At 34.4% G+C, this 72,089-nt stretch overlaps 3 protein-coding genes and 1 non-coding gene across 5 annotated transcripts; 1 reads left to right on the plus strand and 3 right to left on the minus strand.

Annotated features, from left to right (window-relative positions):
• The first annotated feature begins 29,903 nt into the window (after nucleotides 1-29,903).
• On the plus strand, nucleotides 29,904-35,145 carry LOC132757699 (putative nuclease HARBI1). 2 transcript variants are annotated; one of them, XM_060749057.1, is made up of 6 exons: nucleotides 29,908-30,669; nucleotides 31,789-31,890; nucleotides 32,371-32,606; nucleotides 33,168-33,321; nucleotides 34,200-34,300; nucleotides 34,790-35,145. In XM_060749057.1, exons 1-6 carry the CDS (start codon nucleotides 30,667-30,669, stop codon nucleotides 35,010-35,012), a joined length of 819 nt encoding a protein of 272 aa, XP_060605040.1. In that variant the 5' UTR covers nucleotides 29,908-30,666; the 3' UTR covers nucleotides 35,013-35,145. The 2 variants fall into 2 exon arrangements, with proteins under 2 accessions (XP_060605041.1, XP_060605040.1); XM_060749058.1 differs by having other exon boundaries at nucleotides 29,904-31,886.
• A 2,162-nt stretch (nucleotides 35,146-37,307) lies between these two features.
• On the minus strand, nucleotides 37,308-51,455 carry LOC132757696 (uncharacterized). The gene is made up of 4 exons (XM_060749054.1): nucleotides 51,287-51,455; nucleotides 50,509-50,642; nucleotides 49,489-49,522; nucleotides 37,308-37,480 (listed from the first exon to the last, which is right to left on the minus strand). Exons 2-4 carry the CDS (start codon nucleotides 50,620-50,622, stop codon nucleotides 37,308-37,310), a joined length of 321 nt encoding a protein of 106 aa, XP_060605037.1. The 5' UTR covers nucleotides 50,623-50,642; nucleotides 51,287-51,455.
• Nucleotides 51,279-53,320, minus strand: LOC132757697 (nuclear apoptosis-inducing factor 1-like). The gene is made up of 3 exons (XM_060749055.1): nucleotides 53,157-53,320; nucleotides 51,602-51,764; nucleotides 51,279-51,353 (listed from the first exon to the last, which is right to left on the minus strand). Exons 1-3 carry the CDS (start codon nucleotides 53,318-53,320, stop codon nucleotides 51,279-51,281), a joined length of 402 nt encoding a protein of 133 aa, XP_060605038.1.
• A 16,747-nt stretch (nucleotides 53,321-70,067) lies between these two features.
• On the minus strand, nucleotides 70,068-70,230 carry LOC132757703 (U1 spliceosomal RNA). Its single transcript, XR_009629492.1, has one exon. It is a non-coding gene; the product is annotated as a U1 spliceosomal RNA (small nuclear RNA).
• Between the last annotated feature and the right edge of the window lie 1,859 nt (nucleotides 70,231-72,089).

The following is a 72,089-nucleotide window of genomic DNA, read 5'->3' on the forward strand; positions in this document are numbered from 1 at the left end:
GTAAAATTCGACAAATGAAATATTAGTGGATTTTTTAAAAGCTGTCACAGGACTCGATATGGAAAAGGAAAACATAAAAAAGTGTATGCATTTTAAGTGCAGTAGACTCTACATACAAGGCTAGAATGCTTAATTTTGTAAGCCCCTTGCCATTCTATTCAAACCTTGTTGCATACTATTTAAGTGGAAGTAGCATAGTCCGCAAATTTTATAATAAATCTTTATCAGGAAGAAGTTATGTCTCTTTAAAAAATGGCTCACTTATCAAGCTAACAAAACCCTAGAATTCGTTGATAAAAAAGCAGATACTGTAACTTTTTGGCAACAATCAACGTATAGCAAGAAACTGGCGTATTCGATTCGATTACAAGTGTAGGGCAAGTGTAGTGACAACTCTTGTCCATATACAACCCACTGCATCAGAGAATATACAATTATCAAATTGCCTAAATCCCAAACTATGGTTATATTAAGAAAATAACGAGCAATTGATAACCAAAACCAAAACACTAAATGATTCGGAAAAGATGTTCATGAATATAATACCCCGGTTACATATTCACGGAATACGCCCACGGAAGAGCCACGGATTAATTCCGGCATCGTTCGTAGCTACCCGTACTGGTCAGTAGCTCTCCGTATTGTAACCGTAATCAATCGTAGTAGTCCTTGTATATCCGTAGCGATCCTTGACAATTTTTGAACATGCACAAAAATTTGCTACGGAAAAATCAACCGTAGCGTATCCCTACTAGTCCGTATTAATCCGTACTGATACGTACTGGTCCGTACGAAAACCGTAATAGTCCGTACTGATTCGAAGTCCACCAACTTGTCAAGGATTTCCACGGTTTGGTACGGAGAACTACGTATTTGTAAGGTTACCCTACGTATAAGCTACGGTTTTAATACGGATTAATACGGCATTGTCACGGAAAACCACGATCGTAATACGTTGTACTACGGAGAGGCAAGGATTAGCACGGTCTTATACGGTTTATTGCGTTGCAACACGAAACGGTACGGAATGGTACGGCCCACCACTGTTTAGTACGGATGAATTAAGTATCATGTACTATTTCAAGGGTATACAGTTTGTAAATACTACCTTCTTGTTAAAAACAGACATATATATTTGCAGAAACATTTAATAAATGATAATTGCCATTTACTGGCTGCAACTTTATATTGAAATGGCTCAGAATGCGGAGGCAGTGGTCGAGCTGCTTGATGACATGCATAGAAGTAAATTTATATTAATATCGTACTACAATTCATAAGAAATAGAATAACATTTAATGTTGTAAACATATTTTACAAACATTGGATCGTGAAAATAGAGTAAACATGTACATAAAACGAAGTGTCTCATAAGCCTCGGACACTGGCCCTTGAGTGATAATAAGATTAATTAACAAGCTTTTTACATATTTTTAAAACATAAACATCACGATAATCAATGTAATTGTAAGATAAAAAGCAAATCTTAAAATTAAAAGAGAAGCAGTATTGATCAACATTTTTCATTAATGATTACTAGTCCATATATAATCAGTAAGAGAAGACAGAGGAGATGGTGGACTAGAGACGGGCTTTTACGAAGACCGCTTCATGTTTAGTATGAGGCTTTCATGGCCGAACTTGTTGAGGATCTAGCGTCCTTCAAGAAATTCACTTTAATTGGACTTGATGTGTCTCGGGGTTCGGACGCGATTAGGCTGAATCCTCTCCGCCAAAATCATTGAACTCTGCAATTCGTTTTCTAGGTGTTCTTTTCTTTTGAGGCATTTTGAAAATGAGCAAGCAAGAGGTTGTGGACGGATGTATTAGGTCCGTATAGATCCGTGGCAATTCGTTCTTCTCCGTATCATTACGTTCTTCTCCGTATCAGACCATACTTATTCGTACTAAGCCGTGCTTATACCGTAGCAGACCGTAGTGTATCCGTAGTGCGTCCGTCCTGATTCGTGTCGCTCCGTATCAAACCGTGTCGGCCCGTAACAATCCGTGTCTCTCCGGGGGCTATTGGTGGTAAATCCGTCGGACTCCGTACTCATACCGTTGTGTGTCCGTACTGGAACCGTAGCGGACTACAGAATTTCACATTTCCGTAGTAATCCGTGAACGATTAGACCGTAGCTCTTCTGTGGCATTATTCGTGAATATGTGACCGGGGCATTAGAGACCAATTCTTAGAAATGCCATTAAAAGTGTTAAAGAGCAGAACCCAACCGTTAATGGAAAACTAGTAGACGATGTGGACACATTCTGGGTACTGAATGTTTTTAAATCCATTAAAATAGATGTAATTATAAGAGAAAAAAAAATTTCAAATGAATGAAATGAGAAATACAGTGTGAAATAAAATAAATATATTGGTAGTTGATATCATTCTTATATAAAACATTATATTCGTTATTGGAAGAGTTTGTATAACGTTTTTCATTTTATAAATAAAGTAAAAACATGCAGATCATAGTCATATATATCCATTTTATTCACCAATATAAATACTCTATTGTTGTTAGTTTTTTCTTATATAAAGATAGCAAAATACAACAATAGAACAATCTTTACAAGATCCGTACAGATGGGTGAAAAGTAAGCATCCAAAGGACGTACCAATTATTTATGTAGGTGAACAAGTTATGGCGAATCAATGCTCTTTTGAATCTGTAAAGAAAGTGCTAAAGGTAGGTGAATACAAACAAACAGTCGATATATTTATGTCATTTGTTCGTCTCTGTGTGTATCATTAATGACAAGTCAGTGTGATTTATGTTATCTTTGTTTGGTTTCAATCATTAAAAAGAGTATTACAGATTGAATCTATATATCTAAAACATAAGTATTATATTTATAAATCATAAGTTTAAATATCCAAAAGTTTCGTTAGAAAATATACAGTAAATAACTATAACAAGTTATACACATGTATCTAAGATAATGTGACACTTGTAAGACTGTCCTTTTCTATATATTAATTTAAGATATAAGTAACACACCGGACGTATTTTGATATTTCTATATAAAATTATACATTTATTACAATATATATATTTCAAGCATATACAAGAGCAATGTATCGACGATAATGGTGATGGTAAAAATTTGACAATTGTAGGCTGCGATGGGTTACCATATAACATTGGTAAACTATTATATAAAAATGAACAATTGCACAATCGACTCTTGGTCCCTGGCAATGGTCACATAGAAATGAATGCAACAAAGGCTGTTTTTAAATTGTTATGGGATGTGGTAATAGAAGATTTAGTAAAGATTAATGGATTTCGAACACCACTTGCTTTGCTCGCCGCGAAAAATTGTTCCGACCACCATAAAGCGTGGGAATTTATGAACATCTTACTATTTGGCACTCTAGACGAATTATTGAGAACATTTATTCTTCATTGTTTTAAAAATGATAATCCAGTAAACGTATCAGAGTTCTATAAATTCATAGAAAATTCGAAATCACCACCGATTCATGGCAAACTGTTTGTTAAATTATATATTTGCACTCTATGTATTTATATGTAGCGTTAGACGGGCCAATAATAATTTCATTAGTGCTGGCCATAGTAAATTTTTAAAATTATTTTATGGACTGAACATGACAAACTATCAAGTTTTAACATTTTGCCAATTAAAGAACTAAAGTGCTCGCTCCATCTGAGGTTTTACAACTTCTCAAACGAACGGAGTCTTTTTCTACGTCGGGAAATAACAGTTAAGGTGAAGGGGGTGACTTCGTTTTGGAAAATATTAATGGAAAAACAAAGAGATGGTTGCCCCCAGGTGTCCCATCTGAGAAGCACTGGAAAGATGTTTGTAGAAATTTAGATAAGCATGAAGAAGTAATGTTAATTTAAAATATCACAAATTAAATTAATCAGACATTTCACTTTGAGATCACTAACATATAATAATAATTATAATTATAAAATTTTTATTATAATGATTCTTAAGCATGATTCTTAAGCATGATTCTTAAGCATGATTCTATTTCTTAAATTGAATGATACAAATCATACACTTACAGAATTACCTTAATGATTATATAATTATTAACTGTAAGACAAACCTAATATTACAGACAAGAAACACATTTGGAACAAGAAATAAGTATATCCAAAGCACACCAAATCAATATACCAACAAGATTTGTCGACAGAAATTTTCCAATGGAGAGTATGTTTGCGAAAATATGGTTATCTGAATAATATAACGGAGTATGTTATAATTATTTTACCCTTAATATATAAAGATTCTATAACGCTATCAATATTGATTAGATACTTGAGCCCCAGTTATTCCGCTACCATGTAACTTTTAATATATACAATAAATAAGTTGTGACTTCCACATATACGTTTAAAACATATGCATACTCACATTCATCTGAGACAAAATTGAATATGAGGATGGCAACAAAGTCATAGTCAAATGCCAGCTATTTCAGAAATGGAATTTTCACATTTACTTGAAAATATAAGAAAGAGCGTCAACATTTAAAAGTTTGATAAAGTAATTTTATATATATTTAAAAAGTTTCAAAATTTCTTATTCTAATAGCCAGCACACGTCAATAAACGGCACTATACTGGATAAAGGCTTTAAAGCATTTGAAAGACAATGTAATGAAAACCCTTCAACATCCCTGTTGAAATGTGCTGATTGCCAAATTCTGGGAGTCAATGGGAGTCAATGATAAATTATCAGCAGTATTCACAACACCATTGGAGAGAAATAATCAGATTTCAGAAGAGATAAAAAAAAATTGACAACATTTCGGGAATTGATGAGCAGACGAGGCTTTTGCACTAGAAAAACAATGGGAAAAAATAAAAGGTTACACACAATATATTTAAATGTTCTGGGCAGAAGTATTTCAGTCCTTCAACTTCTTTTTTGGTGGCAACAATGCCAATGCATAAGGAATGCACCCAAAATGCACTTTTTTTTTGCGCAACAATTAACCCAAATACAATTTCTTTTTCTGCCAACATGTTCCATGCTGCACATTCTGCATGTATCCCCACTTTTTAATTGTTCTTCTTCTTGGGGATCAGGGTAGACGGCACCTGTTTCCTTAAAAGGGTCTACTTTAGCCACGGTCACTAAGTCTGTGGCATTGGTACCGGCTGTTGTTAATGTAAAATAAAGTAAAATTGCATTATCCAATAGCTTATCTTCAAAGTGAGGATGTAAAAATGGAGAAAACAGAATTCCTAAAGAAAGCCAAACACGAACAAATAATAAAAATGTTGCATGCTCGGCTTGATTGGGCCTGTACATGGTGCAAGTTACCGTCCACGCCCCCTAGCGCCGGCTTAACGATAATTCAACATTTAGACATATTTCTTCATCAAGAAAACGAAGAAAACTCCGTATATGTTACAAAGGTTAAAGTCATTTCAATTAATGCAAAACATTGCAAAACATTAACTTTATTGTAGCAGAATATAATGAAAGATATTTTATGTAATATGAGAAAATAGATAAATACAGAATTATTTAGCCATATATAGTTGTAATGTTTACAGTTAATATACTTACGGGCCGAAACAGTGCAATTTTCGGTGAATAACTTGATATATCAGCATCCGGTTGGTATTTCCATTGGAGAAGACACTCCACCCCTGATTTAGTGCTTAGTGTGTCTAATTATAAATACATATTTGTGTATTTTATGTTGATGCTTTTTTAAAACGGAATCAATAAATAAATAGGTAAATAAAGAAAATTCAATTTGAATTCCTAGTCAACATATGATATATTTTTTTCAAATAGTTCGCACAAAAGATTCATTGTGGCAGTTTTATGATGAAGTAACCTTAGTATTACAAGACGCAACAGCATTAGAAGATTCAGAAACAGGTATACAGATGTACTTACGCTTCTCTTTATTGTTGCAAGTCTCTTGCATATGGTTTCGCTTCTTTTCTTAGTGTCATGTACATATACCTTTAAAATCTTTCCTGTATGGTGTAGTTTAGCTCGACAAGCTTGACCTTTTTCATTTTTTCCTGGATTTGTTTTCTATACCAAATTTTTAAGTATGCATATAACAACATCAAAAATGATAACCTCCTTTAGTATTTTTTTCATCTTACATTCATTAACCTAAATGTCATTAAATTGAAAAGTTAATACAACTTAAGAAGTTAGTTATATAATAGCCTTTAATTATACATGTTATATATGTTCTTGCATTTATATATGAAAGTATCGATTTATTCACACTGTTGTCGTTTGGGCAAATGACGCGATTCGCTGATTGCACGATTTATTCATGCTGGTTTGCGTATAATCTCTAATGAAAAGAAAGTTATTAACTGAAAAAATAATAAAAAAATTGCGGTTGTTACGTTTTTGAGCAATACTGTACATTTTGTATCTGTAAAAATATTAATACAATTTATGGGATGCTGGCAAAATGATTAGTAAAAGTTTTATCTGACCCAAAAGACCGGAAGTGAAGAGATCCGAAATTTGGATGCAAACAAACGTGTATTTACGAAGAATTTATCAAAATAATTTGTCTCCAAAGAGTTTATAGGTAAAATTAATAATGAGCGGTGCATTGTTTTAGTTACCCTTTGATGATGTTATTTGTATGTATGATAATTATTTCCCAATTTGCATGAATTGTAGGGCTTTTAATGTTCGCTCTATACGGGAAGGTTCGCTTCGGACCAAAATTTTTCGCCTCCATTGAAGTATTTAAGCCCGATGGGACAATTAAAGCTACATCGGGCTTATAAGTTCGATTGGGCATTTTCACGAGCCTGTAAAATCATCCGAATATAAAACTTAGACAGTAATCATTCTTCTCCTTGGTTTTACTTTGCCAAATACTGGATTGGGTTTCAACTAAGACTTTACATGAAATTTATTTCCCACATAGCGAATTCATTCCACCCTATTACAAACAATATCTTTTAACTTTAAAAGTTTTAATCGATAAAATACCAGATAATAAATTTGTTGGTTCACCTTCAAATAATATAGATAAATACAGAATCCCTAAAGAAAGCCCAACACGGCAAAATTGAAAATGATGCAGGCTCGGTTTGATTGAGCCTGTTCATGGACGGTACTGGAAAGTGCAAGTTACCGTCCACGCCCCCTAGCACCGGCTTAAGCAGAATTCAACATTTAAACGTGAAATAGTAAATTTTTGAATTTAGAAACATCCGCAGATGTGTTCATACGGCGGTTATCATGGAACCTTCAATGTGACACTTCCGTGCCATTCCATGAAAAGCGGCGTATGGTCCCCAAGTAATAAAAAGCGTGTGCCCTAAACGAGAAAACAATGGGCGGAACTAAATAAAATGGAATTTTGAAAGGGGATCAGAGGTTATGAAGCCTGCGTATCACAGATAAGACGTCAAAAGACAAATTTAAAAAGCAGGCGACATATCCTAAGGGTGATTCAACATTATTCAAGTAGGAATATTGGAACCACCCAACTAGAAAATGCCGAAAAGTTGAAACTCAAAATACCACAAGCACAACAATAATGTCGTGCTGAACGATCTTCAAGGATCGAAAATATAAGATCATTGATTAAATGTACGGGGAGACTTTTGACAGCCGCCAAAGACTTTTTATACTTATTTATTAGACACAGATTATAAAGTTTAGTGTGTTTATTTATTTCCTCAAATCAATTTTAAAAACGTTTTTTCTAATATTTTCTCAAGTGCAAGATATCCAATTCATAAGAATATCTGAAACAGATTAGTACAGGATGTCGTATATTCAGATTATTTTTTTGTATTGTAAACATATTTCTAGAAAGGAAATGAGTGATATGAAGTGGTATTGAAACTGTCTCTCAAGGATTCATTGAATGTTATTATTTTAAGCCTTTTAGTATAGTTATGTATTTATTACAAATCATTAGCGATAAGAAGATTAAATCTAGTAAAACAGTTGTAAGGTTTAACGATTTGCAAAAAGTTGATATTGATATAAATTATACATGTTTAGTAATTGTGTCATTGTCTATGTACTTAATTTGGTCTACTCGTATTAATTTTTAACATCATAATAAGAAAATTTCGATCAGATCACTTTGAGAAAAATTCTTCATTTATTTAAGAAACAGAGTATATTAAGATAGTCAATGTTTAAATTCACTAAAAAAAGCCCATTATGCCCGAGAAATGCTATTTTTTCCCCTCAAAAACTTGTTTACTTTTGGTATCTTGTTACAGTTTCGAAAAACATACTCATTCGCTATAAACATGAACTATCTTTTGAATCTTTCGTTCTGTTGGCAACTGGTATAATTATAGTGAAATAGTATTTGTATTGAAGTCAAAATACTACTTTGTTTACATTTTACTACATTTGCAACACATAATTGCACTTTCAGAGCAACTTCTCTTTAGCTTTTAAACATATTGTTTGCTCTAAATCCGTTATTTAAAATTCCTGACTTGTTTATTAATATAATGTTTTTATATACTTCATATCACTCATTTCCATCTGTATATGTAACCCAGTCTTGAATCCATTACCTCATTTTACTCATTTTCATCTGTACATGTAACCCTGTTTTGGGATCATTGCCTCTTTTTAATCAGCCTCTTATACATCTTGCTTCATTCCATCATTTAAAGCAATTTATTTTCTATTGTCGGGTCAGGTTCTATTGTTACTTTCCCTATAAATGAAGAAGATTTTGAAGGATTGTTTTATTAACATTTCTTGTACACGATAAAGTTTCATTTTTTTTTTTCAAATTATTGCTTACACATGTGTTTTTTAATCACATTTGCTGGACGGCGCTCGGCGGTGACTCTCCGGGTCGCCTATTTTTCTCGGGCTTCGAGACAGTCGGCTTGGTGTGTCATTTGTATAGACCCGTCTGAATCTCACATCATATTAGTGGCGCAAGATTTGGGTCAATTTCGCGCTTCCCCGAGATTGTGGACCTTACCCGACCGAAATCGCGGGGTTTAGCGATCTGGGGGTTCCTTGTTTTGCGTTTATTGCAATGTGGACTTTCTTTTATTATTTTTGTATTTTCATATATTTATTATTTTCTAATAAGTATCAAAATTTATCTGCCTCCACTTTAAAATAAACGTGACCAAAATTAATTTTATGATCTTTTTAATAAATAAATACACCAAAACTTTATGTTTCGACATAATTACTACTAACATATATTGTAAACCCGGTTTCTCCTATTTTATTTCTATTAAAATACACACTTCTTCTTAATTATATTTCAAATATTATATTCTTTTTAATGTAAGAAGTGATTAACGACCATTATAAAAAAATGGACATTTTCTATACCAAAATTATTCATATTTTTTTCATATAATTTTTGTGTCCCCTCTACGGAGTAGTAGCGACATATAAGGAACACTTCTATATCGTCTGTCTGTCCGTCCGTCACAAAACTTGCAATTTCATCCAAACTTCACAGGAATGATCAGTACCAAGTCTAGTTGTGCATATTGTCAGCATTTTCCGGTTCAATGATTTTTGTTTGAGTTATGGCCCTTTACTAATTTTTATTTTTAAAGTTTTCCGGACTACTCCTCTTATATCACTAATGCAATTTCATTAGGATCTGTAGCTCAAGTCCTTGCGATATTTCCATGGGTTTTCCGGTTGAATGATTTTTGGCCGTGTTATGGTCCTTTAATAAAAAGGTGCTTTTTCTGTGTGTTGCCAGATACACAAAAATTTGTCCGGGCTACTTCTAAAAAAGAACTAGTACAATTTCATCTAAACTTTTAAAGGATAATTGATCAGTACCAAGTCTTGTTGTGCATATCATCAGCATTGTATGATTCAATGAATTTTGTCAGAGTTATGGCCCTTTAATTATTTTTATTTATAAAAATTTGTCTGGACTACTTCTCATATACCTCTTAAACAATTTCAGTGAAAATTTATCGGATTAATTGGTATGTCAAGTACTTGCGCTTATTACACAGGGTTTTTGCTTGAATGATTTTTAGCCTAGTTATGTCCCCGAAACAATAAATTTTGTCCGGTCTTCTCCTCATATACCATAAATGAAATTTCAATGAAACTTTAAAGGATAAATTGGTAGGTCGAGTATATGTGCATAATACAAAAGCTTTTTGCTTGAATGATTTCAACGAGTTTGATTTTTATGAGTTATTGCCCTTGAATAAAAAAGGTGTTTTTCTGTATTGCCAGCTACACAGGAGCTTGTCTGGACTACTCCTCAGAATCTGCTGGTGCAATTACATGAAAATTTTAGGGGAATGACCAATACCATGTCTAGTTGTGCATCTCATTAACATTTATCAGATCATTGTTTTTTGTGAGAGTTTTTGATCTTTCATGATTTTAATTTTGAAATTTGTCCGGACTACTCATGTTTTATCACTTATGCAATTTTAATGAATTTAAAGGATTGATCGATAGCTCAAATTCTTGTGCATATTACACAGATCTTTAGGTTGAATGATCTTTTGCCAAGTAATGGCAACGCATGTTATCACTGATGGCCCTTGTTGTGAATTGTTTTCTCTAATGCATGTTTGATTGCCCGCATGACTTTGCATATTTATTATGAACATCATGCATGCATGAAAGCGATATGTTTTTATATTTTACTACGTATAGTTGTTTAGTATATTTGTTAAGGTATTCTATTCCTGATTGGTGTTCACGATGGCACGCTTTGCCTTTAATTTTTGTTTTTACTATGTGTACATAATAAGAATCATTGCCCCGGGCAGGGCCAATTTTGACACCAGGGGAAAATTTGAACTTTGCTTTTGTTTGTTTGTTTTGATTTTTTCGACACGTCAACACATAACTGGCTATATTGTGCCGAATGCTATATAATAGGCTTAAAATGTTATGTAAAACTTTGTAAATGACAATAGAAATGAGCCAATTAGATCCTAGAATACAAGTTTATCTCTTTCTAATGATCAATTATGTTTTTTGATGGAATGGTTTTTTAAGAGTTCTTTGAGTGAATTTACAGAATAAAATCTATTACGGGCCTGTGAAAAATCATGACATTCAAGAAGAAAATGCTTGACAGTAACATTTTCATTACAACCTACACAGAAAGGGGCATTGTCATTTGTGAGGAGATAAGAGTGGGTAAATTTAGTGTGTCCAATTCGGCATCGAAGAAGAATTGTTTGATCACGGCGGTTTGACAGACATAGAGATGGTGACACATCAAGAGATGGGTTTATATCGTGAAGTTTATTAAAAACGGCATTGTCCCAATTTGTTTTCCATTCAGATGATACGAGTTTATTTATAGCCGGTCTAAAATCCCAAGCAGGTAACAAAAAGTCAGTTTTTTGAAAATTTAATGATGGTTTAGCTAAAGCATCTACTTTTTCATTTCCTCGTATACCTACATGACTTGGAATCCAATATAATTTAACAGATTTTAGTATATCATGAAATCGAAAAGAAGTTTATTTAGCATGATATTGTCAGATGTTTTATTTTAAATGGATATAAAAACAGAAAGCGAGTCAGAAAATATCACAAATGTATCGAGGGTATGCTGTGCTATATATGACAATGCTAAATCGATAGCTTTTGCTTCAGCAGTAAAAATTGATGCATTATCTGGTAACCTCATACTAGATGTAAAATTATTTTCAAACACAGCCGCACCTACTTTGCAACCTTCTTTTGAACCGTCCGTATAAATATGTATAAAATCGTCATGTTCTTCCTTAATTGCTACAAATTTCTCTTTGAAATATTCAGGTGAATTTGATGACTTTTTTATATTTGGAAGGTTAATATTTATATTCGGGGAATTATAAGTCCAAGGTGGAACATCCTCATCGTCATTTTGAAGGATACTGTCTGGATTTATTTTAAGTTTATCTAAATCATCTGTTAAACGAAGGCCTAATGGTTTAATATCCTTTGGTTTGTTAACAAATTTTTCAGTATTACATGTACTTGGTTTGAAAATAATATTTTTAGCTGGATTTTTGCTATTAGATGAAATTCTAGTTGCATATTGAAGTGATAGCTTTTTTTCGACGAAGATTAAGCGATGGTTCCCCAGCTTCCGCATATAGACTTTCTATAGGTGAAGTGCGAAAAGCACCTAAAGCTAAACGTTAACCCTTGAGATGTATGGTATCTAGCATTTGAAGATATGATTTTCTTGCAGACCCATATACTACAGAACCATAATCTAATTTTGATCGGATAAGACTTCTGTATAATTTCAGTAATGTGGAAGAATTTGATCCCCTTTTTGTACTTGATAAAACAATAAGTAAATTTAAAGCTTTTAGGCATTTAGTTTTCAAATGTTTAATATGTGGTATAAAAGAAAGTTTTTTTTATCAAATATAATTCCTAAAACCTTAGCTTCATCAACAACTGGAATTTTAGAACCAGATACTAGTATGTAAAGTTCAGGGTCATTATGTTGTTTCCGCAATCGACAAAAATGAACACATTGGGTTTTTGACTTTGAAAATTTAAAACCATTTTCTATTGCCCACTTTTGAATTTTATCTAAATTTTGTTGAAATGACGTTAATGACGTAACATCAGTAGCATCAGCTCCATGGTGGTCACGTCGCCGCTTCCACTATAAGTGCAGCCTGACTCCAAGAAATAAGGTAAGAAAAGGCAATTTGAATCACAACAGGCTAATAAAAATGTCGGTTCAATGTACTGAACATGTTTTCCGTACGTCGGAAGGTAGCTCGAATTAGGAATTTAGTTAAACAAGAGCCACCGCCGAGCGGGGGCAACGCTCGACTTTTTACTTTCTCTAAAAGGAAACAAAGAAATGTTTGAACAAAATCTTAACGTTTCCTTTTTATAAAATTAATCAGTCTGTCTTGTCACATTAGTTTTGTCTATATATTTTAAAGAAAAACACGCAATTCTATAAATAGAAACACGCTATTCTATAAATAGAAAATTCTATAAATAGATACACGTGGTGGAGTCATGTGTTGACACGTGGTGGTGTCACGTGGTTGACACATGGTGGTGTCACGTGGTGGAGTCACGCGGTAGAGTCACGTGGTAGTGTCACGTGGTAGAGCCATAAGGTGAAGTCACGTGGTGGAGTCATGTGGTGAAGTCGCGTGGTAGTGTCACGTGGTAGAGTCACGAGGTAGAGTCACGAGGTGAAGACACGTGTTGGAATAGTCATGTGGTAGAGTCACTTAATGAAGTCATGTGATGGAGTCACGTGGTGAAGTCACGTGGTGGAGTCGCGTGGCGAAGTCGCGTGATGAAGTCACGTGGTAGAGTCACTTGGTGAAGTCAGGTGGTTGTGTCACGTGGTGAAGTCACGTGGTGGTTTCACGCGGTGGTGTCACGTGGTTGTGTCACATGGTGGTGGAGTCACGTGTTGTTGTTGTTGATAATAATGATGATATATATATATACACACACACCAATAAATATATATGGTCATTTAATGCACAAATCTGAGAAAATTCAGTAATTTAACCTTCAAGGTCAAGGTCATTAAAGAGCCCAAGTGTTTGATAATCAACAAGGTCTTGTCCTTAAGGATGTTCTGTTATAATATGAAGTTGATCCCTTCAATAATAGCTAAGTTACAGCCAGTTACAGCCAAAACAATGCAAATTTCAATAATTTGAACTTCAAAGTCAAAGTCATAAATGAGTGAAGGTCAAGGTCTACCTGGTTATTTTTAAGGGTTATCCTTGAACATTATTATGTTCAAGTTTGAAGACAATCCACAAAAAATAACAAAGTTACAGCCAATAATAGCCAAAAAAATGAAAATTTCAATAAGTTGACCTTCAAAGTCAAGGTCATTTATGAGTGAAGGTCAAGGTCTGTCTGGTTATTTTTAAGGGATATCCTTGAAGATTATTATGTTCAAGTTTGAAGACAATACATTCAAAAATAACAAAGTAACAGCCAATAACAGCATGAACAAGCAAAATTTGGACTTTTAACCTTGAAGGTCAAGGTCATTTATGGATGAAGGTCAAGGCAAGTGTAGTCTACTGAAAGGTCTTGTCCCAAGGGTTGTTGTGGCCCAGTATGAAGACAATGCACCAAGAAACAAAAAAGTTAGGTACAAGTTTGTGGACGGGAACGGGAACGGTAACGCCGCCGCGACTATAGCAATACCTCTACATTAAAAAAAAAAAGTCGAGATAAAAAGGAGCGGGAGATGACCGTTATAATAGCGGTCATATGTTAGTTTTAAGAATACATAGAGCCTATGACTGGCGATTCTTTTTACTGATTTTGGGCGTTTGGCTCGTGGTGTGAGAGTTGCACACAGGGGCGGAGTATATCTGAACTGCTAACCGGGAGATTTTTGTAATTTAGTGGAATAAAATGTTTCATTTTCGGAGTTGAGGCATACTTACCTGGTACAGAAGCTACCGCTTTTATAGTATCTATTTGCAGAATGCTAGCTGTTGAAGAAAGTCCAGTTTTGGCTGATGTCTTGTTTGACGTTGATGTGATAGAAAGAAGCGTGAAGTTTATTAACACCAACTACTATGGCACGGTAAATGTGAACGATGTGGTGGAAATCCTGAAGACGTACAAAATTGCGGTCGAGAAAGTTGAAACAATTGCCCGAGGGATGGCGGATAAAGAGGTCGGTGTTGTTTTTACTTCACCTTACCCAATCAATCGTCTTCTGGTAAAAGAAAATTTTAAAGTCAACAACTAGTCAATAAAGTTAGTCAACAATGGGAGGCAACTCGTGTATATACGAGTTCACTGGCTTCCGGTCTATGCCTCAAACGCGGTAGTAGAAGCGTTTTGTTTTGGAAAAGTTGTTCCGGTTAGGTGGTTTCCTGCTTACATTTGTTAGTGCATGACTGAACGAGACACCAGCTGCAATCGTGCCAATCGCAACTTTTCGGCCCTTTCCGTCACTATTCGGATAAATGATAATAGCCAATGTAGTTCCGATTGCAATCGTGACAATTCGGGCGATTCCGTCATACTGTGGAATCAGACGAAGTAATATTACGGAAATCTAAGCTATTTTAGTTACTTCGGTAAGTTTGTTTATATAAATAGGATTTCTATTTTTACTTCTACTTTTAATTCTTTTTCAAGACGAAAAAATTAGTTTCTTTTATAATTGGTTTTTGTCTTTATTAGTTTTATACAATAGATAATGGTTACTGTAGTAGTATTCCGTCTCCAAAGGGCGGTCCTGTTTACCAAAAGACCGTGACCGAATCACGCAGAATATTAGTGCATGATCAAGTTATATTTAGATCTACTGACAGAGTTTAAACGTCTTGGTGAGGAAATCTAAAAATAGCCCATGCATATCATTAACCTTGCCACATGCTGATCTCCTGTGTTGTCATCATAGATATTTTAGGTGTAACATAGCTGATACATGCTTATTAATTTGTACCACGTAACGAAGTCTTTTAGTGCATTTACTTGTCTCTAAAGCTGCTATATAAATGAAATAAGCAACTGCCAAAACGAATGACTCTCTCTGCGAAAAAAGTGGAAATGAAATTTGCACACTTGCTTCCCTTCAGTATGATAGATTGATCTCCACGTGAGAACCAATGTTATTATTTTTACGATTGATTATTTTCTTTATTAGTTTTATACAATAGATTTCGAATCGTTTTTGACAAAAAAATATTCGTTTTTACAAAAAAAAGTTGCTGCTGTTATCGTCAGCATGTTCCCGTGAATTTTTCGAAACTATTTTTCCAAATTTTGTCACTTCTAACAACTTATTGCTTTTAGGGGATTATATTTTTATTTTCGATGCAAATATAGACAAAATAGGTGGTAATCTTGAACGTGGCACTTCTGGTTCTAAATTATTTTCACAAATCATTAGTAAATTCAAACTTATAGATTCTTTGCGTTCTATTCATCCTAATAAGAGATCAGTCACGTGGTGTAATAACAATAAAAACAAGATATGTTTGTAAAACATGTATGCCCCCTATCAGCAGCCAATTAGTCATGTGATAAGGTTATTATGCATGACTTCTGACCCAGTGATCAAACAATTAATAAGGGTTATCAAGTATCTACTGGTCAGGACCTTAACCTTTGACCCCTTGACCCAAAACTCAATAGGGGTCATCTGCTGGTCACGACCAATCATCAAACAAAGTTTGAAGTTCCTTGGCCTAAGGGTTTTTAATTAATTGATCGGAAACCGTTTTTATCTTCAAGGTCAATGTGACCTTGACCTTTGACCCCTTTACCCTAAAAACAATAGGTCATCTGCTGGTCATGACCAATCACCATGCCAAGTTTGAAGTTCCTAGGCCTAAGCTTTTTTAGTTAATTGATCGGAAACCGTTTTTACCTACAAGGTCAATGTGACCTTGACCTTTGACCCCTTGACCCCATAATCAATAGGTCATCTGCTGGTCATGAACAATCACCATACCAAGTTCGAAGTTCCTAGGCCTCAGGGTTCTTAAGTTATTGATTGGAAAGCATTTTTACCTACAAGGTCAATGTGACCTTGCCCTTTGACCCCTTAACCCCAAAGTCAATAGGGGTCATCTGCTGGTCATGACAAATCACCATACCAAGTTTGAAGTTCCTAGGCCTAAGGGTTCTTTAGTTATTTATCGGAAACAATTTTTACCTACAAGATCAATGTGACCTTGACCTTTGACCCCTTAACCCCAAAATCAATAGAGGTCATCGGCTGGTCATGACCAATCACCATACCAAGTTTGAAGTTCCTATGCCTTAGGGTTCTTTCGTTATTGATCAGAAACCGTTTTTACCCAAGAGGTCAATGTGACCTTGACCTTTGACCCCTTGACCCCAAAATCAATAGGGGTCATCTACTGATCATGACCAATCACCATATCAAGTTTGAAATCCCTAGGCCTAAGGGTTCTTTCGTTATTGATCGGAAACAGTTTTTACCTACAAGATCAATGTGACCTTGACCTTTGACCCCTTAACCCCAAAATAAATAGGGGTCATCTACTGATCATGACCAATCACCATATCAAGTTTGAAATCCCTAGGCCTTAGGGTTCTTTCGTTATTGATCGGAAACAGTTTTTACCTACAAGATCAATGTGACCTTGACCTTTGACCCCTTAACCCCAAGATCAATAGAGGTCATCTGCTGGTCATGACCAATCACCATACCAAGTTTGAAGTTCCTATGCCTTAAGGTTCTTTCGTTATTGATCGGAAACTGTTTTTACCCAAGTGGTCAATGTGACCTTGACCTTTGACCCCTTGACCCCAAAATCAATAGGGGTCATCTAATGATCATGATCAATCACCATACCAAGTTTGAAGCTCCTAGGCTTTAAAGTTCTTTAGTAATTGATTGGAAACAGTTTTTGCTTTCAAGGTCAATGTGACCTTGACCTTTGACCCCAAAGTCAATAGGGGTCATCTACTGATCATGACCAATCACCATACCAAGTTTGAAGTTCCTAGGCCTTAAGGTTCTTTAGTTATTGATCGGAAACCGTTTTTGCTTACAAGGTCAATGTGACCTTGACCTTTGACCCCTTGACCCAAAATCAATAGGGGTCATCTACTGATCATGACCAATCACCATACCAAGTTTGAAGTTCCTAGGCCTTAAGGTTCTTTAGTTACTGATCGGAAACCGTTTTTGCTTACAAGGTCAATGTGACCTTGACCTTTGACCCCTTGACCCCAAAATCAATAGGGGTCATGTACTGATCATGACCAATCACCATACCAAGTTTGAAGTTCCTAGGCCTTACGGTTCTTTAGTTATTGATCGGAAACCGTTTTTGCTTACAAGGTCAATGTGACCTTGACCTTTGACCCCTTGACCCCAAAATCAATAGGGGTCATGTACTGATCATGACCAATCACCATACCAAGTTTGAAGTTCCTAGGCCTTCAAGTTCTTTAGTTATTGATCGGAAACCGTTTTTGCTTACAAGGTCAATGTGACCTTGACCTTTGACCCCTTGACCCCAAAATCAATAGGGGGCATCTACTGATCATGACCAATCACCATACCAAGTTTGAAGTTCCTAGGCCTTAAGGTTCTTTAGTTATTGATCGGAAACCGTTTTTGCTTACAAGGTCAATGTGACCTTGACCTTTGACCCCTTGACCCCAAAATCAATAGGGGTCATCTACTGATCATGACCAATCACCATACCAAGTTTGAAGTTCCTAGGCCTTAAGGTTCTTTAGTTATTGATCGGAAACCGTTTTTGCTTACAAGGTCAATGTGACCTTGACCTTTGACCCCTTGACCCCAAAATCAATAGGGGTCATCTACTGGTCATGACCAATCACCATACCAAGTTTGAAGTTCCTAGGCCTAAGGGTTCTTTAGTTATCACTCGGAAACCATTTGGTCTACGGACCGACGGACCGACGGACCGACAAGTGCAAAGCAATATACCCCCTTTTCTTCGAAATGGGGGCATAATAATCTAATAGGTTGTAGACTCGATCGAATTTATATACCTCGTCATTTTAAAGACTTAATATTAAAGTGTGACATTTTACCTAGTTATTTTTCTGATCATAATTTTGTATTTCTTAAACTTAAATTAAATGGAACAATAACTTTTGGCAAATCATATTGGAAATTAAATAACAGTATTTTAGATGATGAAACTTTTATAGAGAATTTCGCATTTTATTGGCAAAATATTTCAAGAACTGAATGTTATACTTTAGAGTGGTGGGATAAAATGAAATTATTAATTAAAGAGTTTTGTATAGACTATAGTAAAAGTAAAAATAAAGAAACTTTTTCAGAAATAAATAAACTTAGATCTCAATATAAAAACGCAACTGATTTACTCGAAAAAGAAGAGATTTTATCTAAACTTTAACTTTTAGAAAATAGATATTCAAAAGGTCACATTTTTAGAAGCAAAACACAGTTAATTGATAGCAATGAAAATCCTTCTAAATCCTTTTGTAATTTTGAACAATCAAAAGGTACAGAGAAAACAATTTTGAAAATTAATGATGATAATAATATTAAAAGTACATCTTTAGAAATTTTAGAAAGTTTTAAGAATTTTTATAAAAATTTATATACTGAAGAACCAGTTAATTCTGACTTATCTTCTCATTTTTTAAACAATTTGCCACAAGTCAATACTTTAGATAATTCTCAACTTAGCAAACCTATAGAAAAATCAGAAATTTTAAATACTTTAAAAGAAATGGATTATACAAAATCTCCAGGATCTGATGGCCTGTCTTCGTTATTTTACATAAAGTTTTTTCATTTATTTGGTGATATTTTACTCAAAATTTTTCAACTTTGTTATGATGAAGGTGAAATGTCGAAGTCCCAAAAATTATCCTATATAACTCTTATATGCAAAGACAAAAGTCATTCTGAATTAATGAAAAATTATCGCCCCATTTCTCTTCTACATATTGATCGAAAAGTTCTATCTAAGATTTTAACAAATAGATTATCCAATGTTTTGTCAAATATAATAGGTATATCTCAAACTTGTTCAATTAAAAGTAGATCGATTTTTGATAATGTTCATTTATAAAGAAATATTTTTTATTTAGTAGAACAAAAAATTTAAAAGCATGTAATATCAATCTTGATCAGGACAAAGCTTTCGATAGGGTTTCTTGGGAATATTTTTTTAATACTTTACAGTCTTTTGGTTTTAGCATTACTTTTGTAAATTGGATTAAAGTTTTATATAAAGACATTCAATCAAGTGTCATCATCAATCATCACATATCTGATCCCTTCTATCTTTCACGTTCTGTTCGTCAAGGTTGTTCCCTTTCCCTTCTTCTTTATGTCCTATGTTTTGAACCTTTTGCTAAAAAAATCAAGACAATCCAAATATTAAAGGTATATTAGTTCCAGAGGATAAGTTCGAGGTCAAGATGTCATTGTATGCAGACGATAATACAACTATACTTAAAGATAATTTGTAAATTACGGAATTTTTTCGTGAAGTTAATTTATTTCAGCAAGTTTCAGGGTCAAAAATTAATTATAGGAAATCAAATGGTTTATATTTAGGTAATTGGAAAAATAGGTCTGATCATCCTTTTGGCATATCTTGGGTTCAAAATTGTAAATTATTAGGGTATTTGTTTGGTATAATATAGATTAAGATAAAATTTGGCATGATCGTTTTCTAGAGTATTAAATCTTGTATCATCAAATTGTTTTTCATTTAAAGGTAAAAGTACAATTCTAAATTCTTTAGCTTTTTCAAAACTTATTTATTATATTACGGCAGATATTATTCCAGAACGCTATTTAATTTTGTTTCAAAGAGCATCTTTTAGATTTGAATCACAACAAGCTAAGAAAAGGTCAGTTCAGCGTACTGTCTATGTTTTCGTACGTCGGATTTTTTTTGTTTGGGTTTTAAGTAACATCGACACAGTTTAGGTCATATCGCGACGTTATATCTTTACTGATCGAGGTAGACCTCCGGTGCCCTTCCGTGTATTATTTAAGGCACGAACAGGGCACCTGAGTAGAACCACCGACGTTCCGTAAGTTAGCTGGATAGCTTATTCACATGAAGGAATTAAAAGTCCCTGTCGGGATTCGAACCCACAGCGGTGAGGGGCAAGTGGTTTGAAATAAACGACCATAACCACTCGGCCACGGACGCCCCGTCCCCTTACGTCGGATAGTAGCTCGAATTCAGTTAAAAAAGGAGCGGGAGATCACCGTTATTGTAGCGGTCATATATTAGTTTAAAGAGTACAAAAAGCCTATGACTGGGGATTCTTTTTACGGCGCTTTGCTCGTGGTGTAAGAAGTGCACACAGAGGCGGAGTATATCTTACCTGCTAACCGGATAACTGTTTTAATAATTTAGTGGAATAAAATGTTTCATTTTCGGAGTTGAGGCAAACTTACCGATTACACAAGCTACCGCGAAAGGTATTTTGTATATATAATTTTTACCCATTAGATAAGTATATTTTTTCAGAATGCCTGTGGTTGTGAAGAAATCGTCATTAAAGACGAACTTCTTTGATATAATCCAGATGATGGCGAGAATGCAATAAAGGTGTACAGCAGCAGATTTACATCTATTTCCGACGTATGCAATCTTCTCGAGAGGCTGGAAATACCACCTTTGAGAGTCGTAGACTTGCAGAAGGGGAAAGATAACAGAGACGGGGTTCTGATCATTATGAATGACATAGAATATGTTGATTAGGTAAGGAGTTGTACTTCTTACGTAGTCGGCAACAAAACGTTGAAGTGTTGCTTTAAATGAGCAGCTTCTTTACTTCAGGGTGTACTGGCTCCAAGCATATTTATCTTTCGAAAGTCTTAAATCAATTGTGTAGGATTATGGACATGTTGTAGATGTAAAACATGATTTTAGTCATTATGTCAAAAATAATAAAAAGATTAAAAATGGTATGTTCTCCGTCTCTGCTTAGGTAACAGAAATTCAACGTCGTGAATTTCCGCATTAAGTGGGGTTCGACTTCGGAAATGCTTGCCTTGTAACAGGTGGTGGCAGGCCATCATAATGCCTTTTATGTAGGAAGATTGGCCACATTAAAAACATGTGTCCGATAAAGTTACGTGAAATACAGCTGAGAAAGAAACAAAGACAAACCAAGAAGAGAAAAAAATATGTAACTAACGAGCGATGATGGCAAGACAGAGATGAGTTTGAGAACGATGATGTTGAGGACGATGAAGACAACAACTCGGGAGATGATAGTATTATGGTGGATGGACAAAAATAATAGCAACAGTTAAATACCAGAGGGACGCAAAGAACTCAAGATTCAACTGACGGTGATCTGCAAGACTCCTTTCATAAGAATTTTCCCCCACTAAAGGCAGGAGACCTTCTTCAATAATTTTTATAAAACATTACTATAAAACTTTTCTTCTTTATCATGTACTTGTCTATAATTCGTCCTTTTTTCGAAACATTCCAATCTATAAATTGGTATTTTTCATAATTTACCGTTATCACAAATAGAAATCGTTTCGTTATAGCATAAACCTTTTTCTTATTGGAACAAAATTGTATTTTCTCTCACCAATATTGTAAATATAAATACAGAGCAATAATTAACATGTTCTATACATGCCTTACGGATATTTTCTTTGATATGAGTCTGACTCCCGTCTTATTGTTTTTTTTAACAAAATTGTTTTCATACCGTAAAACTATTTTTGAAATAAATGATAATGATGAAATTCAAAGTTCATCTTTGGATATTTAAGAATGTTTTCGTAAATTTTATAAAAAAATTATATACAGAAGAACCTGTTAATTCAGACCTTTTATCTCACTTTCTAAATAATCTACCACAAGTTAGTACAACTGTACAGATAAATTACTTCTTAGTAGTCCAATCAATCAATCTGGAATTTTAAATTCATTAAAGAAATGGATTATACAAAGTCTCCTTGATGTGATGGTCTTTCTTCTTTATTTTACATTATTTTTTTCAAATATTTGGCGATTTTCTATTAAAAGTTTTTGAAATTTGTTACAAATGAAGTGAAATGTCTACTTCCCAAAAGTTGTCCTATATTACATTGATCTGTAAGGATAAAAATAATTCAAAAGTAATGTACAATTATCGTCCTATATCTCTCTGAAATATCGATCGTAAAGTTTTATCTACAATATTAACAAAAAGGTTATCCAATGTTTTACCTAATATTATTGGTATGTCCCAGACCTGTTCTATAAAAGGTGGATCAATCCCACATTATACAATATACATTCTCTAAGAAATATTTGATTATGTTGAACAAAAAACACTTAAAAGCGTGTTCTATCAATTAAGATCTGGAAAAACTCTCGATAGGGTTTCGTGGGAATATTTATTTAATACTATTCTTTTGAGTTTAACATTAATTTTATTATTTTGATTTAAGTTTTATATAAAGATATACAATCTAGTGTACTTATTTATCATCATATATCTTATCCCTTCTCCCTTTCGCGTTATGTCCGTCAAGGTTTTTATCTTTCTCCTCTTCCATATGTTTTGTTTGGAACCTTGTGCTAAAATAACAAAATAAACCGAACATTAAAGGTATTATTTCTCCAGGTGGTAAGTTTGAGCTTTGATATCAGGCGATATCCACAGAGGAACAAAGAGATGCAAGGACAAGGCTGATGAGGATTCCGACTCATTTAAGAAGGATTTTCAACATTTAAAGACGGGAAGGCCGACTCATGCCCTGCCTAGTTTTGAGATGCCAAATCCGTTCTCCGTGCTTGACAATGACTCGGAAGATCCACCTTTGGTTATCGACGAGTCCAGTATTGAGCACGATGTGCTGAGTTTGACAGGCGAGGGAGGGCCTTAGTGTGTCTGGGGATTAATAATGATAATTATATCTTAAGGTAATGGAAATTCCACGATGTGAATTTCAACATTTGGTCGACTATGGTAACGTTTATCTAGTAACAGGTGGTGGCAGGCCGCCATTATGTCTTTTGTAGGAAGATTGACAATATTAAGATGTGTTCAGCCTTTTTCAGAAACAAAAAGTACAGAGAATACAACTGAGAACGAAACAGAAAATACAGAGAAATACCAAGAAGAGAAAGAAAAATAAGTACAAGGATGATGACAAGACGGAGAACGGGAATGATGAGATGGATTGTTTGTTTGTTTCGTTTTACGCCTTTTCCCAACAGTATTTCAGTCATGTAGGCGGGTAGTTTCCTAACCATCGTTTCTGGAGAATTTCATCAGTACTATACTACCTTCCTCCGTGCTAAACTACCAAAGCATCTCCCGGGGATGGAACCCAAGCCAAAGAGGTAACTGGATTAGAAGTCATCGACTCTTACCCCTCGACCATGGAGGTGGTCTAGTGAGAAGGAAACAGACAAAAATCCAGCAAAACATATAGAAGTAGACAAGTGCAGAGGAAAGAAGAGAACACAGGATTCAAGGGGAGATTCAACTCTTTCCACAAGGATGTTCCCCCTTTAAAAGCGAGGAGACCATCCAAGATTTAAAATCTAAGTCGCAACAAATGGAATGCATTTAACAACGTGCTATTAAAAAGGTATATAATATGCATACAATCTTTCTTAAAGTGACATTATACCCATCTAAGGGTATTTTATAAGTGATCAGATTAAGGTAAAAATGTTATAAAATTTAAAAAAAATTCAAAATTTTATAATTTATTTCGCATGACTCATATATATTCACGTTGCCTGTAAATAGCCACAAGAATTCACATGAAACGTTCTGAATTAAAAAGAGATTCGGGCAGTCTTTTGATATTTCCAGGCAGCTTGATATTGTTTCCTAAACATTTTCCATGATCAACTTTTGGTCATTCGCCATTATAAAAGTCAACCTTTAAAATATATAGTAAATTCAGCTCTATTTGACAATGCGAAAATAAGCATAATGTCACTTTAAATAATTGTATATAAAACTACATTACTTTTTTTCTTAAAAAAAAATGATTATTAAATAGATCTTTAAGAAATCCAAAATAGGCAAAACAAGAATCCCTAAAGAAAGCCCAAAACGACAAAATTGAAAATGTTGCAGGCTCGGTTTGATTGAGCCTGTTCATGGACTGTACTGTAGAGTGCAAATTACCATCCACAAAACACATGATATTTTTATTATTAAGTTATGCTCAAGTCCATAGAAGACGAACAAGCAAGCGAGTAAGGTAGATTTCATGAAAAATGTGAGGAAAATAGGAACGGTAAAACATGAAAAAATTCCACCATCCACACACTTCTAAGAAAGTGAGATCTCATGTTATCTCCAGATAGTTCAAAAAGACATTTGACAAGCTTATCAAACCGAATCTGCACGTTTTAAATTTTACCGTATTGGGCTTTTTGTAGAGATTCTGCTTTTCTCGAATGGACATCAAAATAAGTGACCTTGCCAAAAGAATTGCCCACAGGTTTTCTGGGATAAAATTTCATAAATTTAATGCTATGCGCCTCTTACCTTAAGCTTATGAGGTAGTTTTAACCCCAGGCTCCGTGATTACAGATTTTGTAAAGATTTAAGGATCAGGATCAAATTTGAAAACTCTTAATACTCTTCATTGTTTATCCTCATATATTGAATATATTAATTTTTTATAAAACTTGACTTGCAATAGCAAGTTTCTGAAATTTGAGAATGATTTAATTGTGATTTAATTGTTACTTATCCAAGATACGGTCATTATACAATTGATACAAATCCGAATAATTTTGTGTTTGTTTTGTTTTTTGGCAAATCAACAATTTGTGTTACATTTTAAAAATTTAGCAAAACACGATTAATCTAAGTCATATAAAACAATGAAAACAAAATCAGGACCACATGATCCTGATCTTTTATAAGTGAACATAGAGCCTGGTGTCCCTTCAGGTTTGACATCCTAGGTAAAACCTGACAAACAAGATCAACAAGGAAAGGCGGCATTCAGCCTATATCGGTGCAATATGAGCTTGATTGTGTTGGTGCGCCGTAAAACCAATCAATTGATAACAAATTGCTGGCAATCTTAATAAGGAACAAATAGCCTCAAAATCTTGAAATCAAATTTGAAAAAAAAAACGAAACAAAAAAAAACAATTAAAATCATTGTTGCTTTCCGAAAAGGTCATTGTTTCCAAAATAAAATAGGTAACTTGGCGAAAAAATATTTCATATTAGTGGTACTTGTCTACCTGGTGCGTAAAAATATCTGGTGATTTAAATAAGGCAAAGTACACGAACATTGCAGACTCGGTTTGGTTGAATGTGTTCACGAGGGATAATAAACTAGAAATGTGTCCATAGGACACTGTTCTGTCAATCTTGTGACTCTAGAGCAAATATTTTTTGAAAACTAAAATCTTTTACTAATTAAAGGGCAAGAACTTTACAAATACTGAATAAATCCACGAACAAACCCCAAGGTGCATAAGTACAACATAATGAAACGATTTTTACTAAGTCAAGGGTAATAACTCTACAAATACTGGATAAATCCACAAGCAAAACCCCAAGTGCAAAACTAAATATGCTGAGCAACCTTCCCGTAAGGTTTAATGACTCTATGTCAAATACGTTTTGAGTTACATGCGACACAAATTGAAAATTGCAAAACTTTTCTAAGTCAAGGGCATTAACTCTAAAAATACTAACAATATCCAGACGAAAATACCCAGGTGCACAACTACACATGCTGATCAACATTCCTGTAAAGTTTCATGACTCTAGGTAAAATACTTTTTGAGTTACGTGCGACACAAAAGTGAACGGACGGACAAGGGTAAATCTAAATGCCCGCCAATAAAGTGGGGGCACAAAAATGCAACATCCCTCACGACTCCTTATCGGGCTGAGCGGTACTCAATTTAATAGGGAAAATAAGAATCCTTACAGAAAGCCAAACACGGCAAAATTAAAAATGTTGCTGGCTCGGTTTAAGCCTTTTTATGGACGGTACTGTCAAGTGCAAACTATAGTCCATGCGCTCTACGTATTCTGTAATTCTCTTTTTTAAGTAAAATTCAACATTTTTAACACACATTTTTTAATTTGGGACCATATGCCGCTTTTCATGGAATTTTACGTGTCACATTGTAGGTTCCTTGTAACCGCCATATTAACACATTGCTGATGTTTAAAGGTCCAAATTGTACCAAGTCCGGTAGTTTGCACTTGACAATATCGTCCATGAACAGGCTCAATTAAACATTTTCAATTTCGCCGTTTTGGGTTTTCCCATCGGATTCTTATTTTCTCTATATTAAAACATGAAATGGTAAATTTTTCAATTTAGAAACACCCGCATATGTATTCGTAAGCCTTATTTGGCCAATCATCAAATAATACAGAATACATTTAGGATGGAATTATTTGTTGAAGAAGCTGTCATGGCACATAAGACATACAATTGACAAACCACGCAAAAAATCTTATTTATAAAAGATTATTAAAATTCTGCCCAAGAAGCATTCATCACAACAATATTACATGAAAATTTCAGACTCTGTTTGATTGAGTCAGTGCATGAGGGATAATGAGTGCAACGTCCTGGCACCGGCTTGAGCAGTACTCAATTCTCAACACTAAATAGTGCTGGCATCAAATATCCCGAAGGACCAGAAAAATATAACAAAACTGAAGTGAAGTACTTAGCAACTTTTATTAGGGGGCGTGGACGGTAACTTGCACTTTCCAGTACCGTCCATAAAAAGGCTCAATCAAACCGAGCCTGCAACATTTTCAATTTTACCGTGTTGGGCTTGAAGGTTCCATGATAACCGCCGTATGAACACATCTGCGGATGTTTCTAAATTCAAAATTTTACTATTTCATGTTTAAATGTTGAATTCTGCTTAAGCCGGTGCTAGGGGGCGTGGACGGTAACTTGCACTTTTCAGTACCGCCCATGAACAGGCTCAATCAAACCGAGCCTGCAACATTTTCAATTTTGCCGTGTTGGGCTTTCTTTAGGGATTCTGCATTTATCTATTTTCTTTAGGGATTCTGTATTTATCTATGTTATGATCACATCCGTGTTATTTGTGCCGTGTGGCGGCTGTAAAGTCTCCCCGTACATTTAATCAATGATGTTATATTTTCGATCCTTGAAGATCGTTCAGCACGACATTATTGTTGTGCTTGTGGTATTTTTAGTTTCAACTTTTCGGCATTTTCTAGTTGGGTGGTTCCAATATTCCTACTTCAATAATGTTGAATCACCCTTAGGATATGTTGCCTGCTTTTTAAATTTGTCTTTTGACGTCTTGTCTGTGATATGCAGGCTTCATAACCTCTGATCCCCTTTTAAAATTCCATTTTATTTGGTTTACGCCCATTGTTTTCTCGTTTAGGGCACACGCTTTTTATTACTTGGGGACCATACGCCGCTTTTCATGGAATGACACGGAAGTGTCACATTGAAGGTTCCATGATAACCGCCGTATGAACACATCTGCGGATGTTTGTAAATACAAAATTTTACTATTTCATGTTTAAATGTTGAATTCTGCTTAAGCCGGTATAGGGGGCGTGGACGGTAACTTGCACTTTCCAGTACCGTCCATGAACAGACTCAATCAAACCGAGCCTGCAACATTTTCAATTTTGCCGTGTTGGGCTTTCTTTAGGGATTCTGTATTTATCTATTTTATATCTGCCAGACCGCACTTGACACCTGCTGTTGTGAAGTATTAAAATCTGTCGTTAAGGAAAATCTGGATAAAGCGGCGTTTTGTTCCCATGATAAAGTTTTCGTGTTTCTCGAACGAATTTTACGATGGTTCGAAACGATAGAAACGATAACCTAAGCAATCCAAATATAACATTACCTCCAATTGAGGCCCTATATTCAGTTACATAAAATATACTTTCAATTTACGGCGACTGAACATTAAGATCGGAAAGAACTTTTATTATGATATTCACGGCGTTTAATCGTTACTGGGATCCTACATATTACCGGACAAAATATGATGTTTTATTGCTGTAACTTTTATTTAAAATAATAAAAAAGAATGGAATTTTACCCAAATAATTTTGGGTTCTTAATACAAGTAAACATTACTTTAACAATCATGAAATTAAACATTTGACCGTAGAAATGTGTCTTTAAAGTAGGGCATTATAAGAGAGAAAAAATCGTGTAGACAGCTCAATTTACCGGACATTGGGTTTCAAAATTTTTGAAGTATTGAATTGAAATTAATCTTTAAATAATCAGCAAGGAAACTACGACTATTGAAAGGCAAGGTAAAGATATTGGAAAAAACCAGTATGTCAATAAAACAAGACACGGCAGCCATGCTTGTTACAAAGAAGCCAATATATGGGGTGTAATTGAAATTAACACTATAAACTCAATTAACGTATTGATTCTTCATGAATCTTAAACGTATGAAACATTTTGATATTCAAATGGAATTCTGTTCTTTGTCATACAGTTTCCTTTTGGTCATCATGTAGCATGTAACAAAAGCCATAAAATCTATTTAATTTACATCTCATGTAGAGTTTCCTCCCATGGGCGTAACCCGTTTCCTTGTACGTTTTTAGCTCGACTTTTTTTTTTGAAAAAAAAGTAGAGGTATTGTTATAGTCAGGTCGGCGCTCCCGTTGCCGTTGCCATTGCCGTTGCCGTCCGCAAACTTGTACCTGGATCATAACTTTTTTATTTCTTGGTGTATTGTCTTCATACTAGGCCACAACAACCCTTGGGACAAGACCTTTCAGTAGACCACACTAACCTTGACCTTCATCCATAAATGACCTTGACCTTTAAGGTTAAAAGTCCAATTTTTGCTTGTTCATGCTGTTATTGGCTGTAACTTTGTTATTTTTGAATGGATTGTCTTCAAACTTGAACATGATAATCTTTAAGGATATTCCTTAAAAATAACAAGCCAGACCTTGACCTTCACTCATAAATGACCTTGACTTTGATGGTCAAATTATTGAAATTTTCATTTTTTTGGCTTTTATTGGCTGTAACTTTGTTATTTTTGAATGGATTGTCTTGAAACTTGAACATAATAATCTTCAAAGATTACTGTTAAAAATATACTGAAAGACCTTGACCTTCACTCATTAATGACATTGTCTTTGAAGGTCAAATTATTGAAATTTTCATTGTTTTGGCGGTAACTGACTGTAACTTTGCTATTATTGAAGGGACACTCAGAGACGTCGACCTCTGCCACGAATTTTCCGTGAACGGACAGACGTCCTCGACAATTTGAGGGACAGGGAAGTGGTTGAACGGTACCGCCTCTCGCGGGAAGCAATTTTTGATTTGCATAATCTCATTAAAGATGATATAAGCTCATCTTCAAATAGAAGTTTTCCTGTGCCGCCTTTGACAAAGGTACTGTATGCCAATAAATATTTCGAACAATTGCATGATATTAGCTCTTCAATACTGTAGGGCGACAAATCTAGGTTGATATTTTCGGTGATTTTCCTATAGTTGTTTCCCTTGTATAATTTGTTTACATAGTTGACAACAACAACCAAAGTTCAAGGACGCTACAAATTCATTTAGTCTAGCGGCAAATAAGCAAGCCAAACTTGAAGGATTATATAGGGAAGTTGATAAGATATGTTTTTCTATCACATATTTTATAATGATAATATTGCTGTCAGCGTTTATTCATTAATAATTTAATAGAATAATCCGATGGAACTGTCAACATTTCGGATAGTTACTAGTGCCTGTAGTACAGCACTAATTTGTTGATGCACGATTCATTACACGCTCGATAAATACACTTTTTTTCTAAACAAGTTAAACTCCGTTGTCCATGGGTCTGTAGCTATCCAACTCACATTTTATTACCACCCTTGACTCCACTACTGCTACAGTGTTTGTGTCACAATTGACAAGTCGTCTTGTGAAAAATATCCTTTTATCTTAATATTTACAAACTCCCACTCCCTTTATAGTATATTTACCCTTTATAGTATATTTACCTCGTGATTCTCGACCTCCCTTTATAATTTTTTATAAATTTAATTATGTGTACAATTTGGATTGACAGTACCCCCGACCCTTAGACACTTCATCTTAAGTTATTTTTCGCAGACACTTTAGCCTACCACTTATTTTATGAAATATTTCATTATCTGGTTGAGATACTACACCCCTTCCACCCAAACTTGTTTTGTGCTTTTCAAATGAAGATGGGATGTAAACAATGGTTTGAAGATGAGATGTAAACAATGGTGATTGTTTTAAAATATTTTTATTATATTATCAATACATGTATGTACACAAATGTACAATGTATAGACTTACAGTAATGAAATAAAAGTATTGTTTTCTTCAAACAAGATATAGCAAATAGAAATGGTCACGATATATTTCTTTCTAAAATTTATTATAACATTATAATTTCAGTGACAGTTTGACTGACAAAATAACTTACTTTACGTCTGTTAATTTAAATGGGGCTCGAGTTGAATTGTCAGGGGTGAAGTGTCTTGTACAATCCCCCCCCCCACCACCCCCCCAGAAAAAAAATATGTTATTCTTGTCTTTCACCGTTTTGTGAAAAAAATCCACTACATATAAGCGAAACATATAAATGGAAACATATAAGTGCAAATTCATAAATATTATACAGAACACTGTATCATTAACTTGAGATAAATGCAAATACAATGAAACTTATTCCTAATTATAAATTTTGAAGATTTTGTTACACAAAATCGGGTTTTATTTTATCTTTTTGTTTATATAACTCATTATGTATGTGCAGCAAATAGGCCCCATATAAGTTTAAAAAAAACTTGAAAACCCTCCTGCCATAGGTACATGTGCTGTTTCCCACAAAAGAGATGCAAAGCCAGGCACAATTGAAAATAACAAAAATAAGTTTCACTACAATGAAAAATAAATACATTTTTACAGTAAAATACGGAAAATAAAAAAGTACCCATTTTATTTCTTCAATATTTCATAATATTTCATTTATAAGTTAATAATTGGAAGGTAGCTTAAAAATCAATTGCATCTTGTAGATTATGGCCTAACCAGTTACACAATATTAATGAAATTTGTGGGTTTTTTTAGTTTTAGAACTGCCCTGTATCATCTAGCTGCAATTGTCATAAATTTCGTTTGTATTTAATGAAAATATGCAAGGCATCAGCATTTGGTGTAGAATTTTATACAATATAATAATTTGTTGTATCAGCTGACACATATTACCACAATTCTCATAATATGCAGTACTTATGTGTTTATAAGTTTTGTTCAGTGTATATATCTTACAAGAAAACTTTACACATTGCTCACTATTCACTATTAAACAGAATGTGACATCATTTGTTTATTTTCAGCTTCTGGTCACTTTGAGATACTTGGCAAAGGGAGATTTTTTCAGTGAGACTGGGGATCTACATGGAGTTAGTAGGAGTTCAGTGAGCAGACATGTATGGCAAGTAAGCACAAATTATGTCTAATCAGTTGCCCTGATAATTATTGATAATGTTGATTTATTTGTATGATTAACTACTATCAATTACCAAATGAATTAATTGAATTTTTGAGTCATCATTTTGAAGGGTGCTGTCCATCTATACTGGATGTTGGCACAACATTTTTTCTTAAAATGGTATGCACAATGTTTTTGCAACAGTATATATAACCTATCAAATAGCAAAATGTTTTTTCACATTCAAAGTGAAAACTGAATCTGCAAGATAAAATTTTAAAATCACAAAAGGTATTACTTTGAAATTTTATGAATAACTTTATTATTATATTACTGAGGCCAATGACTCATATATATACATTTTTGACTGACATGTTAATTTGTGAACTAAGAAAAACCTGGATAACTTATGTAAGTAACATAATTTTCAAGACCTGAAGGTGCATGTATATTTACTTTAAATGTAATTAATTGCTTAATTTTGCAGGTTGTGAATTCAATCAATGAAAGACTGGAAAACATAAAGTTCCCAACTTCATCAGCAGATATATCAAATGTGAAGAGAGGATTTTACAAGGTGGCAGGTTTGCCTAATTGTGTTGGTGCTGTGGATGGGACTTTGATCCCAATCATAGCACCAGCAGGATTAGAGGAACCTGCCTTTGTTTGTAGAAAGGGATACCATGCCCTGAATGTCCAAGCTGTTGTCGACCATAACATGAGGTAACCAATTTGTAATAGATTTCTTTTTCTTCCGTATTTGCAATGAAAATTATTTAATTTATTTAAACATTTACAATTCTTTTGACTGAATGGTTATCAGAAAGAATAGGTATTAACATCTACTTTTTCAAATGCTGTAAACTGTCTTATACTTAAATTATTATTTTTGATTAGTAAAATATTCTCTTTATCTGCCTTTATTAGAATTATTCACTTCACTATCTTATGAACTTTTGTTTGTTTGTTTGATTTGGGTTTTACCTCACACCAACACTATATAGGTCAATTGGCGACGTTTCAGCTTTACTGGTGGAGGAAGAAGACCTCATGTGCCTCTCCGTGCATTTTTTTCAGGCACGAACGGGCACCTGAGTAGAACCACCGACGTTCCGTAAGCTAGCTGGATAGCTTCCTCACATGAAAGAATCCAAAGTCCCTGTTGGGATTCGAACCCACAGCGGTGAGGGGCAAGTGGACCGTAACCACTCGGCCACGGACGCCCCAATCTTATGAACTAAATTTTGGATAGAAGTAATGTAAAACAATTACATTTTTTTATAGGTTCACCGATGTTGTTGCTCGCTGGCCTGGGTCCACACATGATGCCACTATCTTTCATATGTGCGGTCTCAGGCAGCATTTAGAAGATAACAATCTGGGTTGGTTATTAGGGGATTCTGGTTATCCTCTTCGCCCTCATTTGATGACTCCAAAGGTATTGACAACATTTATAACTGATAATTTCGCCAAAGCTATTTTTGCTCTGGAAAAAACTGAGGGAGTGGATAGTTTGAAATTCTCTTTGCTAGTTATTAGTACAGACTTGAATTAGTTTTCACCTCATGTTGCCCCTATTAATGACAGCTATTCCAAACACAAAAAAACAACAACAACATCTTGTAACATATAAATCTTCATTTTTTTGCCATCATAAATTTATAGCATAAAAACAATAACAATATCATGAAACATATTAATCTTCATTTTTTCCATCATAAATTTATAGCATAAAAACAATAACAATGTCTTGTAACATATTAATCTTCATTTTTTTGCCATCATAAATTTATAGCATAAAAACAATAACAATATCATGTAACATATTAATCTTCATTTTTTCCATCATAAATTTATAGCATAAAAACAATAACAACATCTTGTAACATATTAATCTTCATTTTTTTGCCATCATAAATTTATAGCATAAAAACAATAACAATATCATGTAACATATTAATCTTCATTTTTTCCATCATAAATTTATATCATAAAAACAATAACAATGTCTTGTAACATATTAATCTTCATTTTTTCCATCATAAATGTATAGCATAAAACAACAACAATAAACAAGAAAGAATTTGGTGAATACAAACAAATAATAGAATAATGTTCAAGTGCTTGGCTGGCTATCAAGATTTTAATCAGTTTGTATAATCATGGCATTTGAAATTTCTATATATCATATTAAACAGGAACATACTTTATTTGAGATTTGGTTTTCATATTAAAGCTTGTTGTCATAGAAAGGACTGATTGTGAAATATTTGTGTTAGTTTATACAGTTATTGAAATTTATTATTTCAATTTAAGATCAACCCTGGATCAGTTAAGGAGGAGAGGTACAACAAAGCTCATAGCCAGACAAGAATGGTGGTGGAAAGAGCATTTGGAATGTTGAAGTCAAGATTTAGGTATTTTGCCATGCAATGCACTTGAATGTATGATACTAAGTTTTATAACATGTTACATAATTGGATGACACCAATTTTGAAAGACTCAACTATGTTTATTATTTACCATTTTACATAGAAATAAACTTTAATACTGCATGTCTGTAAAGTTGTTTTCCATCGGATGATTTGATACAAATCATATAAAGACTTCTGTAAGTTTACAAAGTAATTTTCAGTTTCAATAAAATAAAGGTTATTTGCTGTTTTATTATTTGTTTGCACCAACAGTTTCTGTTATACATATGTACATACATGCTACTGTTTTTATAGGGACCATAAAAATGGAAACCCTTCAAAATTTGTACCACAATATATTACGAATATATTATAACTTAGAACGTAAAGGAATTATAAATTGATCATTTATCAGTGATCTTCTGAAACTCATTCATTAAGATCAGTGCGACTCATTTTTTATAATTCATAATGATTCTTAATTTTTTTCAGGTGTTTACACAAAACAGGAGGTTGTCTGCCCTTCACACCAGAGAAGTCTGCCAGAATTGTCAGTGTCTGCTGTAAGCTTCACAATGTTTGTTTGGAAAGAAACATTCCTTTAATAGGAGATATATTGATTGATGACACTTTGATTAATGATGATGTAGTTACAATATCTCAGAGTATTCAAACTGGAATTAATGCCAGGGCTACCCTAATTGATCTTTTTTAAGTTTTAGCCTGACCTTTTTTTTATTGAAAAAAAATTAGAGGTATTATTACAGTCATGTTGGCGTTTCTGCTGCTGTCCACAAACTTTAACATTGATCATAACTTTATTTATGTTATATAAATATAAATGGTGATTGTTTCGTCTGCTCTGTAACTTCCAAATACATGAAAGTTTCAATTTCTATTTAAAAATTTAAAGTCACCATAGATGGACAATGTGTTTTGAACAAGACACAGGTTTCTTTGTCTATCTTCAAGTTCACTGCTGGGGTTCGACCTTTGTCAATTTTTACCACCACACTTACCATGTAATAGGTGGTTTATAAATAGAGGATATTGAATGAGTGTAAGTTCAATACTGAATTTATTGCATGAGTTGAATAAAATTTTATTATGCGAGACTCTGGCGAGCATATTATTTTATTCAACAAGTGCAATAATTTCAGTGATGAACATTACACGAATTAAATATTCTATTTATCACATACCCAAATTTAATTAACAAAATGTAGCTGTTTCTTTTTGTTATAAAATTAATTAAATTCAGCTTTAAAGATTTGTTTAAACCATTTCTAAAAAGTTAAAAGTTGAGCATTGCGCCTGTCCAACGGTGGTTCTTGTTGAAATGTGTTTTATATAGTTTACATAATATTGCCAGGTTATATGACTGTGCTATCCATGTTTAACATCTAAAGTTTGAATGAAATTATATCAAAAGTTTTGAAAGACTTGTCCTTAAAAAAATATGGTATTTGTCACTCATATAACAGCTCTGGATACTTTTTCTATTAACGTATTGATAGGAAAATACATACATAAGTTTAAAGTTAAGAATTTTCTAGCATTGTCAAATAATAATGTATATTTAACAATCGTGTAAGTTATTCTTAACATTTTACAAATTAAATTGGAATATATAAATAATAAGAGAGTTACTAATTGGGTAACAAGTTACCTACATGTGTAAGACTTTATGTAACTAATTTCAAATGATGAATTCTAACATGACCTGAATGTTTCCTAATGAACTGTTGAACAAGAAAGCACCGAAAGTGTTTGTAAAAATGCAATCACTTCATTTAGACTACCATACTAGTTATAAAAATTTTGACAGGTTATATGGCCCTATATAAATGGTTGTTTGAAAACATAACATGAGCCGCTAGGCGAGGGTTATATTTACAAACAAGCGTTCATATACAGCCATATAACCTGTCAGAAATATTTATAACAAATTTATAATACAGCAAGCATCATTTTTAGAGGAATAAAGCGAGATTTTTTTAAAAATCAACAGCAGCCGTGTATATAAAACTATATAAATGTTACGATTATCCAATGAAAAGCGACATTACAAACATGCAGTATTATAAATGTTATGTAATCACTAAATGTGACACGTGGGAAAAAGTAAAGAAACAAAAATTTAGCTTGATTTAAGGTATAGCACCATGTTTAAGTTAATGTCATGTTAGAATCAAAATAATATATCCCAATCAGTGATTTTATTGCTTTATAAAATCACTGTTTGATGTCCGGATGTGCAGCATGTTATTACAAGAGCTGTGCCTTCTTTATATAATCTCTGGCATCCGAAATCAAATCAATAATTTTAATTTAGCTGTAAAATCACTGCTTGGAATATATCATTTCTTTAGTTCACTATATTTATTTAATTTCCACTGTCCTTCCTAAGTATATGATTTTATGACTGCATTTTGTATTTGGAAAATGTATAGTTTGATTTATTTCATGCTTTCCAGTGTTTTATTGTAATATATCAGATGATTATATTCCGATAAACCACTAGTGAAATTTATAAAATATAATTTTCACTGTAGCCAGACTATATCTGAATGCAAATGAAAAAAAAAACATAACTAAATGGAATAACAGGCAGAAATAAATGCCGTCATACGTAAATTTGTTTCTTTAGGAAAAGAAAGTCGATGTCTTCATACATCATGTTAAAAAATGTAACAAAATTAGAGAAATTTAACAGAACTATATTTCAAAATTGATGACGTGACGTCATGATGTGATGACGTCACAAAGGAGAATGCGGGACGTTTCGCGGCAAAATCAGTAATAAGATACTTAAAATCACTTAAAAAGCATGAAATAAAAAGAAAATTTATTTGTTTTACATATAAGATTGAAATATATTTCATTCGTGAAAACCAGCTATAATATTTTCACTCGTGGCTACGCCACTGGTGAAAATATTGCATCTGGTGTTCACTCAGTGAATTTATATTTCAATCTTACATGCAAAACAAAAAAATATCCTCTATATTTAAAGTTCGATCAGGTTTTCAATGCTACTTTTGCATGCAATAATGTCAGTCAGACGCTTCAATTCGTTTGAAATTGCCCCAAGATTTTCATTTTGTTGTTTTTGCGTGTTGAGAATTTCTTCTAGAAATTTGCATTTCTTCCTTTCAATATCCAGAAGTTCTTGATATTTATCTGTAATTGAAATAACATATTGTAATGATTGTAAAAAAAAAATTCCAATTTTACTTTCTACTATATCCAGTTCCTTGATTCTCTGATTGTGACATTGTACTTAGGAAGCCATATTGAATTTCTTTTAAATTTAAGAAACATACATGGTACTTTTTGAAATTCCTTAAGTCATTTCTTTAATAAACCGGACATATATTCACAATAATACAATTTGCAAGATTTATTTCAAAATACAGTATTATTTCCATGAAAGTTTCCATTATATTTGATGTGTTTTACCTGTTAAAGGTACTCCACTGAGGTACGGCCGAATGTCACAAAAAAAGTAAAATTTCACGAACCGATATTTTTTTGTTACCTGCGAGTTAGGGACATTCAAACAGAATCAGTGATACATTGATATGTGTTCTTTGGATTGGCAAGTCGTTTGAAATACATATTTTCTCCAATTTTGTGGGAAAAGCGTTTAAACACCTGTTAGAAACGTATTGATTTCTAAGTACTTCAGATTTGTGAACGTTGTTAATGGCGTCAATATGTTACGCTACTTTACGCGACGTAAGATGTTTACGTCGACGTCATCATTTTTGTTTTGTTTTGTTATTGAGAATCTCGTCATTTTAAATCTGGAACTTGATGTATTGAGACAAGTCAAAATCGGTTTGTTTAATTTAACAAAATAATGCAATTGTTTTAAATGATAATTTACAGTAAGATTTAAATTTAAAGGTACAAAAGTTCTAATTAGATTTATTGTGTAATTCATATATAATTTATTGATGATGTGAATGTTTTTATGTTTATTATTTATTGCGAAGTACAAATTGTAAATGAATATTTCAGAGAATCGCTTATCAACGCTTATCAACGCTTATTGACGTTTATCAAGGAAATAAAAGTTAAAGGCGCATATTCGTTTTAGATTTATATTTGAAGTAGAACCCAAGTTCCCGAACAATTCTCGATTACTGCAATATGGAGGAAGTATCTACCGAAAATGGAACAGATCCTACGCATGAGGATTTTTTGGTAGTGTAAGCGTTCACAGTTCTTCGCAACTTGGAAAAATTGACGCGATTAAATACAAAGACTTAGAACTGAAAATGATATCACATAGAAACGGAGATGAGGTACAAATATTGTATGAACGTTGTTGAGCGTTTTGAATCATTTAAATCAGCACCATTTGTTATGCTTAGACGTATGCTGGACCGGATGTACGGAAAAACGCTTGAATTGAATTTATGAACTTGTAGTCAAATACTTTTTAGACGTGCAGGAAAGATTTTCACAGTGGAGAAATTCTGTGCAGAAAATACCTGATGATGATGTTTTAATCTACAGTTAGCAGTGCAAATTCCGTGTTCAAGGCAAAGTTGAAAAGTGCGAAAAAGCAAAACGTTTAATTGCAGAATTAAAATTTAAATCATTGGAGAAAAAAAACATGGATCGAATTAGCGCGAAAGGAACTCGAATTTAAACAGCAATTACTTGATCAATCAGGTCGTTCTTGAAGAAGCGCAGATAGAAGAATCCGTATGGCAAGAAAATTGTGTTTAAACGCGGATGAATCTTCAAAGCAGACGATATTAATCAATGAGTCTCCTAGTGAAACAAAATTCAAATAAACGTCATACAGGCAAAGATGGGATTTCAAATCCAGAAACTGATACATCAGCATGTTTTATTATCGATGATGGAATTAATATTATCATCCACAGATGTTGGGCGGTACAAGCGGATTTGATGCAGACGACATTGTTGAAACGCACTAACTCCCGTGCTGCACGTGATTGAGTAATACTGAATCGTACAAATTGTCAAATCGCACGCTAAAACGCAGTATCTGGTAACGAATTTATATACACAAGAAATTCCGACAGGTTAGTGAATCGGGGATTGATACAGCATTTCAAAAACTTGCTTTCGCGCTGCAAGGAGGGATTTAATTTACCAAAACCGGAACTATTTAACTTTCAGCGGAAAGCCAACGGAATATTGCAAGTTTATAAAGAACTTTGAAACTAATATAGAAAATAGAGTTTCTGATGACAGCCAACGGTTGAGCTATTTAATACAATACTGTTCACGGAGAAGCAAAAATTTGTATCGAAGACTGTGTGTTGTTAGAACCAAGTGAAGGATACAAAACGCGCACGCGAAATCTTATACTCTCGTTATGGAAACCGCACGTGATCACGAGGACATTACATTGAAAAACTTGTAGAAGGTCCCCAGTTATCAGCATCTGACATTAAAGGTATTTCTAATTCAAGCCATGGAAATGCAAAAAATGTGAAATCACGTTATCACAAACTAGGTTTCTCTTGATTGAAATAGATAACTCTCAAAATTTGAGACGTATAGTGAAGCGGTTTACCAATTGCATTTGAGAGTGAAATGGGTTGAGATCGCACACGTGATTAATGAGTTCTGGTAGAGAACCAAAGTTTTTCGATTTAGCGAGATTTGTAGATGAAAAGTCGCGAGTTGCTAAATTCCATGTACGGTATAGACATTGTCAAGGAGAACAGAACATTAAAAGTGGAACACACGACGACTTCCGGTCGATTTTATGCTGAAAAAACCATCAAAAGATATAAAACAACACTGACTACTCAGAGTAATACGGAAATGAAGAAGTACGAGCGAAAATGTAGATGTTGCCATGGTAACTGTACAGACTTATGTTCATGTGTGAAATTTAAGTCTATTGAATTTAAACGAACGGAACGACGTAGTTAAAAAGAACAAACTGTGCTTTTAATTGTTTGAAAGGAAATCATTCCTTTAATAACTGTAGAAAACCGAAAGTTATTGTACCGTCCGGATTGTAGAATTAAACACAATATTCTACTACATAGTTGGACTGATACACGGAAACGAGGCCTCAGTCACACAATCCTCGGTGAATTTGCGCAGCTGTTAAGAGTTCATTTGTGAAGAACTGTTTGGGTGTTGTGCCTGTGATTGTAAGAGGCGAAAACGGGATTCAGTGTCATACATACGCGCTGTTAGACGATGGTGCTGACAAAACACTATGTGACGAGAGACTGTTACAGAAGTTAAATGTTGATTTGTAAGCCAATTACGTTTCATATATCAAAACCGTGAACTCATCTAGCAGCACGAGTTATGGGCATGAAAGCGGACCTTTACAGTTATGGCTGTAAAACGGAACCGGAAGTGAGGAAGTCTCCCTCCGTAAGGTATGGTCGGTGAAGAAGCTACCGATATCTGCAAAAATCAGCGGCAATGCATTTAGACTACAAAACTTTTCCATACTTATCTGACATTGAAATTCCCCAAATTCCCAATACTGATGTAATGCTTCTTATTGGCACAGATTTCCCAGCAGCCCATATCCCCTTAGAAGTACGGTCAGGAGACAGTGACCAAACCATATGCAGTGCGTTCCCGCTAGGATGGGCGATTCGTGGCCCCTTGAAAGACGATACAGCTCCCAGTGCAGTAAATATCCACTTTGAACAGTCCCAGAGACATATTATTACAGCAACAATTAGAAAAGATGTGGAATACTGATTTCAACGACAGATTTGAACGAGAAAAATTCTATGTCCTTAGACGACAAAAGGCAATGAAAAATAATGGAATCTTCTCTTATTCATAAAAGACGGACACTACATGAATGGATTACCATGGAAAAACGAAACGGACAAATTGCCTAACAACATTTCACTCCTAAAGTGCGTCTATCCAACAACTAAGAAACAAATGTCAACGTTTGACCAGGGTTACAGAAAAATGTACACAACTACCTTGAACGAATATATAGAGAAAGGGGTTTTGCGAACTGAATTCACCCGGAATGGGGACGAAAATATTCACAAACGTATCTGGTACTTACCACAATCATCCAGTTACTAATGTAAACAAACCAGGGAAAGTCGCATTGTGTTTGATTGCGCGCGAAATATAAAGGCGTTTTCATCTTGAATAGCCAACTGCTTTTTCAAGGACCCCTGACCTAAATGAACAGTCTTATGGGCGTAGTAATTCGTTTTAGAAAAGAGAAAATAGCCCCTTGCCGCGATAAGAATCCATGTTTCATCAAGTGGGCGCAGTTACGGGATGAAAGAGCAATGTTTTACGTTTTCTATGGTGCCTGGTGGGGACTTAAACAAGAAACCGAAATGTTACGCATGTAAATTACACTTGTTTGGAGCGACATTCATCACCAAGTTGTGCGGCGTATGCCTTAAAAAGAGAACTGCAGTTGACAATGCTCGAAATATTTGAACCGGAAGTGGTTACTACAGTCCAGAGAATTTTTATGTTGAAGACTGTTTTGAAGTCTGTTGGAATCAGAACAAAAGGCAATAAATTTAGCAACTGATCTTTTCAAGTCAATTATATAAGTTAGGCGGTTTGACTGACTAAATGGTTAAAGTAAACAGCAGAGAAGTTTTTGAATGCTATGCCCAGAATGCCGAACGCGCGCCTTCTGTTGTAAATTTGAGTCTCGATGATACTTACCTTGTGAACCGCCTTTGGAGTATTTGGGGTGTAAATGAGATAAAATTTTTTTTTAAAGTAAAAAATTTGGGAAAAGAAGCCTTTTACAACGTGGAAATTTTTTCGGTAAGTTTTTATTTGACCCCCTTGACTTGTTTTCCACCTGTTACTCCAGGCCCCGGGTATAGTAAAAGTTTGTGCCAAAATTGAAATTGGTGGACGACAATACCACCAACATCAGTAAAGAATGGAAACATGGTTATCTACCTTATCTAGCTTTGAAAAAACTATCTGTGAATCGCTGGGACAGAAAGGGTTTGAACCCTCAAAAACCCGTTTACTTTTTCAGTGTGGCCGGAAGAGGAGGTGATGCGCTTATTGCGTTTTGTTGATGTACTGACAAGTACATTTCCCCGGGGGATAGGAAAATTTTATCTAGCACCCAAAAAAGCAGATGTCTATTCACGACTGGAGTTTATCTGGCGCTGTAGTAGGGTTGTAATTATTTGCAATGTTATTGAAGAAAATTAGATATGAATTTTTGACCAAGTTACCTTTTGGACCGACTCCATGATTTGTTCTATGGATATAAAATAATGTGTCAAGCGGTTGAAAGACGTTTGTTGGGGAATAGGCTCGCATAATTATGAAAAACTTCCCCAGAAGTGGCCATGTGCACACAAGTTCGAATCCCGCAGACATAGCTTCAGCAGGAATAAGTGCATACGATACTGAAAAACCTTCATTTATGGTTAAATGGCCAACGTTTCTTAAGCAAGAAATCTAAAAATGGACAAAAATCCCGTTCCGCCGGAAGTGCAGAAAATGATAAGAGGTCAAGAAGGAAGTCCTGATTAATAAAAACTTTGCAGCTGAATGTCTAGATAGCATTGGATAGATCGCTATTGTAGCTGGGCGAAACTAAAAGGAGTCGATGGTGTAAGATACAAGACTTCTGCAACATCGATACCTAAAAAAGTTAAAAAGGGAGATTTGGGACTTTCATTAAAAATCCAGAAGCAGAATAATAATGTTTTGTAAGAAAAAGATTTTCTAGTGAAATTAAAAAATTTACAAAAATTCTAAGCGTAAAAAAAGGGAAACGTATCGTTCATTTTAAACCTGTGATATATGATTGCCTATTCGGGTACAGGGTCACTTTAATCTCGCAAAACCCAGTAAAAATTCCCGTGATAATCCCCAAAAAAAATTTCTGAAAGATTATAAAAGAAATATCATAAATAATGGTCACGCCGGGGAAAACGCATTTACTAGCGCATCCCCTGGGAAAAAAAAGGGTATTTAGGGACCTAGTGCAGTAAAAAAATTTTAAAAATTTCATTATATGCAGCGAAAATACCTTGATGACTCAAAGTGGCCCCCTCTCCCGAAGAGACCCCCGATGAACTGTTCACGAATGTAGGGATTGATTATTTGGACCCCTTATTGTAAAGCAGAGGTACAATGTAAAAAGATAGGTTGTCTTTTCCGTGTTTCAAAATAGAGCAGTACATCTTGAAGTTTTCACAATTTGACAACTGATATTTTTCGCAGCATTTTTAGCGTTTTTCGGGTAAAAAAGGATATAAAAAGTGTACAGGTAAAAGGAAAAAATTTGTGAGGGTGATGTCATTTAAAAACTCGATTTAAGAATGGAACAATTCGAAAAAAAGGAAAATTTATGATGAAAAAAAATTAAAGTGGGCTTTTTAACCCCTCAAGCAATCCCGGGGAGGAGCATGGGAAGGGTGATTTTTTCTACGAGAAATTTTTAAATCTTAAACAAAGCAAAAATTTTTTTACAGAAGGCAGCTTCTTTTTTTTGAGAAGAACCAAAGGGTTCAACGTAGACCAATAACCTGTTATGAACACAATACTTGTTAGTCTTAAATCCAAAAATTTATTAAAGAAAACAACAAAAGTATTCCCAAAAGGAGTGTTTAAAAAATGAAGACAATTATGTAAAAACCCTTGGTGGAAACAAGAAAAAATTTTGGGTAATTATTTTGGGGAAAATGGGGCTGAAAAATACCGCCCCACAAGTGTTTTAAAAAGGAAGGAAAAATAAGATTTGGTGTTTTGGGGACTTTGTTAGTTTTTTGAGAGTTATAAAGGGGGGAAAAGGCCCTTAGGAATGTTACCCGATTTCGAGAAAACCGAGATGGGCATGTTGAAGGTGTTGTTTAAAAACAAAAACACGAATCAATGAAATCTATTACTAAATGTGTCTACTTAAAGTTCACCTGAGTCATATCATGTTTGCTTATTGACATTTTTAAAGTTTAAAGCTAAGCTTTAAAATTTACCATTCGAATATACATATTTTTAAGTTGGCAAAGGTCAATTTTGTCTCTTTTATTGTACATGTACTTATTATTGCGAATTTTGATGAAATTTAAGAGTAATTTCATGGCGAGGACTGTTAGAAACGTATTGATTTCTAAGTACTTCAGATTTGTGAACGTTGTTAATGGCGTCAATATGTTACGCTACTTTACGCGACGTAAGATGTTTTACGTCGACGTCATCATTTTTGTTTTGTTTTGTTATTGAGAATCTCGTCATTTTAAATCTGGAACTTGATGTATTGAGACAAGTCAAAATCGGTTTGTTTAATTTAACAAAATAATGCAATTGTTTTAAATGATAATTTACAGTAAGATTTAATTTAAAGGTACAAAAGTTCTAATTAGATTTATTGTGTAATTCATATATAATTTATTGATGATGTGAATGTTTTTATGTTTATTATTTATTGCGAAGTACAAATTGTAAATGAATATTTCAGAGAATCGCTTATCAACGCTTATCAACGCTTATTGACGTTTATCAAGGAAATAAAAGTTAAAGGCGCATACTCGTTTAGATTTATATTTGAAGTAGAACCCAAGTTCCCGAACAACACCTTTCAGTTTGCAAATCTGAATAAAAACAACGGTCACGTGATGATTCTCGGGATGACTAAAAAGCGAAACGGAGAATTTTTTGTGTATCGGCAGCAACGAAAGTGCGAAACCGGAATATACCAACAATCCATAAATTTAAAAGCAAATAATGGGTTTGTTTGTTAAATTTCTTGTTGTTCACATATGTTCTTGTGAGAAAAATCTTTCAAAAGCAATTTCAATATATTTAAAGCATTACATTGTTGTAATCATGTTTTTTTTCTGCATTACAATGATGAATTTAGCTAAACGTACAGTACGGAGTTCGAAACTGACATACACAAATTTTACAAATATTCTATGTTAATTTGAGAGCTTTCGTGTAATTATTAAATATTATGTATTAACTTTGTAATGGTTAAAATATCATGATATCTAGGCCAAGAAAATTTACTTTGTCGTTCAGGAAAAAAAAACTTCGTAATACCTTTTATACAACGAACATGAATTTGAGTATTGTAAGCATAAAAAATCACACGCACACACAGAATGTTATTCCAGAATTTTCTCTTTAACTCTGATCAAAGCACTGAAAGCACTGGCTAAATAGAGAATGAATCCGGCCTCATTATAGGACATTTAGGCTTCAACTTTATTAGATAATATTTCTAATGTATGTCTAGTGCACATAATTAAAATTCTTTAAGAAAAAATCGATCTCCTTTGCTAGATAGATCTGAAATTTAATATTTATCATTTTACATACATACTTGCATATTTATCCGCATTGGATGTAAACTTTGTTGATGAAAAGATTACTATGTTTTGATCTAGACATTCAAAACTATAGGTAATTGATACCTGTTTCATGCACATGGTAAACATTATCAAGAAGGTCGGAAAAGAGTTACAATCTGGCTCTATTAATATTATTATTATCATTATTGATTTAGCAGATATCCTGATAATTTTTTTCTTATTGGAAGGCCTCCGTACTAGTGATGGGTCAATTGAGCTGTGCTTTAATGTTACCAATATATTGAAAGCTTCCCGGTGGAAAAGAAATTGAGAGCGTTATAAGAGTAAAAAAGGAAAACTGGAATAAAGACAATCAAGGCGACGGCAACGTTCACATGACGCAGCCCCCGACATAGTCAAGCTTCCACAGCAGGGTTATTGCCGTGACTAGTGAAATAAACTTAAAACTGATTATATAGTTGTTGTTTTTTAAACCCTAACTTTCTTTCAAATTAAACGAAACAAACAAAATCATGATACAGCAAGACAAATGTGAAGGGCAGGTAAGTAAAAGTAACTTTAAGAATTCAGTAAGATATTATTAACCTCACCTCATACAACAACCATTGCTTAAACTATGTTTTATAATACTTCCAACTCCTAGACGGTAAAGGGCAATGCATATATAAACCATTGTTTTTACTCCTTATAGCCTATTTATCATGGCATACTCATTGTTAATAGTTTTGTAAATGTTTTGATAAAAAAGTCGGGTTCATTTCCCGACTATTTTGAAAACACGAGTGACTGGTTTCAAAAACTACAATGGCTAAATATTGATCGGATGCATTTCATTGCATAAATAAGTTAGGGAGAGAACGCTGCTTTTCTTTCTTTATAGCACGAAAACCTTTACTTTTCTCTACTTTTGTCTCTTCTTTCTTCCTGTTTTTCATTTTTGTTGTTTATTCTTTTTATTTACCACTTGAAAGCCTGAAATTAATGTTTTCATTGATAATTTAGCTGTGGTCCTGTTTTGCTTGGTCGTATGGGTGTTGTATTCATTGAATGTTACCATTCCTTTTTGTATTTCTGATCGAAGATTAGGAAATACAAAGCTAACATTCAATCTCTGACACAGCGGTTTCACGACAAAACTAACAACAAACAATTCTTAGAACACATGAAAACGACCGATTTAAAAGAAAGAAATATTTTCATTTTGTTATAAGTATCCAACAGATTACAACGCATTCAAAGTTTAAAAGTAGCTTTGGCTTATAGAATTGTCAATGAATGCACATTCACAAATTACGCGGATGAATATCATTTTAATCAATGAAAATGCTATTTTAAGCGATGTCGAGAGCTTTTTTCACAAATAAATCTGACTGTCGAGTAGTGGAATATATACATGTCGGACTGTTTTGGCGAGAAGATTTTTGTTAAATTATTTACATCAATGTTAAAGAACAGGTTTATCTTGAACAAAAAACCTCGAAATTAACCCGAAATGCAGTGAAAAATCTAAATTTAGTATTACTTGATTTTATTCAGGCATTGTTCGTATATCTTCTCCGTGGTGCAAGGGTAACGCGCTCGTTTAGTGTCTCCGGGGTTCAAATCCAATTCAAGGCAATTATTTTTTATAAAGTTTCTTTGTTAAGGAAATAGCCACGATATGCAAGGATAAAGTGTGGCTGTCATAAAAATGAACATAAATGATTTTTGATGCATCTCTAGTCATGCAAAATGTTTCAAACTCTGGTACCAAGCAAGAAGAATTATAGTACATAAAAATAAACTTATACAGGAAAATGATACAGTTGTACAGTGCGATTTATATTGCAAAGATCAGAAAATACCACAGAGCTTGCAGCCTTTTGATTTATCTTGTTTTTCGTATGTATTTCTGGAGATTAAATGGGTGGTTCTCGTAATACTTTAAGATTCATAAGATTGTGTATTAAAAGCCTTTGTAAATTGTTTCGGAAATACTGGATATCGTTTTGAAAATTTTAGAGCTACTTAAGTATTTTAAACACGTGAACGAAAAATTTCACAGTAACAGGAATTAAAATTAATTCCTAAGTATTTAGATTATAGTGATTATACCGTAATCAAACTTAAAGGTCTCCTAAGAAATGTTCTTTGGGATTAAAAATTAAGTGTAAGCACTAGAACATAAACCACCTGATTGCTTGCAAAATCTTTATCGGCAGGATAAATTGGTTCACAAAACATGATTTTTCACAGTCAAGATCAAATGAACAGACTGTCATTTTCTTCCTGTTACCGAATGATACGAACAGACTGTCATTTTCTTCCTGTTACCGAAAAAAACACACCAGGAAGATTTCAAGTAGAGGACACGTCACTGACAGAATGTTCTTAATATTTGAATAGAAAAGAATTTGCTAAAGCCAATTTATGAAAGAGAAATCGGGGATGCTACTTATTAAATTATTTGCCTATAAAAGAGGATTTATTTTACTCGTTTAGATTATTTTCAAAAACAAAAGTCTCAAAAAGCAAAGGTTAGCTGATATTTAGATGTAAACCGCGACATATAAAATTAATTTACCTGTGAAACTGGAGTGAAAATGTGATAGTTTATCCGTTTTTTCTTCAGTGCCTTCAGCACTTTGATCTTATCTGTAGTACAAGTAAACTATATCGTTTGCACCAAAAAATCATTAAATTCTAAACAAGTTTCTAATAGAATCATAAACATTTATTGTATCATAGTTTGAAGACTTTTCTGTTGAAAACGTGTCAGAGTTAAATCGAATTCATATACATGCACAGTGCATATACATGCACAGTGCGTAACTGGAGTGCAGGTAATAAATACCAACACTCCAGAGCATGCCCATTGATGTATTCATTCTTTTTTTTTTTTTTGGGGGGGGGGGTGCTTTTATGGAATAACGATAGAAATGCCACATTCAGAAGCTAGTTCATAGGTTTTTTTTCTGGGGTTTCATATTGTTACAATAGGAAACGTGCATTTAATTTTGCCTATGGTATGAATATGATGTAATTGTGTGTGGAACGTGTATGTACGATCCTATCAAGATAGCCTACGAAACGTCACTCATTACATACACAGATGCCCGTTTGTGCCAGAAACAATTTTGCAAAGGGGGCACCTGAGTTCTTTCTCCACCAGTAAAACTGAAGAGTCGCCAAAATGACCTACACAGTTTTGTGTGACGTAACCCCCACTCCATCCCAAATACAAACAATCAAATCAAATGAGACATGTCATTAACTGTATTTGATTTAAATACGTTATAGATAGCGTTACATACATTTATTAGTGTGATTACACTGTGCTCGTTTTAGTATAAATATCACCGATGCATTATGTTTGCCTTAGAATATTGAAATTGAAACTGAAATGTCAATAAAAATAATTGTACATGTATATAATATCTTTCCGTTTTGTCTAGAAAATGACCGCTTCGCTGTCGTTTGATTTTTCAAGACAACGAAATTGCTACCTTGATTATCTTTTATACAGTTTTTCTTCGTTATACTCAAGTTATATAAACATGATAGGTTAGAGAGTTGAGAAAAAATCAATAGACTTTTTTACCCCCGTTTACTCTGTTGTTCCAAAAATGCCCGTTGCGTATTTTAGTTATACCCGATGAATTGTGGGTAACTTCTGTACATGTCTGGGAAAACCAACTTTCATTTTTGCATCAAAAGCTAAGTGAATATGCATTTTCTAGCATAATTGTTGTTAGAGGGTTGGTTAAAGTGTAAGTTATTGTTATTTTAGTCATAATATTGTGATTTGTGGGGAAATTTGTATACATTTTTTTTGGACACCAAATTACCCGTCAGACCTCAGTGTAGCCCCTTTAATGAACAGCTGGAAATAATTTGTAATACATTTACCTAATGGTTCACTGACCGTCCGTTTTCTTTTTTCCTGGAAGTAAAATTTGAATGTTGTGAAAATTCATAATTGAATTTATTTCATGTCTTCAATTGAATTATATCATTTTTGCCTATTGTGAACATGTTATTTTGTTATTCAATTTTTTCAATGTATTTAGTAAGAAAATCACACAAAAATAATTAAATAGTTATAATTTTATCACATACCAGTACATTATGTAAGTATTATTTGTAAAAAAGACAGTCTATATTGTAATTTCCATACCTACAAGCTTATTCTGTAATGTTTTCAAATATTTAGTGTCATTTGAAATGACAAGTCATATAATCTTATCCTGAAAGTTATACACAGAAGTGTAGTATCAATGTTGCTGACTTGCAAAAGCTGTGCTGGTATATGATAAGAAAATCATTAATGTAATATTTCTTCATAATAAGGTAAGTATTTCCTCAACATTTGATTAACCCTTTACCTGCTGAATTATTGCGATAGACATCCAACCTTAAATTTCAGTACTTTCCATTCTCCATTTGTGGATATGAAAATTGAAAGACAGCCTGGCATATGTATAGAGCCTGGCCAGATTTGACAGCTGTGTATTTGACGTGGCTCTGTGTAGGTGGCAACATTCAAGCAGGTGAAAGGTTAATAAAATGGTTTGATATTCATTGTCATATACATTTGTAATATGATATCAAGCAATTCAGTATTGAAATATGTGCAATAAAATTTGAAATGTCCTTGAAAAGTGTCAGAGTTTTATTGATTCATAATTAGCAATCTGTAAATACTTTATTATGTTACACTAAAAAGGTTCATTAAGTGTCGGCAATTGCTTATAACTATGTTTTGTGAAAAGAGACTTAAGAGAGTAAATGATGTGCAATTAGCATAACAGATAATATTGTCTAGTTTTCATACATGGGACACAGACATTTTACTCCACATGAATATTATGATACATGTTCATAGAAAATATTATGCTTGAACATAGGTAAACATATAATTAGACTTACAGAGTTACTTGTATTAACAAGTGTAGCAGATGGTGCTGATTCTGCCAAATTACCACTACTTGAAGCATCAGCATCTCCATCATTTGTACAAGAAGCCTCTTGCACATTGCTCATGTTGCTGATAGAAGAAGACACTAAAGACAAATAAATTTTATTTGTGAAAATAAACAAAATTAAATGCTGTGAAAATTAGTTATATACTGAATGTCAAACAAAACTCATTTCTGTTTCAAAGTTAATGGTGTCTGATGAAATAACATTTTTATGCTATAGTTTTACCCATTAAATCCACAAATATATTTGCAACTATTCCATACTACTAAGCAGTATTGGATTTTTCAGCTGCCTAGGAACAAACAAGGCTTGGGTAGCAAATCCCAAACTTAAAATCATAAAACTGAGAATCAACATAATAGCATGAATACATAAACAAACTTTTGCAAAAAAATTTTAATTAAATAATTAAAAGAACTTGGACAAAGGAAAAAGTAATGACAACTGTCAACAAAACAAAACAGTAATCCAAACTGGGAATTGAACCCAGGCCTTCTGTCACAAAGTAACAGCTGTTCTACCACTAAACTATCTGGATGCAAACTTGTCTGTTGTAACAGTTATCAATTACATTTTTTCTGGATGAACATAAATTTATTGGAAAAACAATTGCCATAATTACTAAATTCCTATTTTTACAAATCATTATTATTAACTAATTCTGAAATGTTTATCATTACTTGTACTTCAAGAAACACATGTTTTTGGATTGAAATTTACTTACAGTTTTCCCTGAAGGTATCTACACCCGAAATACCAGCAACTGTACTCTCTCCAATCAACTGTAGAACCTAAAAGTTAACTTAAGATTGAAGTAAATCATAGTTTAGTTTTTTTTAAATCAATTTATCCCTTGAAACAAAATATAAAGAAACAAAAATTAGGATTTTTCAGAAAAAAAATTACATGATGACGATGATGTACAAAATTAATGTATTTTTGACACAAGTTGAAAACACATAGAATATATAACATATTTTTTTTGCAAGTGAAATTGGGATAAAGACAGATTTGTTTCAAATGCATGCTATTTGATTACCTTTTCTTCCAAACTGTCTGGATTAGCTGGAGGTGGCCCTCCTCCAGTCTTACTGGCAAACAGCCGACATTCTCTCTCCTTTTTTTTAATAGCCATTTTAAGGTCGGACCATTTTTTTTTAAGTTCATTTATGGTTCTGGTACAGGAACTCTGGCTGTTAACACTGAATTGACAGAAAAAAATATTTAAGATAACAATAGACAATGTTGAATGCAGGCCTCATTTTTTTTCGTCCTGGAATTTTTGTAATGATGTTTAGTACTTTTACATTTGTATAATTATATGACCTTTAACTTAATCACTTATTTCCATAAATTTCAACTACACATTGTACCTGTAGAAATTACTAGAAAGTAACATTCTGTGGACTTTTACTACAGTATCTTAACATTGACATTCAATAGTCGTAGTTTCCTTGCTAAATTTCAATTTAATTAGACTTCCAAAAAAATTGAAACACAATGTTCTATACATGTCCGGTAAATTGAGTTGTCTACACAATTTTTTTCATCTTTTAATGCCCTAATTTAAAGACACATGTCTATGGTCAAATGTTTGATTTTATGTTTGATAAAGGAATGTTTACTTATATTAAGAACCCACATATATTTGGGTAAAATTTCTTTCTTTTTTATTATTTTGAATAAATGTTACAGCGAAAAAACATCATATTTTGTCCGGTAATATGTAGGATCCCAGTATATGTAACGTTTTATAGATTATAAGTAACTGTAAGTCCTTCCCAGTACCAGAGTCTTTCTATTTGAAGGACGCTGCATGTACAAAGCACATAATTAAAGAAATAAAGATGTTTGACACTCATACGATTTTATTTTTTATAATTTCATCCTATATTTTTTTCCGTATTCTTTAATTAAAAATGGGCCAAATATATCCCGGAACAACCAATATTCAATCAGTTAAGTTGTTTTTAGCCAATAATAAATGGAAGGGGAAATTATGCTTTAAATTCATATTAGATATTAATGCATCTATCAACATTTATTCATTTTATGGTTGGTACATTTCCAATATGTCTTAATCTTTCTTAGAAAAACAATAAAAACAATATGACCCACTCAGGTCACTCCCAGGGAGTGAGTGATATTTTAACCTAAATTCAAACAGCAGGGTAATCACCACTAAAGAATTTGTGCAAGATGGGCTACTAAAAATTGTAGAAAATTTCATAACAGTCTTTTCAATAATTTTCAACAGTTTTTACAGGATTTTAAAAAACTTACACTAAATGTTATAACATATGTACAGTACAATATACGTGTTGAGTTGGTATAGGGCCGAGCTGACTCGGTGTGGCCGAGTACGTTTAAGGGCCGCCCGAGCTGACCCGGATTCGTTTCGGGATAGATCAATATAGAATCTACCAGACCTTACAGACTTGTTATAGTTTATGTCGATCAAGCCTTGTGCTTTGCCAAGAAGCACAAATATCAAGCGACGTTATATTTAAAAAAATTTAGGACGAGGCCAAATATAGATCTAGGCTCTGCTTACTTTACTTTCGACGGACCTACATCGTAACATGATAATTTACCTCTCCAAAATATCCTGCCAACAAGCCTCCTTAACTTGGGCAGTCAGTTCAATAGAAAATCTACTTTCTATTTCGCTGTGGTTATTGATGTAACCAGTCAACAACGCCTCCACCTCCCCCTTTGTCCAGTTTTCATTCCGCTTTTTGTCCGGGTGTTTATCCATTTTGATGTTTTGACAGACGACTTGTCAACATCCGGGAGCGCTTTTTTACCTCCTATTGAAAAGTCGGTTAACGTAAATTTTCAGTGTCGTAAAATTACGCTACGTTCTGTTTAGTGAAACGCAACTAACGTAAATTTACGTTTTGCGTAAGTCCAAATTTACGTAAATAGATACGCAAAACTTACGTTATGTTAGTGAAACGCTCGCCAGACCTTGTTGTTTATCAAACCCAAATTTGCTTGGGCTCTTTAATGACCTTGACCTTGAAGGTTAAATTACTGAATTTTCTCAGATTTGTGCATTAAATGACCATAATTATATATTTATTGGTGTGTGTGTGTGTGTGTGTCTATATATATATATATTTACAACAACAACAACTAGAATTGCGTCATTGTTTCTATTTATAGAATTGCGTCATTGTTTCTATTTATAGAATTGGGTCATTGTTTCTATTTATAGAATTGCGTCATTCTTTCTATTTTTAGAAATTGCATCATTCTTTCTATTTTTTAGAAATTGCGTCATTGTTTCTATTTTTAGAAATTGCGTCATTGTTGCTATTTTTAGAAATTGCGTCATTGTTTCTATTTTTAGAAATTGTGTCATTTTTTCTATTTTTAGAAATTGCGTCATTTTTTCTATTTTTAGCATCAATGTTGCTATTTTTAGAAATTGCGTCATTTTTTTCTATTTTTAGAAATTGCGTCAGCTATTCTATTTTTAGAAATTGCATCATTGTTGCTCTTTTTAGAAATTGCGTCATTGTTGCTATTTTCAGAAATTGCGTCATTGTTGCTATTTTTAGAAATTGCGTCATTTTTTCTATTTTAGAAATTGCGTCATTTGTTGCTATTTTTAGAAATTGCGTCATTGTTTCTATTTTTAGAAATTACGTCATTTTTTTCTATTTTTTGAAATTGCGTCATTTTTTCTATTTTAAGAAATTGCATCATTGTTGCTATTTTTAGAAATTGCGTCATTTTTTCTATTGCATCATTGTTGCTATTTTTAGAAATTGCGTCATTTTTTTCTATTTTTAGAAATTGCGTCAGCTTTTCTATTTTTAGAAATTGCATCATTGTTGCTATTTTTAGAAATTGCGTCATTTTTTCTATTTTAGAAATTGCATCATTGTTGCTATTTTTAGAAATTGCGTCATTTTTCTATTTTTAGAAATTGTTTCTATTCATATATATATACAAAATATATAAACAAAACTTATGTGACAAGACAGACCAACTAAATTTATAAAAAGGAAACATTAGGATATGTTCAAACCTTTCTATGTTTGCGTTTAGAAAAAGTAAAAAGTCGAGCGTTGCCCCCGCTCGGCGGTGGCTCTTGTTTAATTTGCATTTCTTTGTAAAAGACAACAACGAGATGTTGTTTGAACTAAATTTAAAATTTCTTTTTATCATTAAAATATGTTACGATTGTCTCCTGAGTTAACGTTGAGAAGAATCAAAAGTAAAACCTATCTAAAATAACCCATTCAGGGCCACAATATTCGGACATGCGCAGAACAGATTATTCCCCCGCATGACCAGGTCATGGAATAACCATTAAACAAAAGGGTATGTTAGTAAATAAAGAACTGAATCATCAATATCTGCCTGAGAGTGGTTTTTAACTAGGTTTTCCGAAGGAAAAAACTGGTTATTAGATTGAGGTATGTCGGCGGGCGGGCGGGCGTAAACAATTTCTTCTGTGCGCAACTCCTCCTACATTTCTCAACAGATTTTGACCAAACTTTCACAGAAGCTTTGTCATCAAGTGCCCTGGGGCATATTGTCGGGGATTTGCGATTGGATAATATTTGACCTAAATTATGGCCCTTTGTTTTTTTTCCTTATATAGAATATATAGTGAACAATTTCTTCTGTGCTGAACTTCTACATTTCTCAACGGATTTTGACCAAACTTTCACAGAAGCTTTGTTATCAAGTGCCCTGGCGCATATTGCCGGGGTTTTGTGATTGGAATATATTTGACCTAATTATGGCCCTTTGTTTTTTTCCTTATACAGAATATAGTGAACAATTTCTTTTGTGCTGAACTTCTCCTACATTTCTCAACGGATTTTGCTCAAACTTTCACAGAAGCTTTGTCATCAAGTGCCCTTGCACATATTGTCGGGGTTTTGTGATTGGATAATTTTTTACCTAATTATGGCCTTTGTTTTTTTTCCTTATACAGAATATATAGTGAACACTTCTTCTGTGGCAATTCCTCCTACATTATTCATGTTTTACATTGCACATAGTTACATTGTTTGTTGCTTGTATTTTTGTTTCAAATACAACATATTTATCAACAATGGTGATAATTGAAAACCTGGTTTCATGGCATTGCCATGTTTCTTGTGTTATTATTTACTTTGAAATAGAAAGTGTGTTTACGATTCAGACCGGATGATTTTTGAATCGAAACAAAAAATAAAGCCTTTTTTGACAGGAATAGATTTTGTCCGGTAAACTGATTGTCCGGTAAATATGTAGGACCCCAGTAACCATACAAAAAGGATTACACGCTTACAGTTAAACTACGTGTCCCCTTTCCAGCTTAACCTGAATAGAAAATCAGAGAAAAGTGATATTAGGACGTGATATTCATAACATAATTACATGAAAAGTGCAGACTGGGTCCTCCTTGCCGCTGGTTCTTGTGGCTGGGACGTGTTGGGGTTGCGTTCGTTGTACACCACCTTTACTTTTTGATCTTGTTTGAGTCTTACGTAAGGTATTATAAAAATTGCAGCATTCGTCACGACACTTGTACCCCAGTGCATGTGAGGACCTGTACGGGTAACTGACAAGAGCATTGATTGACTATTTATGTTTACTATTTATATTAAAATATTTTTTTGTGTTCTTAGATTTAATCACTCAATTCAAGGATTGATAAACTTACAATAATTATTACAATGTCCGGCGTGTTATGTCATGTAATGTGTTCATGTACCGTTAAACCTAAAACCTAAATAAACATTAACTAAAATATCACCGATGTTACGATAGATGAATCTGTGTGTATTGCAGGATTTGGTCCCTAGTGTTGATTTCAAGTATTCACTCGGCCAACGGCTATCATGGACATTTTACAGTACCGGCCTGGGACTTACAGAATAGGCTGTATGACTGGTTTTCCGTTTTTGTCCCGTTTTATAATTATATCCCGTTCTTAAGCATGTGTGTCCGTCCTGTTTAGTGTCGTACTGGGCTCCTTGCCGACGGTATGCGGTCATTGAATGCCTCCTTTCTTTATCTTGTTTCTCTTATATTGTACCTGTTTTTGCTAGGTTAGTTGATGATTAAAACCGGTGTGCTTTTGGTTGGGTTTTACGTCACACGAACATTGTAATGCTCAAACTTTACTGGTTGTGAATAACCAAATCTAGCTTTTCTTTGCATTACGTCAGTTATGATCTTACAAAAGTTCGTGATAGATAATCAATTCCAGAACTTTTTTGACTCATTTTCTTCCAAACCTTCGATCGACTACTTTACAGGTTTGATTCATTGTACGCCGCTTTTCCTTGATGATCTTGTTTGTCATATTTGATAATGTTATTTTAACATACAGAGTTCCCGTTATGTTTAAATGTGCCGTAAAACCCCCACAATCAACTTTGTACAAAATACTGAGATCCGCTTCCTTGATACATCTTTATTTTATGTTCTGAAATTCTTTTCCTAAATATCAGAAATTGAAAGGTATAAACATATAGGCTAGAACATAAATAATCTCTATTTGCGGATTATTACTACTGGACGTGTCAAGCAGACACTCGATGCGTCATCTAAGACAAATGTGGATAGGAAAACAACAAATACTCTTAAAATTGTATAAAAAAAAAAGAGATGGGAATTATCATGGGACCAATAGTGTATTACTTTTGATGTAAATTTAGAACAAATGATTCATATAAACTATGCAGATAAATTACTTAAGATTCAAAATTTAGTAACTTTTTGAAAGAGGAGAATTCTCACTCCTATAGGAAAAATCGAAGTATTCAGAACGCTTTTAATTTCAATTTCAAAATTCAAAATTCCCTCACGCCCCCTCTTTTTATAGATAAGCCCAACCGTCACCGCCATAGTACATGACAAATAAACTTAATATTGCTGGATCGTGTGGAGTTGCGTTCATTGAACGCCACATAATGAACGCCGCATTTCCTTGTTGATCTTGTTTATCATATTTTAATATTATGTTTGAAATGCTAAAATAAAAAAAAACTCTTATGGCCAAGGACTATTCAGTGGGAAGCCCCTAGCACCGGCTTGAGCGGTACTCAATTCTCAACACTTTTTAGTGTTGGCATCAATGATCCCGAAGGACCAGAAAATATAACAACACTGAAGTGAAGTACGGGCAAGTCACCGTCCAACATTTTCAATTATGTTGTGTTGGACTTTCTTTAGGGATTCTTATTTTCTCTATTTTAGCGTTCTCAGTCTTCAATTATGCGGGTAGTGAAGTACACAAACTGCTGATCAGAAACTTATATTTAATTTCTTGTTATCTATATAATATAGAAGGTTAATTTATTTAATGCATCCCCTCCCTTCCCCGGGTCTCCTGTCCCCTTCGATCATTTATTTGTTTTCTTTTAGTTCCTTATTAGTTACTAATAATTTATGATTTTGATGGTTGGCCAGCCCGTGATCTGCCTTGTGCCCTGACGTGTTTTTGTTTGGGGTCCATCTGGGCTCCTTGCCGCTGGCTCTTGTTACTGGGTCGGTGGGGGTTGCGTTCATTGAACGCCGCCTTTCCTTGTTGATCTTGTTTAAAATTTTTTTACTTCTCTTTCGCAAAGTCTTCCTTGTCTTCTAACTCGAGAAGAACCCCATATGTGGCGTCTATGCCATTCTGAAGGGCCAAAACCTTAGATGGATGATGTATTTCTAAACTCACGAGTAGCTTTATCACAACTTGTACAGACGTACAACCACTGATCTAGATCTTTATGGTGTTAGTGACGTCATAAAGATCGAATAATGTCGTCAACAGTTTCTTTTAATATGGCCTATATGTTTGCATTGGAGGCAAATGGGAGGCCTCGCACCACCAGTGACCAAACAAGAGTTCCCTCATTTAAATGCAATTAAATGTGGAAACTGTCGTCTCTGTATTTCTGACAGCTCTACCATAATGGTTCGAATGCCATTCTGTATTTTCGTGTTAGTAATAGAATAATTATCTTATTCGTGCTTCAGATCTAAGGTGTTGCCATATTCTCCAAAAGTTTCCATAATGCTGTCGGATGTTAAATAAGCTGACAGTAAATGTAACCGAAATTACACACCTCCTCTATTGTTTGTGACAGGTCTATATTTTTCGGATAGACCTGTTTAAACAAAAGTCCGTTTTGAGGTCTATATTTTGCACGTGCACAGGTCTGTTCTAGTCAGACAGACCCGGTCATAAAATACACGTGAAAAAATAGACCTGCAATTGCGCAGACAAATAAAACATGAAATGCAATCAAAAATTAAAAATTGAAATAAATTGTAAATGATTGTCATAATATTCCTGTCTTACAAAATCGGTGAATTCACTAAGCAATTATTCCAGCATCCCTATATCAAATCTTTGACTAAAAAATAATGGATAGCATTTCAAAGTTAGGACACATTTAACATTTATTTAATCGCCTCAAAGAAATAGTAATCTAAGTGGTTCTTCTGTCGTTAAGTTCACAAATATAACAAAATGGACGCTTCAAGTTCACATCTATGAAACTATATAGCAGTAATCACAGCATACTTATAACTTTATTAACATTTTAAAATCGTAATAAGTGATTTAGTATACGAATTTTATGATGTGTCGGTTCATGTATCTCACACTTGCCAACAATATACATATGTAAGTCTTTCGTGGTCTGATGGGTATCCGGACATTGCCCTTCGGACAGTTGCCCCCTAGGAAGTTTGCCCGCTTTTTGCATTGGCGGTCATTTGCCCACTCATATCTTTGGAAAGGACGGACATTTGCCCCCCCCCTCCTTGTTTTAAAAATGTTAAAATATTTTATTGTTTGTTTGCTACATGTACCAAACTTCATCGCCTATTGTCGAAATTTCATTGTGCTTAAAAACACAAAAAACTTTCGCGCAAATTTGTGAAGTTCAAAAAAGCATCTATATATAACTGAACTATAATGTTTCCATTGGCAAACAAAAAATCTATACACGAGATGACAAGTGACAACAGCAAAAAAGGGACAATCGTCCGGTGGGGGCAACTGTACGGTTGCAAATGTCCTAGAATCTGCATTGTCCGATACTATCAACATAACATTCATTCTATAACATACCTTCCATTACAGTTCACTTTATTATTGACAAATTGCACTTTTAGCTTTTATATTATTTTTATTATTTAAAAGGTAAAAGCAAAGTTAAATGCAATATATATATTGTATTTAAGCAAAACGTTGATAAAAGCTTACCTGTATATGAATAATATTTGTGCATTACATCAAATGCTTCGGACCAGCCATTGCCCAAGCCAATATAGTTTTACGGTGTGTAAGTTGGATATCGGCCTCGTACATCGATCTTTCTGTTTAGGAAAGACCTGGTCACGAATTTCATGAAACACCTCGAGCGCTACGCGCTCTTCGGTGTCACATGAAATTCGTGACCAGGTCTTTCCTAAACAAAAAGACCTCGTACTCGGTCGATATCCTATACATACACTATTTATTTGTCTAATGATACGTCATTTAATCTATAATTATCGAGTACATAAAAAAGGTTGGCTCTCGCGCCTTTTGAACATCATTTCATCTTTAATTATAGAGTACATAAAAAAGGTTGGCTCCCCGCCTTTTCAACATCATCCGTCTCTTTCAGCACTAAAAGAACCACATCACGAGCGTCTTTCCCTTGTTGAAAAACCAAAACTCTAGTAGAAAGAATGACCAACATTTTCATTAGGTTGACCACGTCCTGTTTTGATGTTTATTGAATCCACATTTATTCACACTTTCGACTTTACCTATATTGCTTTGACCCCTATATTGCTTTGTCTTTTATTGTGTTATTGCGCCGTAAAACTCGTAAATCTGTTGTTATTGTGTTACGCCGTAAACCAGAAAACAATGGTTTCTCTTTCTTAAATTTTGGTAATCAAGGAAAGGTGGTGCTCACTGAACGTAACAGCCACAAGTACCAGCGGCCAGGAGCCAACGCAAAGCACGAACATAATCAATTAATAGTATATAACAGGAAATAATAGTAACCGACAAGGAAATCAAATAAAATTGATTGATTTGAAGACTCACAAAGTAAAAGGCACATAAAAATAAGAATAAAGATCAACAAGGAAAAGGCAACGTTCATAGGACGCAGCCCCCGACACAATCACGTAGGGCACACAGAAGCACCAAATAAATAGAGAAATACAGAATCCCCAAAGAAAGCCCAACACGACAAAATTGAAAATGTTGCAGGCTCGGTTTGATTGAGCCCAATCATGGACGGTACTGTAATGTGCAAGTTACCGTCCACATCCCCTAGCACCGGCTTAAGCAGAATCCAAAATTTAAACACTAAAATGGTGAAATTTTGAATTTAAAAACATCCGCAAAACCTGGAGTGGACATAAGGGTGAAAAAAGTGGGGCAAAATTGACCATACTTCTTAGCAATTAGTCAATTCATAATAGTGCTTTAAGGTTAACAAGCCTGGGATTTGCACTAAAAGATGTGAGTAAAAAGGAAAAGATTGTTCGTTCGCGTCAATATCTACAAGTATATAAATTTGTTTGGTTTTACGGCCAACGGACACATTGGCAAATGATCTAAACAGAAAAGTTGAAAGTATTACTCGCTCGGTTTGATTGAGTCTGATCATTGACGGCACTGTCAAGTGCAAACTACCGTCCATCCCTCCTAGCGCTGGCTTAAGCAACATTCAACATGAAAATAGCATAATAATTTAACAACCAAATTGAAGATGTGAAAAATCGTAGTCCATTATGAATAACAGTAAGAAAGGAAAATACATAAAGGATCATTACTTATCCGTGGAGACACGTATACCGTCACCTGACCCACCCAGCACAGCGTGCTCAAACTTGACTCGTCGATCTTCAAAGGTGGATCCTCCGAGTCAAGGTCAAGCATGGAGTACGGATTGGTTATCTTAATACTAGACGGGGCATAAGTCGGTCTTCGCGTCTTTAAAGGAGGAAAGTGTTTCCTGAAAGAGTCGGATACCGCGTTGTATTGGCTTCTCTTGGTCCCTCTGCTAGTATCGGCGGATTCAATCTCATCGTTGTCATCACTATCATCGTCATCACAAACAACATCCTCACCCTCATCATGCATATCTTGCTCATCTCTCACGTTCTGTCGATTCTCTTCCTGTTCTTGCTGCTCTTTCTGCCCATGCCCTCTCGCTTTGGCTTCATTCATTTCTTTTACAGCATCTGAAATACTCTTTTGAATCTTATAGTATGACGGTTCTACATGGGTTTGACCACCACAGGTGTTCTTGTAGTGGCCAACTTGAAGACACTTCAGACATAAGGTTGGTCTCCCTTTGATAGTTAGGAGATCTTTGTTCCCACATTGAAATTTAAGAAGGGTATTTTTTTAACTGAACGAGCTTACAAATCTGGAAACAAAGTGATCCCTCGGAAGCATTAATCACAACAAAATTACATAAGAAGCCGCACCCCGGATTAAAAAAACTTGTTATTTTTATTAATACTCCCGTAGGAAACATCAAGCACTTTTCCATACGGTCTAAGAAAAGCTTTGACTATAGTTTTCGAAGCGTACACTGGCAGCCAGTGTACCCGAACGACTATGACTTGTTTTCCACAACAACCGTCCATGAACAGGCTCAATCAAACCGAGCCTGCAAAATTTTACAATTATTTTGCCGTGTTGGGCTTTCTTTAGGGATTCTGTTTTGCTCTATTTCGTATTTTTCTTTTATGACTCGGTCTTGCTGAAGACTTCAATTGGAGAAATGCTAGAAAATACAACACTTAAATCCCTGTCATTCATGCCTCTAGAGAACGTCTCAACTTCTGAAGAAGAACTCTTCGCCAACAAAAGGTCTTCTATAACGTCATTGATAGTGACGTTACCATAATAATTTGTTTTACAAAATCTAACATTAGAAGATTTTTAGAAATAAAATTGCCAGCAATTCTAAGACATAATGAGCCTTTAAAGGGACTCTATTGAGGTTTACATTGGGTTTACTTTTATATGTTTCTACATGATCTAAAGTGTTTTACTTATTTAACCTTTTGTAACCATGACAACTGTTAGAATTTCACTTGGCGGGGATTCATTTTATTTACACTGTCTCGTTTATAGGAACATGGTGGGGCTAAGAGCGAGGTTTGGTGGACCATTAACCGGTTTAAACTCCCCAGTAGTCATTATTATGCTGCTGACCGTTCCAAGGCGGCGCCCCACTGTGTTCCTCAGATGTATGTCTATGTTGTTTCATACTGTTTTGGTGACACTTTTGCTTGTGTCCCTTGTTGTTTTCACGTCTACGGTAAGTATCTTCCCCATTGCCTCTAGTTTTTATTTCTTTGATTACCCCCCCCCATTCCCCCGGTCGCCTGTCCCCTTCCCCTTTGTGGGTCTATTATTATTTTCTTTGTATTCCTAATCAGTTACAAATTATTTATCATTTAATGATTAACCTGTCCGTGCTTTGTCTTTGCCCTGTCCTGTTTTTGTTTGGGGTCCGCCTGGGCTCCTTGCCATTGGTTCTTGTTGCTGGGTCATATGGGGGTTGCGTTCATTGAACGCCGCCTTTCCTTGTTGATCTTGTATATCATATTTTAAAGCCTAAAACATAACATTAGAATTTCTTACATAAATGAACTCGGCGCTTTATACAGAAATATATGCAAAGATAGTTAAGAAATATACTTTAAAATAAATCGAAAATTGTAGTTTTATGCTTTTCTTAGCCTAATTTGAGTGAAAATCGTTTAAACGCTTTTCATTTTGGGTCATTTTTTTTACAATTTGAAAATTATTATGGAAAAACGAAGTGAGCGAATGATCTGAAAGTTTGCACAATGATTCGTGTTCTACACCTACATCAAATGGAACCTTTATCTGGAAAAAAAATATGTTCAGTCCCATCATGTCAAACAAACCAAAATTCTGGAAACAAAGTGATCCCTCGGAAGCATTAATCACAACAAAATAACATAAGAATTGCAGACTCGGTTTGATTGAGTCTGTACATGAGTGATAATGAATAAGTGCAACATCACTCACGCCCCCTAGCACCGGCTTGAGCGGTACTCAATTCTCAACACTTTATAGTGTTGGCATCAATGATCCCGAAGGAACAGAAAATATAACAACACTGAAGTGAAGTACGGGGCAACTTTTTACGGCTGCCACACGGCACTTGACACCTGCTGTTGTGAAGTACAAAATTCTGGAAACAAAGTGATCCCTCGGAAGCATTAATCACAACAAAATAACATAAGAATTGCAGACTCGAGTACGTTAAATTCCACGAGCTTGATTTCATGTTTCAATTAGACCGGGGTTAGCGCGAACGCCGAACCCCACACAAATAAATATCGTACCCAAGTTACCCACATGAGGGGTACTCACAGGCTCAACCCAACCGAAGTGCATAGGAAGAGTCTCTTCCTGGAAGCACTTTTTCCTTTTTCTTAAACTTATTCAGATTATATACAAATAAAAACTGTAAAGCAGAAGAACCTAATCTTTTAAAAGAGAAACTTAACAAATTTGATTATGTATACATATGAAATTCTATTAACAACACACGACGATCACCAGCGTGGTTGATGTCAGCAATGTCAAGCAATGCGTGCCATCGCTTGCATCAAACATGGATGGGATACCTTCAAAACAAAATATAATTCACTAAAACACATATCGCTTTCATGCATGCCTCAATCTACGCAAAGTCTTGCTGAGAGATCTTAAACACTCAAAATAAACATGAACACGAAATACAGAAATGATAGCAATGGGTAAATGTTTTTTGTTGAACGCCGCCTTTCCTTGATGATCTTGTTTATCATATTTTATATTGTCTGTATTATGTCACTGTATTATATTTATTTTATTTGATTCATTGTACAAATTACTCAATCAAGCACAATAATACTGGAAATCTAGTAGGAAAAGACGTGTGTATTTTATAGAGATACAAATAAGAGAAACCGGGTTTACAATGTGTATTAGTATTAATTATGTTAAAGTTTTTGGTGTTTTTTCCCAACAATAAGGTGAGAGACTCAGACGGGCCTCGGAGAATGACACCCCAGCCGACCGTCTCGAAGCCTGTGAAAATTAGCCGACCCGGGTAATCACCCCCGAACCCCGTCTGACAAAAACTTGATATATTTGAAATAAAAATCATTATGTAATTTTGAATAAGAAATAACTTTATCTTTAAAAAAGAAAGGTTAGGAGAACAAAATGTGATCCTTAAGCCGCAATATGAATTAAAAAACACACATACCTAAAAATATATAAAAAATACTTACGATGATGAAACAAGTATTTATATATATAATGAAGAAAATGATTGATATGAGGTAATGATCCCAAACTGGGTTACATACATAATGAAAGTGAGGGATAAGAGAATGATTTATGAAATAATGATCCTAGAGTGGGTTACATAGTAAATGATTTATATGAAATATACACCACGATCTCGAAGGAAGGAGTAAACAACACCAAAGAGACAAACGGCCATCATCCTGAAAAGAAAACAGCAGACAGAGTATACATTAAAAGTTATACGAAATTAGAATGATGAACTTAGAGATGAATGAGAAAAATATATAACTACATATGACAGACCAACTTTAGTATGCAAGCTGGGCTAATTTTAACAGAAAAAGATTTATCATACATTAAGATTTAATTTTTAACATAGAGATCTATAGAAGACATAACGTTGAAGGAAATAGCATTACTATTTAAGGTTACAAATCCATGTTGAGCCTAAACGTGAAAAACATTAAGTGAATTTAGTCGTTTATAATCTAAATATATTCTGTTTTTTTTATAAATGAAGAACTTTTCTAAAAGTGATCTTATCGGATATTTTTATTATGATGTTAAGCATTTAAACGAGTGGATCAAATTAAATACCTAGACAATGATAAAATTATTAAACATGTATATTTTATATAATTAGTTTACTATTTTTAAAGGGCTTAAAATAAGTACATTCAATGAATAAATGAGAGGTGGTTTCAATACCGTTACAAAAATAACATGATTGTTTCTTAGAAATGCGTTTACAAATAAAAAATAATCAACATATACGGCATCATGAACTAATCTATAACAAATATTCTTATGAATCCGGTATATTGCACTTAAGAAAATACTTGCGAAGACACTTTAAAGAATCTGGCGGCCTACCCTGTATGGTGAGCAGAGCTCTCCCGCCACATTGGAATTTCATGAGGTGAGGAATCATAAAATTGCTTTAGAATTTCATTCACCTCAAGCTTCACCAATTGAACGCCTGATTTAAAGTGGCGTTTCCCCACGTCTATGTTGCAAAAGGTAATGTATAGAGAACCTTGCCACAAGGACTAAGAAGAACCTCTACAACTGCATTAGAGGCGTAAAACGGGAGCCAATGCACTCTGACGTATACGATTTGCCTCCCATTGTTAATCTTCCGTATATATTTTTTATTGACTTTTAACAAATCATGTTTAATTAAACAGCCAATAGGTGAAGGAGAAGTGATGACGACACTCACCTTCTTGTCTCCCGATTTTTGAATGTAATGCCATAATATAATAATGAAACATAAAATTTAAGTCCCCTGACCCAGGTGACCATCCTAGACCCCGCCCGACTTCTCGGACTCGACCGAGGATTCATCAATCACCAAAGGTGAATCCGAATCCTCATCATCAAGTACCGAGAACGGGTTCGAAACCGATACACCGGGGGGAGTCTTGGATGGTCTCCTGGTTTTCAGTGGGAAAAATTCTTACGGAATGAGTCTTGCAACTCACCGCCTGCTGTGTCTTGTGTTCTTTTCGTCCCTCTAATCTCTTCAGGTTGTTGTTGTTGTTGTTGCTGTTCATCTTTCATTCCGCATCGTCATCATCATCACCATCATTATGCTCATCGTTCATCTCATCTCTCACATTCTCTTCCTACTCATGTTGTTCTCTAATCTGATCGTACTCTTCCCTCGCTTTGACCTCATTCATTTTCTTTCCGCGTCTGAAATGCTCTTTTTGAATTTTGTAAAAAGATGGCTCACCTTAGTTTGACCACTGCAGGAGTTCCTGTAGTGGCCAACTTGGAAGACATTTTTACCAAAGTGGCGGCCTGCCCTGTATGGTGAGCAGAGCTCTCCCCGCCACATTGAAATTTCATGAGGTGAGGAATCTTTTGTTTTTCAATCTCAATATCCTCCAGCTTCACTAATCGCGCGACTGATTTGAAGTGGTGTTTCCCAACGTCTAAATTACCAAAGGTAACGTCTAGTACCTTGCCGTACGGACTACGGAGAGCCTCTACAACATCATTTGAGGCATAGACCGGGCGCCAATGCACTCTCACGTACACAAGTTGCTTCCCATTGTTGATCATGCGAATAGATTTATTATTCACTTTGAATCAATCATTTTTTATCAAAAAGTCAAATGGCAAAGGAGAAGTGAAAACAACCTCCTTGTCTCCCATCCCTCGGGCGATTGTCTCCACTTGCTCAACGGGAATACTGTTGGAGCGAAGAATTTCAACCAAGTCGTTAACCGTCACCATACCGTAGTAATTGGAAATGCTTAACTTCACTGACCTCTTCATAACATCGATGTCGAAAAGGGCCTCAGCTAGAGGAGGGCACTCAACGATGGCTTGCATCCTAAAAAATATACTTTAAAGCAACGAATAATACGTTATCACGGTAGCTTTTGTCACGGGGGCTTTATAACCGCACTCGAATCTCAGTAAATGATCAAACTTGCTTCTCTCGATATCAGAAAACTCCATTTTAACAAGGCGCACTCTTGACTTGAAAGTTCCTGAGCCAACTTTGAGAATTGAGTACCGCTCAAGCCGGTGCTAGGGGGCGTGAGGGATGTTGCACTTATTCATTATCTCTCATGTACAGACTCAATCAAACCGAGTCTGCAATTCTTATGTAATTTTGTTGTGATTAATGCTTCCGAGGGATCACTTTGTTTCCAGAATTTTTTTCATCTGGTCATACTCTACGGATATAACCTTCCCAAACGGGCGGAAAATAGCATCAACGATAGAGTTAGGCGCAAAAAAACGGCAACCAATGCACTCTCTGATTAACAACCTGAAAATGTCCCTTTAGTAATAATATACGCTTTTGCTTGACAACTAGTGACTCTGCTGTATTTATATGTTTTAAAGAAGGAGAGGTAAATACTACACTAACCTCCTTGACTCCGTGAAAACAAGTCCACAGCACTCGGAGGGATTCCCAACTTTTGTAGGCATTCGACAGCATAGTTCATCATGACAATTCCGTACGCCGATGTATTCTGTAACTTCAGAGTTCTCATCAAAAAGACCGGAAACTAGAGCTGGGCAGTCAACTATAATGTCCATAGTTGAATAGGAAATATGATACCGCAAAAGTGACAGAGACTACGCTAGCTTCTGTACCAGTTTAGTATGCCTGAGCGCCCCGAAAATGAAACATTTTATTCCACTAAATTACAACAGTCTCCCGGGTAGCAGTTAATATATACTCTGCCAGGGCCCGAAACTTTCGCCTCTGAATTTCCGATAACTCCACCATAATGGTTCGAATTCCGTTTTTTATTTTGGTGTTATTGATAGAGTATCGGGTTCATGTTTCAGCTCTAATATATTACCATACTCCCCAAATATTTCCATTATGTTGTCTGAAGTTAAGATATGCCGGCAACCAATGCAATCGGAAATGAACTATCTGCTTATCCAGTGAGATAATATTTAATCGTATCTGCTTATCCAGTGAGATAATATTTAATCGTTTATGATCAATGGTATAAAAAGGTTGACTTCTCAACTTTTCCACATCTTCTCTCTCCTTCAACATTTAAAGTACCACATAACTGGTATCCTTTCCTATCTGTAACGCCACAACTCGAGTAGACGGAATATCTAGCATTTTTATCAAATTCACCACGTCCTGAATTGATGTAAAGCCGCTGCTCCATATCTTGATCGCATTTTTCACGTCATGCACATCAAAATAAGTCGTCTATAGCGACGGTTTTCCTACAACAATAGGCATTCTGAAAATATATCTTAACGAAAAAAGTTAGAAAAAAAGATACTGACAAGGTAGCTCCTGTACCAGGTAAGTATGCCTCAGCTCCGAAAATGAAACATTTTATTCCACTTATTTACAACAGTCTCCCGGGTAGCAGTTAAGATATAATCCGCCCCTGTGTGCACTTCTCACACCACGAGACAAACGCCGAATATCAGTAAAAAGGATCGCCAGTCATAGGCTCTATGTACTCTTTAAAACTATTATTTGACCGCTACAATAACGGTCATCTCACGCTCCTTTATAACTGAATTCCGAATTCGAGCTTCCAATTCGACGTACGGAAAACATATTCAGTACGTTGAACCGACATTTTTATTTTTTCGTAATGTCAGGCTGCACTTGTAGTGCAAGCGGCGACGTGACCACCATGGAGCTGACGCTACTGACGTTACGTCTTTTACGTCATTTCATGTACACGTTGACGTTCTAATACAATAAGGCTTGTCATATCCCGTGCCTCGTACCGTCCACGTCTTGCCTAGAAATAGTCAAAATTTCGCAACATGTACATAGCTTGTCCCGGTTGTATACTAGCTGGGAGAAATGTTTCCTCAATCATTTTTACTTAACTAAAATACAACAAAAAATACCAAATACACACTCTATCCCGCCTGTATTATCTCTGTCCGCGAATATTTCTGGTTTTCTTCTATATATTCGGGCATTTATCGCTCACATACAGTAATATGACAGACAGAAATCATCATGGGGAAAATTGAAAAAAAATAAGAAAAAAAATCAAAAGTACTGCACCCGTTATTCACCCATCCAAGTATTAACCGGTCTCGACGTTGCTTAACTTCGGTGATCGGACGAGAACCGGTGTTTTCAACGTGATATGGCCGTAGACATCAATATGCATTTCTTGACGGCTTATATACGAGAATTTCGCAGATACTATGATGGACTTCCGGTTTGCCTTTTAAAATTGTCGGACGTGTTCAAACATTTATACAGTATTATCCTTTCTGCTCATATATGGAACTATCCCTTATCTTTGTAGAATTATTTCCCGGCTAAGACAAAGTTCGCATATACATAATTATATACAGTGCATACTTTTCTCACCATGCATTAGTAAATACAAAGGTATTCCACATAAATGTTCACCCGTACGCACCAGCAATAGGCCAACTAACATGCTATTCCGTACGTCTTTCTGTCATTGACAACAGTCGAATAATCACTGATACGGTGTGCCAGTGCATTACGGATACCATTTGTTTGAAAAAAAAATGCTTTTTCTTAAAGGCACATTTTGCCCTCAAAGATCAATAGAATCTACTTTTTCACCTATACTTTGAACACTGTAACGATATACGAAACATTAGGAGATATTAAGATATAAAATTGCTAGCATCTCTAAGGCATAATGAGCCTTTAATTTCGCGAGCTTGATTTAATGTTTCAATTAGACAGTGGTTAGCGCGAACGCAGACCCCCACACAAATAAATTGCGTACCCGAGTTACCCACATTAGGGGTAATCGCAGGCTTCAACCCAACCGAAGTGCAATGGAAAGGTGTCTTCCTGGAATCACTGCCTGGCTGATCACGGTAGCTTCTGATCAAGTAAGTATGCCTCAACTCCGAGAATGAAACATGTTATTCCACTAAATTAAGGCATAATGGTAGCCTTCCTTGAATTGTAAGTAGAGCCTTTCCGCCACATTGAACTTTCATCAGGAGGGGTATCTTCTGTTTTTGTATTCCATTGACTTCCAATTTAACCAGGCGAACGCCTGACTTAAATTTTCGCTGCCCCACGTCAATATTACCATATGTGAACTTTTCCATAAGGTTTCAGAAGTGCTTCTTCCACCGCCGCGTTTGAGGCATAGACCGGAAGCCAGTGAACTCGTATATACCCGAATTGCCTCCCATTGTTGACTGACCTTATCGACTTGTTGTTGACTTTGAAATTTTCATTAACCAGAAGACGATTGATTGGGTTAGGTGAAGTAAATACAACACTGACCTCTTTATCCGCCATCCCTCGGGCAATTGTTTCAATTTCCTCGACAGCAATTTTGTACGTCTTCAGGATTTCCACCACATCGTTCACATAACGTGCCATAGTAGTTAGTATTAATAAACTTCACGGATCTTTCCATCACATCAACATCAAACAAAACATCAGCCAGAGCTCGAAATTCCACAACAAGTGGTGTTTAACATTATTGCGAATTGACCAAATTATATATCTAGAAATTGACAGAATGACTAAACATGTGTATTTAATATCGTTATTGATTTTAGGCAAATCTAAAAACCTTTTCACTGAATTTAATTTTGTTTTCACTTAAGGTGTTTAGTAAATATATAATTATGTTGTTAAGAGGTTTGAAGAAGGAACATTCAATAAATAAGTGAGAAACTGTTTCACTGCTTTTACAAAAATAACATGATTTTTTCCTAGATATATGTTTACAATATAAATAGTAATCAACATAAACAACGTCATGTACCAGTCTAAAACAAATATTCTTGTGGGCAGAATCAATTGCATTAGAAAAAAATATTTTTAAATATTTTTAAAATTTAGTTGTGGTTTAATCATATAGTCTGTATCTAACAGAAATATATATAAAAAAAACTTTAGACGGGAAACTATTAAACACAAAATCTGGAATTTTTTCAGTAAAATGTAAAAGAGCTTTTAAACACATGTTATAAAAAGGGGGACAGGATTCACTATGTGGAAAATTATTTTCATGCAAAGATTCGTTAAATTTTCTTAGATGTAACCCAATCCAGTATTTTGCAAAGTAAAACCACGGAGAAGATTTACAATGAACTATATCTTGTATATGTTTTAAAAGGAGATAATACCATCTTAATTTTATATTAGGAATGTTTAAACCGCCATCTTTAAAAGGTAGATATAATGTTTTTCTCGAAATAGGTTCGAAAGATGAATTCCATATAAATCTAAAAGAGGCTCTTTGAAAGAATAGTACTTTTACCTTTAAACGAACAACAATTTGAAGAAACAAGATTTTACACTCTAGAAAATTTAAGAAAACGATCATGCCATATTTTATCTATATCAATATTATACCCAAAGAATACCCTAATAATTTACAAATTTGAACCCAAGAAATGCCAAAAGGATGATCAGACCTATTTTTCCATTTACCTAAATATAAACCGTTTTATTTCCAATAATAATTTTGACCCTGAAACTTGCTGAAATAAATTAACTTCACGAAAAAATTCCTTCATTCACAAATAATCTGTAAGTATAGTTGTATTATCGTCTGCATATAAGACATCTTGACCTCGAACTTACCACCTGGAACGATTATACCTTGAATATTTGAATTGTCTTGAATTTTTTTTAGCAAAAGGTTCTAAACATAGGACATAAAGAAGAGGGGAAAGGGAACAACCTTGACGGACAGAACGTGAAAGAGAGAAGGGATCGGATATGTGATGA

The sequence above is a fragment of the Ruditapes philippinarum genome, unplaced genomic scaffold (genome assembly GCF_026571515.1).
Source record: "Ruditapes philippinarum isolate M1 unplaced genomic scaffold, ASM2657151v2 ctg867_1_1_1_1, whole genome shotgun sequence".
Classification (NCBI taxonomy): Eukaryota; Metazoa; Mollusca; class Bivalvia; order Venerida; family Veneridae; genus Ruditapes; species Ruditapes philippinarum.

What these genes read in the sequence shown, in the direction of transcription:
- LOC132757696 (XM_060749054.1), bottom strand. Translation starts at nt 50,622, where the DNA reads ATGAGCAATGTGCAAGAGGCTTCTTGTACAAATGATGGAGATGCTGAT. An exon ending in TTGTTAATACAAGTAACTCT is followed by an intron (nt 49,523 to 50,508) that starts GTAAGTCTAATT and finishes TTTTACTTCCAG; the next exon opens with GAAAAAAGAAAACGGACGGT. An exon ending in GACGGTCAGTGAACCATTAG is followed by an intron (nt 37,481 to 49,488) that starts GTAAATGTATTA and finishes TTTCAATTACAG; the next exon opens with ATAAATATCAAGAACTTCTG.
- LOC132757699 (XM_060749057.1), top strand. An exon ending in TGAGCAGACATGTATGGCAA is followed by an intron (nt 31,891 to 32,370) that starts GTAAGCACAAAT and finishes TTAATTTTGCAG; the next exon opens with GTTGTGAATTCAATCAATGA. An exon ending in CTCATTTGATGACTCCAAAG is followed by an intron (nt 33,322 to 34,199) that starts GTATTGACAACA and finishes TTTCAATTTAAG; the next exon opens with ATCAACCCTGGATCAGTTAA.
- LOC132757697 (XM_060749055.1), bottom strand. Translation starts at nt 53,320, where the DNA reads ATGGATAAACACCCGGACAAAAAGCGGAATGAAAACTGGACAAAGGGG. An exon ending in TGGCAGGATATTTTGGAGAG is followed by an intron (nt 51,765 to 53,156) that starts GTAAATTATCAT and finishes CTGTCAATTCAG; the next exon opens with TGTTAACAGCCAGAGTTCCT. An exon ending in CAGACAGTTTGGAAGAAAAG is followed by an intron (nt 51,354 to 51,601) that starts GTAATCAAATAG and finishes GTTAACTTTTAG; the next exon opens with GTTCTACAGTTGATTGGAGA.